The sequence below is a fragment of the Phocoena phocoena genome, chromosome 13, assembly GCF_963924675.1.
Source record: "Phocoena phocoena chromosome 13, mPhoPho1.1, whole genome shotgun sequence".
NCBI lineage: Eukaryota > Metazoa > Chordata > Mammalia > Artiodactyla > Phocoenidae > Phocoena > Phocoena phocoena.
The window spans coordinates 83487900-83548847 of record NC_089231.1 but is presented as its reverse complement, the minus strand read 5'-3'; the positions used below and the strand labels follow the sequence as shown (position 1 = coordinate 83548847).

General features: G+C 42.4%; 2 protein-coding genes, 1 non-coding gene and 1 pseudogene across 3 annotated transcripts; all 4 read right to left on the bottom strand.

Annotated features, from left to right (window-relative positions):
- Positions 1–2236: 2236 nt before the first annotated feature.
- CCDC62 (coiled-coil domain containing 62) lies at positions 2237–29296 on the bottom strand. The gene is made up of 12 exons (XM_065889537.1): positions 29261–29296; positions 27158–27350; positions 24220–24386; positions 21804–21905; positions 19263–19434; positions 17172–17273; positions 12196–12284; positions 11731–11846; positions 9000–9725; positions 6394–6554; positions 2964–3133; positions 2237–2245 (listed from the first exon to the last, which is right to left on the bottom strand). The coding sequence occupies exons 1-12, from the start codon at positions 29294–29296 to the stop codon at positions 2237–2239; spliced, it is 2043 nt and encodes a 680-aa protein (XP_065745609.1).
- A 4417-nt stretch (positions 29297–33713) lies between these two features.
- DENR (density regulated re-initiation and release factor) lies at positions 33714–45670 on the bottom strand. Its single transcript, XM_065890350.1, has 8 exons — positions 45535–45670; positions 44639–44752; positions 40820–40839; positions 40021–40105; positions 37674–37757; positions 34899–35015; positions 33867–34006; positions 33714–33758 (listed from the first exon to the last, which is right to left on the bottom strand). The coding sequence occupies exons 1-8, from the start codon at positions 45542–45544 to the stop codon at positions 33714–33716; spliced, it is 615 nt and encodes a 204-aa protein (XP_065746422.1). The 5' UTR covers positions 45545–45670.
- Positions 35989–36123, bottom strand: LOC136133373 (small nucleolar RNA SNORA70). The gene has a single exon (XR_010656517.1). It is a non-coding gene; the product is annotated as a small nucleolar RNA SNORA70 (small nucleolar RNA).
- A 9424-nt stretch (positions 45671–55094) lies between the features above and the next one.
- Positions 55095–55823, bottom strand: LOC136132937 (ATP synthase F(0) complex subunit C2, mitochondrial-like; annotated as a pseudogene).
- Positions 55824–60948: the final 5125 nt, after the last annotated feature.

Genomic DNA, 60948 nt, shown 5'->3' with positions numbered 1-60948 from the left:
TCCCTTGTATGTTATCTGTTGTTTTTCCCTTGCTGCTTTCAGTACTTTTTCTTTGTCTTTAATTTTTGCCAATTTGATTACTATGTGTCTCAGCCTGTTCCTCCTTGGGTTTATCCTGTACGGGACTCGCTGCACTTCCTGGACTTGGGTGGCTATTTCCTTTCCCATGTTAGGGAAGTTTTCAACTATAATCTCTTCAAATATTTTCTCTGGTCCTTTCTCTCTCTCTTCTCCTTCTGGGACCCCTATAATGCGAATGTTGTGGCGTTTAATGTTGTCCCAGAGGTCTCTTAGGCTGTCTTCATTTCATTCTTTTTTCTTTATTCTGTGCTGCAGCAGTGGATTCCACCATTCTGTTTTCCAGGTCACTTATCCATTCTTCTGCCTCAGTTATTCTGCTATTGATTCCTTCTAGTGTAGTTTTCATTTCAGTTATAGTGTTGTTCGTTCATCTCTGTTTGTTTGCTCTTTAATTCTTCTAGGTCTTTGTTAAACATTTCTTGCATCTTCTGGATCTTTGCCTCCATTCTTTTTCTGAGGTCCTGGATCATCTTCACTATCATTATTCTGAATTCTTTTTCTGGAAGGTTGCTTATCTCCACTTCATTTAGTTGTTTTTCTGGGTTTTTATCTTGTTCCTTCATCTGGTACATAGCCCTCTGCCTTTTCATCTGGTCTATCTTTCTGTGAATGTGGTTTTTGTTCCACAGGCTGCAGGACTGTAGTTCTTCTTGCTTCTGCTGTCTGCCCTCTGGTGGATGAGGCTATCTAAGAGGCTTGTGCAAGTTTCCTGCTAGTGTTGGAGGGTCTCCTGCAGAGGTGGGCGGTGGCTGTGGCTCACCATGGGGACCAGGACACTGGCAGCAGAAGTTCTGGGAAGTACTCCTTGGCGTGAGCCCTCCCACAGTCTGCCATCAGCCCCACCAAAGAGCCCAGGTAGCAAAGATGCAATTTATAAAAGGCAATTATCGTTCTTCATATCATCAACAAACAATTTGAGAATGAAATTTAAAATACCACATATGATGGCATCAATAAACAAAATGTTAGGAATAAATTTTTTAAAAGATGTGTAATGGGGCTTCCCTGGTGGCGCAGTGGTTAAGAATCCGCCTGCCAATGCAGGGGACACGGGTTAGAGCCCTGGTCCGGGAAGATCCCACATGCCGCGAAGCAACTAAGCCCGTGCGCCACAACTACTGAGCCTGTGCTCTAGAGCCCACAAGCCACAACTACTGAGCCCGCATGCCACAGCTACTGAGCCTGTGCACCTAGAGCCTGTGCTCTGCAACAAGAGAAGCCACCGCAATGAGAAGCCCGTCGACACAACCAGAGAAAGCCCATGCACAGCAACGAAGACCCAACGCAGCCAAAAATTAATACATTAATAAAATAAATTAAAAAGAAATGTGTAAGACCCCTACAACGAAAACTACAAAATATGGTTTAAGAGAAAAGAAGGAAGACCTAAGCAACTGGAGATATACTCTGTTCACAGATGTCAATCCTTCCCAAAGTGATCCGTAGATTCAATGAAATCACAATACCAGAGGGCACTTTTAAAAAACTGACACATTGACTCTAAAATTGCTATGGACACGGCAAAGGGCCTAGAATAGGCAAAACAATTTTGCAAACAAAGTCAAGGATGTATACTGATTTCAAGATTTCCTATAGAGTTATGTAATCAATTTGGTGTGGTATTGGTGTAAGGAGAACAACCATACCAATGGAACGGATTGGAGACTCCAGAAATAGACCCTTGAATATACAGTCAACGGATTTTCAATAAAGATGCTGAAAGTAATTCAATGGGGAAAGGACAGTCTTTTCAACAAACAATGACGATGATGGAGCTAAAATCTGTATGGAGAAAAATGAACCTGATCTTTACTTCACACCATCCACAAAATTTAAATAAGAGATAAACCATAGACCTAAACAGAACCAAAAAACTTCTAGGAGGAGAAAATATTCACAACCTTGAGGTAGACTTCTTGGAACAGAAAACACACCATTAAAAAAAAAAAAAAAAAAGGATAAATTGGACTTCATCAAAATTTCAAATTTCTGCTCTTTTATTCTTAAGAGAATGAAAAGGCAAGCCACAAACTAGGAGAAAATATTAATAATATATTTGACAAAAGATAAAGAACTTGTGTCTAGACTATATGAAAAACTCTTACAACTCAATTAATATAAAAGGAAACAAGCAAATTAAAAATGGGCAAAGGACTTAAAGACACTGCACAGAAGAAGACATATGAAGGGCCAAAGAGCACATGAAGATGCACATCATTAGGTTATCAGGAAAATGCAAATTATTCAATGGCAACGAGATGCCATTTCAGATCTACTAGAATGGCTAAAATCAAATGGACCGACAAAATCAAGGCTGGGGGCTTCCCTGGTGGCGCAGTGGTTGAAAGTCCGCCTGCCGATGCAGGGGACACGGGTTCGTGCCCCGGTCCGGGAAGATCCCACATGCCACGGAGCGGCTGGGCCCGTGAGCCATGGCCGCTGAGCCTGCGCGTCCGGAGCCTGTGCTCTGCAACGGGAGAGGCCAGAGCAGTGAGAGGCCCACGGACCGCAAAAAAAAAAAAAAAAAAAAAAAAAAAAAAGTTTCAGGAGAAAACAGGTATGGATGGGGGAAGATGAAACAAAACAGCAGAAAGCTGATGGTTACTGAAGCTCTGTGATTGGAAGTATTCTTTCTACATCTGTATTTGAAATCTTCTACAATAAAATATTTTTTAAAAATCCCCCAGAATGTACGTGCATGTGCCCAGGTAACTGGAAAGAGGAAGTCTGAGTGTGGCGACATCTGAGTATGACTTTCTCTTTCTCCTTAAACCCAGCCTGCTACCTCCTCCCCTTTCATTCTAACAGAAAGGGACGTGTGTGCACAACGACTGGAGTGTTTGCATACTACAGATGGGGTCAAAAGAAAAGGAACCACGTACATTTTTGGCGCTGCTGCTGAGATTCTCGGAGCTGATGGGGAGCAGAGTGCTCAGCTCCAGATCTGTAACCATCTGACGGGATTCTGCCAGCAAACGCTGAAGCTTGCTTGTGGGAGAAAAATCATCCTGGGAAAGCAACACAATTCCAGCATTCATGAAATCAAGAAGCACTTTTCATTGTTTATGTTTACAAGTACAATGTAACAAACACAAATGTTAACTGTTCATTAATGTTTGACTTTATTTTTCGTTTTGTTTTGCTTTGTTTTTGCGGTACCCGGGCATCTCACTGCCGTGGTCTCTCCGTTGCGGAGCACAGGCTCCGGACGCGCAGGCTCAGCGGCCATGGCTCACGGGCCCAGCCGCTCCGCGGCATGTGGGATCCTCCCGGACTGGGGCACGAACCTGTGTCCCCTGCATCGGCAGGCGGACTCTCAACCACTGCGCCACCAGGGAAGCCCAATGTTTGACTTTAGGTATTACATATCAAAGCAGGGCATTAAACACTAGAAGAACCAAATTCCATTTATTTCTTAGAACCTACTTTGCTAAATAATTTGACTTAAACAGAACTTACTACAACTAATTAAGTAACATCCATGTGATAAAAGAATCCTAGGCATTGTTTACCTCTCTTAAATCAACTTGCCAAGGCTGTAATTACCAGGTCAAAATACTTAAAAAATGCAACTTTAACACTAAAGTCTTGTTAGCTTTTAAAAATAAGTGGAAATATGCCTTAGTTTGTTTATTCTTATTTAATTTTCAACTTTGTGTAAAAAGTTTTCCACAGTGTACAATCTGTGAGTTTTCCACAGTGGACATAACAATTAACTGTACAATTAAGTGTACAGGGGCTTCTCTGGTGGCACAGTGGTTAAGAATCCACTTGCCAATGCAGGGGACATGGGTTTGATCCCTGGTCTGGGAAGATCCCACATGCCACGGAGCAGCTAAGCCCGTGCGCCACAACTACTGAGCCTGCGCTCTAGAGCCGGCGAGCCACAACTACTGAGCCCACATGCCACAACTACTGAAGCCCGCACGCCTAGAGCCTGTGCTCCACAACAAGAGAAGCCACTGCCATGAGAAGCCCGCACACCACAACGAAGAGTAGCCCCTGCTCGACACAACTAGAGAAAACCCGCGCGCAGCAACAGACCCAACGCACCCAAAAATAACTAATTAAGTGTACAATCTGATGACTTCCTACATACATGTGTACATGAGTACACACCCATGAAGCCATCCCCACAATGAATACGGGTCGCATTTATCACGCCTTTGGCCCTTTGGAATTCCTGCCTCTGTGAGTGCCTCCTTGCCATTCCCAGACAACTACTGATCTGCTTCCAGTCACCAGAGATTAGTTTGCATCTTCTAGAGTTTTATATAGATGTATTACATACTTTTGTCTGTCTGGCTTCTTTCACTCAGCGTAATTATCTTGAGATTTACCTATGCTGTATGTGTATAAATAGTTCATTCCTTTTTATTGCTGAGAAGTACTCCATTGTATGGATATACCACAGTTTTATCTATTCACCTACTGCAGTATATTTGGGTTGTTTCCAGTTTTTTTAGCGAGTGCAAATAAAGCTGCTTTAATATTTCTGTGGACGTATGTTTCCATTTCTCTAGGAGTAGAACAGCTGGGTCATATGGTAGGTGTATATTTAATTTTTTTTTAAGTAGTTTTTTAATAGAAAGTACCCAAGTGTTTTCTAGAGTGGCTCTACCATTTACATTCCCACCATCAGTGAACAAAAGTCCCAGGTGCACCGGATCCTAGTCAACACTTGGTGCAGTCAGTTTTGAACAAAGAGAACTAATAGTCATCAAATACCCTTTAGGGACCAGGCCCTCCAATATCCCCTTTAAACCAAGCAACTGTGATGTTATAACTGCACATTTGCAGGCGAAGAAACCGAGGCTCAAAGAAATTAAATAACTGGACTAACATCACTGAGCTAAGACAAAGCAAAACCGGGATTTGAACCCAACTCATCTTCCCGGATATCTTCCCAAAATCACACCAAAAATAACTAAGTTTACTTGAACTTCTTTTCTTTACGAACCACCTGCAAGGGGGACCCCATTCATGTTGGAAACACTGGCTCATCCACAATAATGACACTGTAGACACAACCTCACTGCCTGTCTGTAGGGCCGTGGACAGACTACGGTTTATTCAATCACTGGCTCACACATCAAGCAACAACCAAAATGAAGAGGCTATAGGTCCACGGTGTCAGCACAGATGAAGGTCACAAAACACTGACAAAGCTGGAAAATCACATCAGAAAGGATACAGACGGCAGTTTACCATTCACGTACAGTTTAAACAAAGCAATAGTATGCAATTTTAAAAAAAATTGGGGTAGAGTTGCTTTACAACGTTGTGTCAGTTTCTGCTGTACAATGAAGTGAATCAGCTATGTGTATACATATGTCCCCTCCCTCTTGGACCTCCCTCCCTCCTGGGCCTCCCTCCCTCCCCCCCACCCCTCCCCTCCCCCCCGCATCTAGGTCACCACAGAGCACTGAGCTGAGCTTCCCTGTGCTATATGGCAGGTGCCCACTAGCTATCTGTTTTACACGTGGTAGTGTATATATGTCAATCCCAATCTCCCAATTCATCCCCCTCTCCCCCCGCGCTGTGTACACACATCTGTTCTCTACGTCTGCGTCTCTATTCCTGCCCTTAAGTATACACTTTTCTGTAAAACATAAAAGCATAAAGCAAGCATGGATGCAACTTCAGGGTAGTGGTTAACTGGTGGGGGTAGAGGGTAGGCACAGGCAGAATGGCACATGAACTTACCCTTTATCTGTAACATTTTATTTATTTCACAAGTTGAAAAATAAAGCAAACATGGCAAAATGTCAACGTGTTAAATCCGAACGTAAGTACATAGTTACTTGTATTTTTCATTTTCTATATGTTTAAAATATTTATTAAAAACAGATAGATCAGTCACCTGGAGGGCCTGAGGGACATCCTACCTGAAGTTATCTATAGGATATTTAAAGAAAAAGAGAAGGTAAATAATTATGACTTCAGTTAAGTAATATAAATTAAAGTTCTATAATTAAAAAAAAAAACCTGAAGAATAGCCAAAATTAAGCACACTAACAGTAGTGCTCTAGGGGAATTAAAAGTGTGCTGGGAGGGCCTCCCTGGTGGCGCAGTGGTTGGGAGTCCGCCTGCAGATGCAGGGGACACGGGTTCGTGCCCCGGTCCGGGAGGAGCTCACATGCCGCGGAGCGGCTGGGCCCGTGGGCCACGGCCGCTGGGCCTGCGTGTCCGGGGCCTGTGCTCCGCAATGGGAGAGGCCAAAACAGTGAGAGGCCCGCGTACAGCAAAAAAAAAAAAGTATGCTGGGGAGAAGTCTTGCTTGAATAAGCTGGGTATTTCTAAGCGAAATACAAACCTTTTCACTGGGCAATGCTGCATCTTCGTTGACTAACAAAATCTTAGATGAGTTCTTTTTATCAGAAGAGGACTCCGTCTCTATCAACTTCTCATCCTCTCTTAAGGCAGATTTTGAAGAACCCAAACAGTGGGACTGCTGGCTGGCAATCAGCTCACTGTGAATAATAAAACCAAAACAAAAACAGGCATCTTGAAACAAGAGCAGACACATGTCACCAGTACTGTTATACTTGAAAGTATCTCAACAGGACAAAAAAAAAAAATGTTTTCTTTTCTGATGATGAAGCTCAAGTCTGAATAGAACATTAGAGACCAAATTCCTCGTTAAAGGGTAACTACAGAAGAGAGAATTGCCCTCCTCCCCACACCCACAAAAAAAAAAGCAAAGAAAAGAAGGTGTGAGAGACGAGATCATCCAAAAGAGGAAAAAAAATGAATACAGCGTAAGGTTAAACATTGGAAGGTTCTAGGTTTTTGGTTTGTGAGACTGATTTTTGTTAATGGTCTTTTGCGAGTCCTTCTGTGAAAGCAGAATGGCACTGTTGTGGGTCCCTGATTCTTCCATAGGGTCTCAGTAGTTAGAGAGCAGACACGCGCAGCTAAGTTTCTGGTGCGTTGTTAACACCGGGCTCAAAGCAGAGCTGAGAGCAAGAGGCCCTGGAAACCTCCTCCTCCCACAGGCCCCGTGAGGCAGGCAGAGCAGGCCGCGGCGGCTGCCCCCTCCACACGTAAACCCCTGCGCGGCAAATGGAACGGTGGTATAAATGTGACCATTTTAGTCAGGTGATGAAGTAGGTACACAAGCTCGTATAATCTAAGGAAAAACAGGAAAACATCATTATCTTTTCCACTTAATCACGCGTTTGTCATGCGATGCCTTGGCCTCTGCTGGCAGGACGAGAAGTCACTTGAATCATTTCAAGCCACGGAGGTCAAAAGGGCCTTGAAAGAAAACTCTGAAATTGTCTTTGATTTTCTTTCATACACTAAGTTTAATATGTGTCCGCTCTGCTCTTAAAACGACTTAACACAAGCTTTTCCCTTAATATATGCGTGTTCTTGTTCAACAGTGAAAAATAGGAAGTTGTGCCCTCCTGGTACTTGCAATTATCTAAGATGATCTTTAAAAACCAAATATGAATAGATAATATTTAGTGTAAAAACCAGTTTTTGTTGACAGAATAACTGTATGATTTTTAAGCGACTCAGGCTTCTAAAAGGGCCAAACGATAGTCTAAACAATGAAAATACCAGGAGGGAAGTTTAATCATAGAGTCCTATGAAAGTCAATGTGCTGATTAAAATAAGGCTCTCAAAACAGAGGCTTCATCCTTTCTGTAATTTAAGATCAAAGAGCTAGGTTTGCTTTAACAATAGCAGACGTTAGTGTAGCACCCCTCAACTCATTACAAGATTCAGCAATTTGAACAGTAAGATGAGCCTGAAAAATGCAGCCTATGCCAGAAACTAATCCATTTTTTTTCTCTTAAAAAAACCAGTTGGATAAGGGTGGTCAAAAGGCACAAACTTGCAGTTATGAGATACATAAGCACTAGGGATTTCACGTACAGTAGGATTAATGTAATTAACACTGCTGTAGGTTATATATAAAAGTTGTTGAGGGCTTCCCTGGTGGCGCAGTGGTTGAGAGTCCGCCTGCCGATGCAGGGGGACACGGATTCGTGCCCCGGTCCGGGAAGATCTCACATGCCGCGGAGCGGCTGGGCCCGTGAGCCATGGCCGCTGAGCCTGGGCGTCCGGAACCTGTGCTCTGCAACGGGAGAGGCCTCGTCAGTGAGAGGCCCACGTACCACAAAAAAAAAAAAAAAAAAAAAGTTGTTGAGAAAGTAAATCCTAAGAGTTCTCATCACAAGGAAAAAATATATTTTTTTCTTTTTCTTTTACTTTGTGTCTCTATGAGATGATGGATGTTCACTAAACCTACTGTGGTCATCATTTCCTGATGCAGTGCAATCATTATGCCGAACACCTTAAATGTATACCGTGCTGCGTGCCAGTTATATCTCAATAAAACTGGAAAAAAAGAAACCAGTAACTGTTACCAGCTTATTAAATACAAATATTCTTTCCCCTGCATGATTTTTAAAAGTAACAAAGTTTGGGAAATGTAAAGTGAACACAAAGGCCAAAGCAGCTGGATGTGTAAATAAGCCAATGGGGGCAAAAAGAATGTCTTATCTGGGGTCTAGGGAATGTAATCTGGACATGAAAGAAACGGCTTATCGATTCAAAAGGATCCTGGCTGAGGAATGCTCCACAGCCGCATTCTACCCTGTAAAGTGACCTCCCCGTTTGTTTTAAAATAAAACATGTTTGCTCAGCTCATGACAACTGGCTTTGTTTTTAAGCAAAACTTTTGCCTCAGAAGCTGTCCTAGGCACAAACTTCTCACTGGAATCCAATACAGCCTCTGTGCAATCAAAACCTCAACAGCCTACCCTGTGATGAAAAGAGGAAACGGTTTGTAAACACTGCTTTCCGTTTCACAGTTGGCATGAAGTGGCTACTGCAGCCCTTTTATATTTCTCAGAACAGTAAGTAGGTTCCCTGGGTGTTCACAAACATGAAACAAGACTCACCTTGTGGAGGAGTTGTATTTGGTTCCACTGGCACTTTCCGAACAAGTGCACACCGATTTGTGGCGCACGGTTCTCTGCACTTTGGAAGGCTTGAAGATGCTCATCCATTCCACGTCAGACATGTGGCCTGGAGCTTCGATCATGAAGTCACTCGGGTGGCAGCACTTGGATCCCCACATGTCGCTTTCATCCAGACAGGCTTCGCTTTTATGGCAACATGAGACTCCAGACCTTTCCAGGTGATCTTGACATTTGACATCTAGCTTTTCTGGTTGTTTTGAACCAGAACAGTTGGCCAGGCCCAGGTAAAGGCTGACGTCATGCCACTTTTCATCGGCTACAGATGTTGATGTTTCCGAGAGTTGTTTCTCTTCATTCTGAATCCCAACTCCATTACCTTTTGGTGATTTTGCGTGGATCTTGCAAAATGTACTTTTGTTTTCGGGTTCAGTCTGGATTTTTCCTCCCAGAGACCAAGACTTTTGTTTCTCCACTAAGTCTTTTGCAAGTAGAGATGAGATAGCAATTACACTTTTTCCCCCAAATGAAGTATTAACCTGTAGTTTCTTCTCTTTGCATACATCATAAGAGTTCTCGTCTGACTTATTTTGCTGAACCAACGTGGTCTCAAATTTTTGGTCCTTAATCAGTGACTTCTGATTTTTCTCCCTCTTAAAATCGACTTTTAGGTGGTTATTTTCAAGGTCTGATAAACACATTTCTCTGCTATGGTGGCATTACAAAAAACGGAAGTTATAAGATACACTTGATACTGTCGTTCTAAATATTTCACTCAAACCTCATCAGCTGAGCTAAACCCTAGCAAGACCCATTTGTCTGAGTTGAAAATATGAGGTAGAATTTTTATATTCTTCGGAGCCCAATTTTAGCCCAACCTCTTCCAGGAAGTCTTGCCGACCACCACACCCACTCCCCTCTTCCCATCCTTAATGTCCACTGCACTGACTCTCCATACTGCAAATCATTATCTTACTGTATATATTAATATATATCTAATTAATCAGATAGCGAATTTCCTATTATAACTATATCATTCACTGTTTCATACATATAAAGGTTTTGTCAAAAGATTCTTAAGGGGCTTCCCTGGTGGCGCAGTGGTTGAGAGTCCGCCTGCCGATGCAGGGGACACGGGTTCGTGCCCCGGTCTGGGAAGATCCCACATGCCGCGGAGCGGCTGGGCCCATGAGTCATGGCCGCTGAGCCTGCGCTCCGCAACGGGAGAGGCCACAGCAGTGAGAAGCCCGCGTACCGCAAAAAAAAAAAAAGATTCTTAAGGTTTTTGTTCACATGTAGAAGCATTTTTAATCCTCCTGGAACCTAAGACGGCCTTTAACATACACTAAGTGTTCTGTAAATACTCGTTGATTGATCTGTTATTTCTCTTCCTAATTTGCAGTTAAATAGACATAAAGTCAGGATTGAAAGGCAATGGAGAGTCAAGGTACAACGATAAACTGGCAAGTGCCGAATGTGTTCACCAGACTGCATTCATGACCCTCCCATTTATCTGCTGGATGCCTATGTAGCTATATACTGAAAACTGGTCTAAGGTAAAAGTGACACCACATGTGCATAAAATAAAAATCATTGTGATAAGCCTTCTAATAAATTGTCCAAGTTTTTCATGTCACACCTGTTCAGGTGTTCTAATCTGTATGATCCTGATCCCTCCTTCTAGACTGGGATAAGCCACTTTATGTTCTTAAAGAATAACCTCAATCATCCAGCCCAGGTACCTTCCAGGAGAAATGCAGTGCAAAAAGGAGAAAGAGCCAATAGGTTAGGGGCTTCTGCCTGCAAGAGGTCGCTGGGTTGGTCTGGTGTTTACGAGTAGCAGCCACAGCTGGGATACAGAGCAATGGTGCAACAACCCCCAGCAAAAGACCTCGAAGAAGAGTACAGCAAATGCAGCAAAGTGTGGGTGAGTCCCCAGTTCTACTGTCTGTAGCAACAGCTGCTCCTTACATCCCTCCCTGCAACTCTGACCACCCCCATCCTGAACTCCACGCTCCGGGGAAAGGAGCTGCGTCATCCAGCCCAGCTTCTGCTCCTGTGTGCGGTGACGGGGAACTCCCTGAATTCCTGTTCCTTTCCATGACTCCCTGTACCATTTCTGCTTGTAAAAGTGGACTCAATTTAACTGTGGGGCAGTTGTATGCTTGTTAAATTAAACCAGACCTCATATATTTATATCTTAATTTTACAGAAACCAATTTAATTCACACACTGCCTTTTACAGGTAGGAGTAGACGTCTCCCCCTATTAACAAGGAAAACGGGAAAATCAGGCTGAGAGCAGAGATCACCCTCAGCTGAACTTCTACTGCAGTTATTTATACCATTCTTTGACATTATTTTAAGCAAGTACTATGCCCAATATATCTTCCTTTTCCCTATTCCTAGCCCGTGCCTAAAATACTGAATGCTGAATGAATGAATGAATGATTCATCTCTGTAATTTCTACTTTAGCTCCAAGCCTTCTACACAACAAACACACAAATAATGTGTTTAATGCATTTAATCAAATGGTTAAATTAAGATCATGCCTAAAATTCTCACTACAACCCAGGATTAGGTCACATACATTTATTCCCTACTACCTACCAAACAGCAGTTAAGTACTGGCCCACAGCAGGTACTTAACGAATACTGACTGAACGATGGAATAACATATAAGATCATATTAATAGCATCATACTAAGATTACCTGGATTCCAGGGCCTTTGATTCCTCCACCTTTGAGTCATATATCTGTATTAATTCCTGAGAACTTTCCACATTGAAATTAAGAAACTGCAGGTCACGCTGTTGTTTTATGTACATCTGCCATAGATATTGATAAATCAAAATAAAGCGTAACAAGAAAGCTAAACTGAGCCAACAACTGGCACTTTGAAATGCCAAAACAGATCAGACAGTGACTAAAGAACTAGGCTGAATACGTGTGCTTTTATTTTTCCTATGTTAGCACTGAGATTTGTTAATGTAACTGGTCTCCTAACCTTGAATTACCATAAGCAAGACCCTATCTGCTAGGTTAATGTGATACACCTTTCATGTAGTCGGGATTCCAAACGCATCATAAACAGAATCACTGGGCACACGCTTTTCCTAGTTTGATGCTTGTTTATAAGCGTTTCCCACCTAACAGAGAAGGTAAGTGGGAGCCTACCTGTCTCAGATTATGCAGCTCTGCGCTCACGCGTTCTTGCTTTGACTTTGCGATATCCAGTAACTCGTCTTTCCTTTTGTCTCTCTCTACTATTTAAGAACAAATAGTATTAAAACGATTTTCACCAGCCCATATCAACACAAACCTCTTCATTTCCAACAATTTTATGCGCAGCTAACTTTTGCCCCCCCGCTTCCTGAATTTTAAAACTGCAAAATGGATGGCTGGAAAGAGCTTTCATCAGTGATTCTGACTAGATCCTTCACCAAATTTGAAAACTTTCACAATATAATTAATGTTAAGTCAAAAAGGTATTCAAAACTGTATCAACTGCCTGCTTAAATTACATGTGTGTGTCTGTGTGTAGATGTGCATAGAAAAAGGCTGAGAGCAAGCATGCTGAAGGAAGTATCAAGTTATTTCTTAGACGGAAGGATTAATGACAATTATTTTCCTTTTTTTTTTTTGAGGGGGTGGTTTCTAAATCTCTAAATTTAATACATATTACTTTACTCTTTACTTACTTATTCACATTACACAGGTAACTTACAAATGCATTTTCCTTGTAAAAATCCAAACAGCATATTACCTTTACCAACAGAAAAAAACCTAACATTACAAGGGGCAAAAAAAGAAAAAAAAAATCACTATTTTCACCAGTATGTAAGTCAATCTGATATAATCTCACAATCGGGCCACTTGTATGTATTCTCACTGAGCAAAAACTGAAGATATCCGGACCTATGAGGTGACCCCATAGGTAGACAAACTTGTCTTTCCATTTTCATGAAAGTCCAGCACTCCTTTACAGACTTTCTTTTTCTTGAAAACTCTTTACCTGATGGGTAATTAAGATTCAGAATTTTCTTTAATATACATAGTATTACACTCAATTTTCTAGCACAAAAAGAACAGAGGTTTTTTTTTTTTTTTTTTTTAATCTTCATTCTTTTACAAAGACCATAAACATTCTGCTGAAACACAGACACTTTGCTGCTACTAGAGTTGGGGTATGAGAAATCAGTATTTTGAAAAGTTTCAGAACTTGGCAGATGAGAACCCCCAGAAAGGAAAGATCTAAAGTGCTATACGAAGACTTGTATGGGAAAAAAATATTAATATTATGTATGCTTAAGGGGAAATAATTTCATTCACATAGAAGCGACAGATCAACAACAAATGTCTCGCCTAAAAAAACCCACTACCTTTATAAGAAGGTCAAGCTCAATGCATAAAATGACCCTCTAATTATTAATACATGAAGCGGTTTTGAGTAAATCAGGTGCAGCCTAAATCAAAATGTACAACTTCTACGGTTTATTAACAAAGCACCTTTTCCACGTCATTTTTCTCATGGATGAAAAAGAATACAAATATTATTATCGCTTTACATTTGGAGCGTCACAGAAACCATTTAAGGACAAAGGCATGAGCTTTGCTGGAGACAGCAACTCTACCTGGACAGCTTTTCTGCAAAGTGTCTGCTGGCGGTCACCGGGGACCAGGCGGAATACAGCGTGAGGAGGGATCTATGAAAGCCACCACCTCCTAGCCAAACGCGCTTAATGCTCAGCCCTTCTGATATGGGTCTGCAGCATCATCTTTTTTTTTTTAAGATTTTTTTTGATATGGACCATTAAAATTTTTATGTATTTATTTATTTGGGGCTGCATTGGGTCTTCAGTGCTGCACGTGCGTTTTTCTCTGGTTGTGGTGAGAGGGGGCTACTCTTCGTTGCGGTGTGCGGGCTTCTCAGTGTGGTGGCTTCTCTTGTGGAGCACGGGCTCTAGGCACGCAGGCTTCAGTAGTTGTGGCACATGGGCTCAGTAGCTGTGGCTCACAGGCCTAGAGTGCAGGCTAAGTAGTTGTGGCGCACGGGCTTAGTTGCTCCGTGGCATGTGGCGTCTTTCCAGACCAGGGATCAAACCCGTGTCCCTTGCATTGGCAGGGGAATTCTTAACCACTGTGCCACCAGGGAAGTCCGATGTGGACCATTTTTAAAGTCTTTATTGAATTTGCCACAATATTGCTTCTGTTCTATGACTTGGCCTTTTGGCCACGAGGTATGTGGGATCCTAGCTCCCCGACCAAGGATCGAACCCTCACCCCCTGCACTGGAAGGCAAAGTCCTAACCACTGGACCGCCGGGGAAGTCCCGCATCATCTTACTTTTTTTTTTTTTTTTTTTTTGCGGTACGCGGGCCTCTCACTGTTGTGGCCTCTCCCGTTGCGGAGCACAGGCTCCGGACGCGCAGGCTCAGCGGCCATGGCTCACGGGCCCAGCAGCTCCGCGGCATGTGGGATCTTCCCGGACTGGGGCATGAACCCGCGTCCCCTGCATCGGCAGGCGGACTCTCAACCACTGCGCCACCAGGGAAGCCCTCATTTTACTTTTAAAGGTAATCCTCATGCACAGAATTGAGAACCGTGCCTCGTGGCACAGTGAAAGCCACGGCGTCGGGTTTAAAACTTACGTCTCTTCAATTCTGAATTTATTTCTTTGCATTAGGTGAGTCAACACCATAACAAAAGCCTATAAAAGTAGTGCACTTGCAATGTTTATGTAGAGTCGCATTTAGTTTATGTGAATTCAACTCTATGCACAAAGAAAACAGTAAAACAGTAGCTCTTTCCGGATGGAAGTGATGCCCTCAGGGCATCTGGGACTCTGGCTGCTCTCAGCTCTACCCATCTCTTCCATTAACAGCATGATCACACGCTGGGTGCATTCCCAGCACTCAGAGATACTTGTTTTGGACACAGCAGGGCCCCTAAACAAAAGCCAGCTACTTTATTTGGCATTCAAGGATAATTTTAAATATATTTCAATACTGCCTTAATCTGACTTCAGAATAATCTACTGTTGCACGAAATAGAATTGTTTCCTTAGATCTGATACTTTCCTACGTGGCTGGGTTATCTGGGGTCAAAGTGGAGCGAGTCCGCCTATTTCACAAGTTGGTCACTGAAGACACACAGGTATGGAGCTCTGCTGACACCTGCCTGAGCGGGCAGCCTAAGGAAGACAGCACAAAGGAAAGGGTGCTGACGTCTGGACCTGCCAAATTCTGATCAAGCTTCTGTGCCTTTCACTGCCTGGGAGACCTTCACTCAATCTCACAGGGCCCTGTTTATGGGACTCGCGGGGCCACAGAAATGTAAACTAGTATCATTGTTTTATTTGCAGACTTCTTATAAGCAATATGTACAAATGAAACATGTCTCTAAGCCTATGTGAAGAACTTCATCTTCAACAAAAGGAAAAAGAAGTTTTGAACTTAAAGGTACGTTTTTAAGACATCTTCCAACCTTGAATAAAATGTGTTAATTTTTAGCCATGACACCTGAGAGCATATTATCATGTTAAGCCTTTAAAAATTCTTTTCAGGCTTTAATTCACTTTTATAATTTAAACATATAAAAATTGTTCTGAGACAGTGGTACGAATTGAAAAGATATTTAAGAAATCAGCTTAGAAAAGGATAAAAAAATATTTCATAAAATGGATTTATTAGAGTATTATCTAACAAGTTACATATACTTTACCTAGTAATACATAATAGAACATATGAGTAAAAACAGATGAACCAAAAAAAAGGAGATTATTAAAATGTTCTGTAAATGTTTTTCCTTCCTCTGACCTCGCACATTTTATTCACGGCATCTGTAGAGCACTAAACTCTCTTTGGGCCTATGAGCTTTTTAGTCACTAGCAGAGTGACTGGCACACAGATGCTGATCCAAAGATTGCGGGAATTCAACTATAAAGCTACAAACATATGTATATCTTTGTGTAGATGTACAAATATATGTATATCTTTATGTAAGTATCTGTAACAATGTAAGACATAATTACTTTGAGACACAGGAATCCTAGAAATAATGGAAATAGTGACCTCTAGTGGTGGGAAACTGCATTTCCCCAATCTTTAATCCCATGAGATTAAAATTAAGAATTTCATTTTATTTGAAAAAAATGTAATATAATACTGTATTCTGCCCTTTAACTTATAGAAATGTAGTCTCTTCCTAGCAGGAAGGACATTGAGGGTAGGTACGAGTAGACGCAAACATGTTCACTTAGTTAATTAAGTTCTTTTTTCTTTTGACCATACCACATGGCACACAGGATCTTAGTTCCCTGACCAGGGATCGAACCTGCCGCCCCCTGCAGTGGAAGCGCGGAGTCCTAACCACTGGATCTCCAGGGAAGTCCCAGTTCATTTAATTTCTGTTTGGAACTTTACCTCCAAACCTATGATTTTCTTCATACAAACCACCAAAATTAAAGTCTAACAAAATCTTCTTGGCTGTCAGGGCCATATATAGATAAGCTCTAAATATCAGTGATTCTCAGTTGGGAGCAGAGAAAGGAGAGGCTAGAAACTCTGACACACTGGGGTGGGCTGGGGTTAGAGCGTAGGAGAACATGGCGGTGAGGGAGAGTGGGGAGTGCCACTTTTATGTTTATCAGAAGGGGGCCTAAGTTACACCTTATTGACAAACTTGCTTTTAAGTCATGAAAAATTCATCCCCAACATTATTATTTTGCGGTCGTACTGATGTAACAAAACACATGAGTATTTTCCAACTGTAATAACTACAGGTGATCTATTTGCAAAATTGAAAAAATGTCGAATTCCTAATTTTTATCTAGTATTTGCAAATGCTTGGCTCATAAGATTCTTTCTTATTGAATTTTTAAGCACAAGTACTATGTCTAGTGAGCTAGCATAGTCATGCACTCAAGCTAGAAGGGAGAGCAGCTCCTCATTTTACAGAAGAGGAAACAGAGTGAACTGGGAGGCACGATAACAGCTTTAAAATTCCCTGCCTGGTCCCTCCTCATTTCTCAAAGGCTGTTAAAATAAATTAATTAAATACATGAAGTATTTTGAGAGAGGTACAATTCATTTAGCCCATCATGGTAGTATCGTAGAACGTTCAGGTTACTTAAACTAATTGTCTATTTTTACCAGTAAAAACCAATTCATCATGCAGGCAACTTTTCTCTTGCTTGAGGCGAATGATCTCTTCTCGTTGTCCATTATTTTCTGTTGTCTTTTCATTTAGATCCTCTTCACAAATAGAAGGGAAAAAAAAGTCCTCAAATAAATACTAGTTCCTAGAAGAATATACACTGTGAATACCTCTCATGTCCTTAGCACCCACTTCCAAATAATATGAAGTCCTGTTGGATCTACAGCCAAAATATGTCCCTCATCTAACATCTCACTGCACCCCCAGCAGTGACCCTGGCCAAGGCTTCCACCGTCTCCCTGCTCGAACCCTGCCTCTCCCTTTGCAGCCTACTGTCCACGGAGCAATCAGGGCCATCTGCTGGCGTCACTTCTCTGTTAAAAGCCCTTGTGCTACACTTAGGAGGAAATCCAAACTCATTACCTTAAGGCCTGCACAGCCTGGCCCTGCCCTTTCAATCTGTTCCTTACACTGGCCCCAACCTCAAAACCCACACCAGGGCTTTTGCATTTGCTCTTTCTTCTGCCTGGAAGGTCCTGGCCCAGATCTTTGCACGACTGGTTCTTCCCATCATCCAAGTTTCAGCTCTAATGTTCTCTTCAAAGACGCCTTCCCAGTGCACCCAAACCAAATGAGTCTCTTTCCCTCACTCTCTAGTCCACTATCCATGATGCTGCGTTTATTTTTGTAATAAATATTGAATTTATAAAATAAGACATAAAAGTTGATAAAAACAGACTTCTTTTTACTTTAAATCTTACCTAGGTAAATACAGCATTCAATAAATACTTATCGAATGCCTACAATGTACCCCAGGAGCTGTGCTATTAACTGTGGATCCAAAAAAAGAGAAGACAGAGTCCGTCCCTGCTGTCAAGGGGCTTATAGTATGATTATGATTTTAGCTGAAGCTACAAATGGAGACAAAATTACGACTGACCACAAGTCAGGGCATCATAAGAACAAGATTTTAGGAGGTGGAGTTTTTTAAATTAAACCTGCCCCAATAGCCTTTCACAATTTGAACAGCAATTCCCTGCCTCATGAGGGATTCCACCAGGGACAGAGGTGGAGCAATTACACCACCGCACGGCTCTGTCATTCTAAGTTTGCTCGTTCCACGGCAGGAGTCAGTCTTCGTGTCTAACGTGATGACCACTTATAAATGGGACAGTCTGGGTGCAGATTTAAGATCTGGATAGCGCCTCCATCCAACAGCTTCCCCCGCCCACAGTGGGGAAAGGCCACATCCTCTGCAGACAAATATAAATTTTTACTCCATCACCTAGACCCATATTCCAGTACATAGCACTAACCTATCTGGCATACCCAGCCTTCGTTTCATTAGAAAACTTCAAGTAGTAGAAAAATAAACTGTGGGGTTACTGTGAGAATGCAAATAGAACAGGAGGACACAAAAGGAATTCCCCCCAAAATAAAACACGCACCAAAAAGCCACTGTGGGAGTTTGTGTTGTTCGTGGTAACTCCTCACCCCTCCCTGCGTTCCTCCCTCGATTTCTTGTAAATCCTCCCACAGGGGACTGCCTGACTCGGGGTTCAGCCACGTGACTCGCTTTGGCCACAGAATGAGGGGGAAGTGATGGTATATGTGGGTCCTCCCATCTTTCTGCTTCTCTTAAGCTTCTGCCTTCACTGTGGGAAGAAATGCCCAGGCTAGCCGACCGGGGAGGAGAAGATGCCCCAGGGGAGCCGCTCAGCTGGGCCAAACGGAGATCAGCCAATTCCCGTGTGGCTTCCAGATACATGAGCTTCTCAGATGCTCATGGTTGCATGCCACTGAGATACTGTCATTGGTTGCTACAAAGCGTATAGTAGCAATAGATAACTGGTACAGCAAAGGCAGGATTATTTTTAAAATAGAACGCATGAGGCAGTTTACCCCAACTCTGTTATTTATCTTGTAACACAAAAAAATCGCAGCATAATTCTATACAAATGAAATGAACATCTCAGGGTAGGACCTAAAGCTAACAACAGACCTACTCTCAGCTATGAGATTAAGTGAACCCAAATGAAGAAATATATTCCCAAGATAAAAGGCTTAAATTTATGCCTCTTCCTTACCTTTCAGCTTATTGACTTCAATCTTAAGCGCCTTCAATTTCTGCTTATAATCTTGCTTTTCTTTCACAATACAGGTCTCCACCATCTTAGCATCGCGTAAGGCATGCTCTAACAATTTAAATTTACCCGAGCAGTCAGCAATGTGATTGACTGCCTCGATAATATCTTTGTCCTACAAACCAAATTTGAAAACTGTTACATAAGATTTTAAAATTCCAACTAAACAATAAGGAAACACTACACTTACTAAGATCTCATTGTGGGAGAGGGATAAATTGGGATTGACATATACAAACTACTATATATAAAATAGAGAATGAGTAAGAGCCTGCTTATAGCACAGGGAACTCTACTCAATACTCTGTAATGACCTATATGGGAAAAGAATCGAAAAACAAAGAGTGGGTATATGTATAACTGATTCACTTTGCTGTGCACCTGAAACTAATACAACATTGTAAGTCAACTATACCCCAAAAAGAATTAAAAAAAAAAAAAAAAGATCTCGTGTACCCGGTTTCATTCCAAGCACTTTGCATGTGTTACCCCATTTAATCCTCACGGTAACTCTCTGAGGCAGGGACTATTGTTACTCCCCACGTGACAGAGGACTCGACAGTAAAGTGGCCACAGTTATACAACTGGTTAGTGATGGAGTTCCGATTTGAACTTAGCCGGCTGCCCCTGAAACCATGCACACACCACCATAGTTTACTGTCTCAGAAAGTTTAGAAGCAAACATTTGATTACGTATGAAATTGTAATAGCAATAGGAAGGCTGGTGGCCCTTGAGGGGGCTTCTTCTCTGCATTACAGATAAATCCCATAGGCTCTCTCTTCCTCCCCTTCTTTTCAGCTTGTTAAAATGACAGACACCAAGACCTTATCCCAAACCTACCCAATTCAGAACCTCTTATTGTTGAGGTGGTTATTTTAATTACATAAAAGGTGTCTATGTGCTTGTTGAAAAGCAATTCAAATAACACCTGAAAGTATAAAAATAATAAGCAAAAGTACTCCCCCATCACTCATGTGGAATAACTATTACTAGCAGGTTTTACCTTTGCTTAAGGACAAAGGTTTCTGCGATAGCATCCTATATGCGTGCCTAAAATACTTCACAGTCTGCCCATCTCACGTTAGGACTTATGGGAAAAATAGGATTTGGGCAGACCATTCAAAAACCGATGGAACTCTGCGATCAGACCAGTAGCAAAGAAACAGTAGTCCTGGGCTTCCCTGGTGGCGCAGTGGTTGGGAGTCTGCCTGCCGATGCAGGGGACACGGGTTCATGCCCCGGTCCGGGAAGATCCCACATGCCGCAGAGCAGCTGGGCCCGTGAGCCATGGCTGCTGAGCCTGCGTGTCCGGAACCTGTGCTCCACAACGGAAGCGGCCACAACAGTGAGAGGCCCACGTACCACAAAAAAAAAAAAAAAAGAAAAAAAAGAAACAGTAGTCCTGTTAAGTACAAGAACACAGTTTAGCAAACGCCACTGCAGACACATCAGTCAGGCAATCCTTTTCAGCTTCACCAGGAGTTTGCTATGATGGACACTGTAGGGGTTGTTGAAGCCAGGAAACTGGTCACTACTTGATTAAAGACAATTCTGTAGATTTTAATATTTTCTTTTTAATTTTATGAAAGTTTGTCCCTGATCACTCAAAAACATTTATGTGCTGGGAAAAATCACATATGAATTAGCATGAGTGTCCCATTATACCAGAATCACTCCTCTAGTCACCTGCTGTCCAACACATGTGTTACCATATAGAAGAGACTTTATCAATCACTGTTTATGGCATGTTCGTGACTACATCAACTACTTGACTGCTAAGTTTTCTCCTCAATTAGAAACATATTAACGGGCTTCCCTGGTGGCACAGTGGTTAAGAATCCACCTGCCAATGCAGGGGACAGAGGTTCGAGTCCTGGTCCGGGAAGATCCCACATGCTGCAGAGCAACTAAGCCTGTGGGCCACAACTACTGAGCCCGCACTCTGGAGCCTGCGAGCCACAACTACTGAGCCCGCATGCTGCAACTACTGAAGCCTGTGCACCTAGAGCCCATGCTCTGCAACAAGAGAAGCCACTGCAATGAGAAGCCTGTGCACCGCAACGAAGAGTAGCCCCCGCCTGCCCCAACTGGAGAAAGCCCGTGCGCAGCAACGGAGACCCAACGCAGCCAAAAATAAATTAATTAAAAAAAAACATATTAACAAGCAATTTGATAGCTAATGACTTCATGAGACCCAGTAATGGATACCTCAGAAGAAACCAGCTGAGTGCAGGCATGCTGGACCATGGAATGGGCCTTGGAGACAGAGACCCACAGTGCAGTCCTGCCTCCTCTCAGGGCCTTGGGGGCATCATTTTAGACTTGTTTCCCTCATTTCTAAAACCAGAATTTAAAAAAAGAGAGCAACATCGATAGCTCAACCTATCTGAGTCGCTGTGGGACTTCAGGAACTTAATGTACATTGCTGTACTCTATCAGCTACAAAGTGCCTGGCAAGTGGAAGTATCGTGATTTTGCATTACCTTCAGCTTTATCATGGTGGTGAGAGCCTGTTCTCGAGCTTGTAATTGTCCCACTTGAGCAGAAAGTTCCACTAATGTGTTGCTGAGATTTTCGTTTCTAGCCTACGAGGGACAACACAAAATACTAATTGAGTCATTTAAAAGCTTTCATTACTCTCACCAGCCACAATCTGTGCTCATTCTTCTGTTTCGTTTTTTTCTCTGTTTAGCTTTTTTAGTAACAAAGTGGGCTAAGTTAAGCAGTCATCAAAAAGGAACACAAATATCTATTTCCCCATTATCCCCAGCATCTTCTGAGTACTTGAGTTTTGCCCTACTGAATTCTATCAGTTACGTTTATAAACATGTCTACTTCCTAATGGTCTTTAATGAATACTTCCAGGTTGGCAAGAATGAAAACTGGATTAGCAAGAGACTTCCTTTGCTGAAACAAAGTAGCATTAATGAACTTTGGTGCATCTTTACTCTATGTTGAAATAACCTCATATTGGGGTATTCCCACTTTTCAGGGTTTTTTGTTTTTTTTTTTACCCAGAGATCTAGATTTGATATAATTATTGTGTACATAATGTGTTTATTGGTTGGGAAAAAAAGAATAATCAGGCTTTTTAAAAGATATCTTCATGGAGGAAACTTAAATGCATGTTACTAAGTGAAAGAAGCCAATCTGAAAAGGCTACATATTGTATGATTCCAACTCTATGACATTCTGGAAAAGGCAAAACTCTGGAGAGAGTAAAGAGATCAATGGTTGCCAGGGGTTATGGCAGAGAAGGAGGGACCAGAGCAGAGAGGGTTTTTAGGGCACTGAAACTACTTCTGTATGACATTACAATGGTGGATGCAGGTCATTATTTGTCAAAACCCACAGAACACACAACACCAAGAGTGAACCCTAATGTAAACTATGGACTTTGGGCGGCAATGATGTGTCAGTGTAGATTCACTGATTGCAACAAATGTACTACTATGATGCAGAATGTCCACAGTGGAGGAGGCTGGCTGGGGGAGAGGGCAGGGTCTATGAGAAATCTCTGTACATTCCACCCAATTTTGCTATGCACCTAAAACTGCTCTAAAAATTAAAGTTTATTCATTAAAAAAAAAAATCTTCCTGCTATGGACTGAATTGCAACCCCCCCCCCGCCCAAATGCACATGTTGAAGCCCTATGAAGCCCTAACCTGTAATGTGATGGTGTTTGGGGGTGGAGCCTTTGAGAAGTAATTAGGTTTAGATGAGGTCATGAGAGTGGGGCCCTCATGATGGCATCCGTGTCCTCATAAGACACCAGAGAGCTTGCTCATGTACTGTCTCTCTCCCTGCCACATGAGGACACAGTAAGAAGGTGACCATTTACAAGCCAAGAAGAGAGCCCTCACCAGAAACTGACCAGGCCGGCACCTTGATCTTGGACTTCTGACCTACAGAACTGTGAGGAAAGAAATTTCTGCGCAGTCTATGGTACTTTGTGATGGCAACCCAAGCTGACCAACACGCTCCCATTTTTTAATTCAACATATCAAGAGATTCCAGAACAGTTTTCACTTATTTTATAGCTAGAAACTGTCTAGAAGAGTAATCTGAAAAAAATTTTAGACATAAAATCTATACAATTATTATGAGTTATTAAGACTCACTATATTACCAAGATCTATACTGATACCATTATGAAACAAGAATATGAAGGCTATAAGAACAAAAAAGGCTTTCTCACTGCGTCTCTCAAAAAGCAGGAGCTCAAAAGATATGATGACTCACCAGCTAGAAATGAAAACTGAAAAATCACTCTTACAGATTTTATTCCCAATATGCCACTAACGTGATACAGATATTTGTTTCATCAGCTTACACAGTTATTCAGAAAGCATAACGTGCAGCTACTTGATGATACGGATCTCAGAATCTGAGAAAGGACCCATTGTTGATAAAATGATAGATGCTACCAAACAGATGGCTTAACAGTTAGAAAAGGGCTGTAATGAAGCTTCATCTCCAAGACAAGATAGCACTGGCAGCTAACCAAAGCCCCACAATGAACACAAAACTATGATGATGGATGGATGGATATACTTTCATACACACGCACATGCATTTTTAATGGAAATATTTAAACCTAATTTTTCAATAACTGAAACACAAACAGAATTTGGGCTAGGGAAGCTTATCTCAAAACCAACCTCAAGGGCTTCCCTGGTGGCACAGTGGTTGAGAGTCCGCCTGCCGATGCGGGGGACACGGGTTCGTGCCCTGGCCCGGGAAGATCCCACATGCCGCAGAGCGGCTGGGCCCGTGAGCCATGGCCGCTGAGCCTGCGCGTCCGGAGCCTGTGCTCCGCAATGGGAGAAGCCACAGCAGTGAGAGGCCCGCATACCGCAAAAGAAAAAAAGCAAAAAAAAAACCCAAACAAAACCAACCTCAAGGTCTTCAGAGAGGAGAGTGGAATGGGTTGCCTTTTGGGCCATTTCTTGAAGCTGTAGTTGAGTCTTTTGAAGAGTACTCTGGCATGCAATCTGATTCGATTCGAGGGTTTTTACTTTCTTTATGAGTGACCTGATTATTTCAGTTCTTTTATGTAGTTCACCTGAGGGAGATTTCATCAATAACTTACTTGTGGTCAGATGTGAAGCTGAAAATGCATTATTTTCAAAACACATGGTTAAAGGTTCATACTTCTTTTAAATGCTTTTATTATGAAATGCACGATATTGTACCTTAGTCAAGAAACAGAACACCAGCAGCAACCCAGAAGGCCCTGTACGTCACTTCCTGAGCACAATCTCTCCAATTTCCCACCTTCCTAACCACCGTCCTGATCTTACTCATTTCCTTGTTTTTTATTATAGTTTTACTATCTATGACCACATCCCGAAGAACAGTTTAATTTGAACCATATGTAAATGGCATTATACTCTATGAATTCTTCTGTTTGCTTTTTTTGCTCAAGATTATGATCCTGGGAGTTCCCTGGTGGCCCAGTGGTTAGGACTCCACGGTCTCACTGCCAAGGGCCTGGCTCGATCCCTGGGTGGGGAACTAAGATCCCACAAGCTGCCTGGCACAGACGATAAAAAAAAGATGATGATCCTGAGATGTATCCATGTGGCTGCAGGTAACTCCTGTTTGTGCGCTGTCATTGCTGTATAATATCATTATATGATCATGCCACAGTGTATTTATACATTCTACTACTGCTGGTCATTTGGACTGTTTCCACTTAGCAGCTATGATGTACAATGCTGCTCTAAATATTCTCCTACAAGCATCTTGGTGCTTTTGCAGGAGTTCCTCTAGAGCCTCGCTACTCAAAATGTGGCCCTTGGACCAGCAACAGGGACATCACCGGGGACCTTGTTAGATACACAGACCTATTGTATCACAATCTACATATTAACAAGATCCTTAGGTAATTCATGTGCATATTGAAGGGTGAGTAGATTTCCTATAAGTGGAAATGCTGGGCCACAGCTATGTATATCCTCAACTTTACCAGAACTGTCAAATGATTTTCCAAAGTAGCTGTACCAGCTAACACGCCCACCAGCAGTGAATGAGCCTTCCCTTGCTCCCCACTTTTACCAATACCTGATATTTTTTGCTAGTCTGGTAAGTATAAAAAGGTCTCATTATGGTCTTAATTTGCATTTCCCTAATTACTAATGAGAATGAGAACTTTTTGTACATTTATTGGCCATTCAGTGTTCCGTGAAATGCCTATTCAGGTGTCTTGCTCATTTTAAAACCAGATATTGAGCTTTCCTGGTGGCGCAGTGGTTGAGAGTCCGCCTGCCGATGCAGGGGACACGGGTTCGTGCCCCGGTCCGGGAAGATCCCACATGCCGCGGAGCGGCTGGGCCCGTGAGCCATGGCCGCTGAGCCTGCGCGTCCGGAGCCTGTGCTCCGCAACGGGAGAGGCCACAACGGTGACAGGCCTGCGTATCGCAAAATAAATAAATAAATAAAAAATAACTTATTGCTAAGAAATGCTAACCATCATCTGAGCCTTCAGCAAGTCGTAGTAGTAACATCAAAGATTACTGATCAAACATGACCATAACAAATATAATTATAATGAAAAAGTCTGAAATATTACGAGAATTACCAAAATATGACACAGGGACACAAAGTGAGCAAACGGTGTTGGAAAAATGGTGCTGATAGACTTGCTCAGTACAGGGTTGCCACAAACCTTCCATTTCTAAAAATCATAATATCTGCAAAGTGCAATAAAACGAGGTATGCTTGTATATAATGTTATCTTTTGCTTTAATATGTTTATATAAAAGATATTAATTATATAAGACATATTGCATCTAACGTACAATCATATTAAATACTGCATTTATGTGTATCTACATGTGGGTGGGTGTGGTCAGAATAAAATCAGATGGTCATCAACGAAATGGAAAAATTACTCATATTTAGATTGTCGCATTTACAGAATCCTTTGTGTAATATAAGTAAAGAAGAAGGTGATACATTGTCTTTCTATTAAACAGATCTAGTATTTTCCCCTCTAGCACATTCTAGTATTAATGCAGTGTCAACAGAACATTCAGACTTTAGGGCAGCACGAAAGGGACGATAGTTAAAATATGGTACAAAAGGAAATTTTTGTAAGCCATTTTTGAGATTGCTCTAATTTTAAAAGATGACTATTTTAGGTATTTGAGATCAAGTTCAATACCAAGTTTAAAATCTTTGAGTCAGTTCAAGAGAAATGGCCAGTTCTGTGGCATCTTCATTCATGCTTTAGCTCAAAACTAATTTCCTTCAGGTTCACTCTTGACACTCAATGTTGACTGAAGCTGCCCAGCCCTCTTTCTACAGCTAAGTACTTCGCTTGCCCTACTTTAATTCACATTGTGTTTGTTCTGTTGTAAGTGTTCACGATGTCGTCCTATCTTCAATTAAAATAAACTCCAGGGACTTCCCTGGTGGCGCAGTGTTTAAGAATCCGCCTGCCAATGCAGGGGACATGGGTTCGAGCCCTGGTCCTGGAAGATCCAACATGCCGAGGATCAACTAAGCCCGTGCGCCACAACTACCGAGCCTGTGCTCTAGAGCCCGTGAGCCACAACTCCTGAAGCCCACGTGCCTAGGGCCCGTGCTCCGCAACAAGAGAAGCCACCTCAATGAGAAGACGGCACACGGCAACCAAGAGTAGCCCCCGCTCACCGCAACTAGAGAAAGCCTGCACACAGCAACAAAGACCCAACTCAGCCAAAAATAAATAAATAAAAATAAAATAAAATAAACTCCAGTGCAGCAGGGATTGTGTTGAGATGTTCCTATCTTACCCTTGAGCCCTTTTAACGTGTTGGCATGACAGATGCTGCTGCATATATGTCTGACCTTCTAATTTGCTGCAACGTTCTTCCAAAGTCAACACTTTCTGCCGATCCTCTTCCCATGAAAGAAGTTGTCTTTGATGTACTGCAACCATATCATTGAGCTCTCTATCTCGATCTTTTAATTCTCCAATGAGCAGCTGTAGCTCTCTCCGTTGTTTCTCGATAGTGGAAATCTCAACTTCCGACCCAATGTTCTAAACATAGAAAGTGGCTTCACGTCAGGATAAAACTAATCAACATAAATCGGCCAAAGCATATTTTCCAAACAATTACATCTTCTTTTGCTGCCAATTCAAGGTAGTTAAATTATGTTTTATTCGCTGATTATAACATGACGTCAAAATTATGTATATTTAAAGCAAGTTCACACCTACTGCACTCTGCCTCTATCACTTTCTGTCGCACCATTTACACCACTCTTAAAGAGTGGGACCATTTGTAAAACCTCCATTGGTTAATCACAAATAAACCCATTTCTGCATTTTGTTTTCTTTGCTGTCAACCCTCTCCTTGTATCAGTCAACAATATTATCCCTCGAGCTTGCCCCAGAAGTTCTATGGCAGTCAAGTAAAGGGGAACAGGAAGTAATTACTGTTTAAATGTAACTGATCCAAACTCAACATACCTACTTGAAAACAAATTTTGTAAAGGCAAAATTTCAAATATACACAGAAGACAAGAGAATAGTACAGTAGACTCCCATTTGCTCAGTACCTAGGTCTTTCTTACCACTATCAAGATTTGGCGACATCTCTTTCAATTTTCCTTTTTCTTTTTGTTGTTGATAAAAAATACTTTTTACTCTTAGATACTTTAGTATGCATCTCTAAAAATGAACGTTTTTATATAACCATGATGCCATTTTCATGCCTAACAAAATTATCTACGATAACTCCTTTTAAGCATACATCATTTTAAAGTCTAGTGCAGTGAAGTTGGTCTGACCTAAGTTGGAATCCAGAATTAGCCACTTAGTGGCTCTAAGACCTTGGGTAAGTTACTTAATGTCCTTAAGCCTTAATTTCCTTGTCTGTAAAATGGTAATAGCAGCATTTTAACTTCTTAGAGTTGTGTGGATTAAGCAAGATAATCTCTGTAAAGCACTCCACAGTACTTGGCACCATTGTAAGTGTCATTAAAAATTAATCAATAGTCAAGCTAAGAAAGAAGTGGAAAACTTTATTTGAGCCAAGCTGAAGATTATAACCTGGGAGACAGTCTTTCAGAAAGCTCTGAAAACTGTTCTGCCTGTAAGAGGTCAAAACACAGTTACAAACACTTTCAAGACAAAGGGCTATACATCAAAATAATATATTGACCTTTACACAATGCAGATCTGCGCATACAAGGCAAGTAGTGGGTCACAGTGACCCCTTACAGGATTGAGAAAGGAATGTTATCTCCTAAGGAGTTCCTTGCTGGCTTCGGGAGAAAATAGCTTTTTTTTTTCTTTTTTGGCAAGCAGGCATTCCTACGTCTTCTAAAAGGATCTAGTTAATGTACAATGCAGATACACAATACACACCAAAGGGGAGGCAGCAGTGGCTCAGGCGACAGAGAAAACTTCGTTAACTTTTTCTGGTCCTGCCTTAAAATAATTTTGTTCTATCATAAACGACCAACAAACATTAGCTAGTATTATCAATATTTTAGTATTAATATTGTAAGTCACATTCCAAAGTATGGTACTGTCCCCATCTATGAAATAAAGAACTAAAAAACAAAACCCAAAAACCAAATCACTATGCTGTATACCCATAACTCACGCAATATTGTAAACCAACTATACTTCAATTAAAAAAAACTAAAAGTGTTACTTTAAGAATTCTACCTTAAAGACAGTAGTTTAAAGTTCACCAGAGGCCCATGTACACCCAGTACTCGCGACTCGACTCTGCGCCTGGGCTGAACAACCCATTTTCATTAAGGTAAGGAAACTGATGTGACGCTCCGTTTTCCTTCTGCGTCCTGGGTATTGTTTTAAATTTTTTAAGCAAAAACGATTCCTGAATAACCCCAATGCACGTCGTCCCCGCGGTCTGCTCTCCTCTCTCCCCGGGACGCGACGGCGGAAACGGGAAGCGCAGAGCATCAGCCGCTCACCTGGCGCCCGGCCAGGAAGGAGGCCGAAAGGTTCATAGGTGTTTCCTCCGCCCCCGGAGAGAGTCGGTGTGCGCAGCGTCACCCTAGAAACGCCATCGGCGCGCCTACCCGGAGCGGCGGGGGCGAGCCCCGAGCCCCGGAGCCCCGCACCCTCGCTGGCCCAAGCAACCTCGCCCAAACCGCCGACCCCGCGGAACGCGCCCGGCCCACTCGGCCTACTGCGTAGCCGAGCGGCAGCCCCGGCTCTCGCGACACCTCGGCGGCCGCAAGACCCCGCAGGAGGCCGGTTCCCACTCGGCCTCGTCGGGCGCGACCCGCGACCCCCGACCCCCGACCCCCTCCTGGCGTTTTGTTCTTCCAAATCCGGGCCTGGGGGCTCTCGAATGATTTACCTGGAGCTGTAAAAGCCATTATCCCGGCCCGCAAAGAACCGTTCTTCACCACGACCCTGAGAATGATGGAGCAATCAATGAAGGGCTGTTTCTGCGCTGTCGCCCTGGTGTGTGACCATGTGCTCGCTTACTTATTTCCCTCTTTCCCTCCTAAACTGTGAGCGCGGTTGCTCTGGCTGCTGTGTACTCCGGGCAAGGAGAACACTTCCTGGCATTCAAACAACAAACAGATGGAGGCAGACGCCACCCCTGGTAGTTAATAGTTGCTGGCCATCCCAGCAGACAGCTCTAAACTGAGAATCACAGTTGAAAAGAGAGAGAAAAAAATTTAAAAAGGGTTTTTTTGACTCGATGTAGCTCTTTTGTTAAATGATGATGATGTACCCCTTGGGGTGGACGTGCACCCATTGGGGTACATCAAATGACGATGATGTACCTTTTGGGGTGGACGTGCCCCACTTAAGATGGACGTGCACCACCTGGCGTACAGCCGGGGAGGGTGCTGTCCCCCTTGGGGGTGTGCCCGAGCTGATTTAATCAGCCCCTTGGCTCGCGTGATTCCTATTGTTAAATCAGCCCCATACATCAGGTGACTCCCATTGAGTCAAGCAGCACCGTTTATCACGTGACTCCCACGTTAAACCAGCCCGCGAATCACGTGACTCCCACTAATTAAATCAGTCTCCATGAGTCACGTGGTTCTCGTTGATTAAACCGGCTCCCTTAAATATCGTGACCCCCACTAAATCAATCGTCCTTCTTAAATCTCTTGGTGTTCATTAAACCAATCAAACGCCTTAGATTTCCTGGCCCCCATTAAATCAATCTGCCTTCTTACGTCTCAGGGCATCCATTAAGAAGGATGATTGATTTAATTAGGGTCACCATATTTACGAAGGCAGATTGACTCAATGGGAGTGCTGTCCCACGTGGGGGGTGGTGCTCAGGCGCCCCTTGGGGGACCGTGCACCCCCCGGTGTACATCAAATGATGATGACGTACCCCTTGGGACGCAATGCACCCCCTGGTGTACAGCCAAGGAGGATGCTGTCCCCTTGGGGGGTGGACATGCACCCTGTGGGGCAAGAACCTTGACACTTTATCGTGACAATATTTACCACACTGAGTTGAAGCTTTTTTCTTGTGTTGTTTCATAGTCACTCCTTCTTCCCCCTTTTACTCTTCGTTATAGAGGGACTATGAAAAAAATAATGCTTATCGTATTTAACCCCTGGTCACTCACCCGCTACTGCTTAACCCATAAGATGGCATTTCTGGCAAGACAAATTACTAAAGTCTTAATAGTATTTCAACTTTCCGTTTTGGTTGACTGTGAATTAGCAAAACGCGCCCTTGTGTTCATAAAAGACAATCTGAACATGGAAAAACAAATTTAAAATTTCTTACCTTGAAGCTTTACTGATTTGGGTGACACCTCCTTAGGATAGGCTCATGTTCAGGAGAACCAACAAGACAATACCTTAGAATTTAAAAATCAAAAAAGCTGGAACTTCCCTGGTGGCGTAGTGGTTAATAATCCACCTGCCAGCGCAGGGGACATGGGTTCGAGCCCTGGTCTGGGATAATCCCACATGCCGTGGAGCAACTAAGCCCGTGCGCCACAACTGAGTCTGCGCTCTAGAGCCCACGAGCCACAACTACTGGAGCCCGTGTGCCTAGAGCCCGTGCTCTGCAACAAGAGAAGCCACCGCAATGAGAAGCTGCAGCGAAGAGTAGCCCACGCTCGCCGCAACTAGAGAAAGCCGGGGCACAGCGACGAAGACGAAGACCCAACGCAGCCAAAAATAAAATATTTTAAAAAACACCAAAAAACTAAAAGGTAGAATTCATTTTTTAAGAATTGTAACTTATCAACCTTTAAGAGCGAGAAAGCTACCATGGATTACACCTTAAGTGACAGCTGATTTACTGGAGCTTCTATTTAATAACTAAAAAGGAATTTAAAATCACATGTTGCCAGCATCTATTTTTTTAAATGAATAAAATACTACGTATCAAAACGTTGTCATGTTGAATTAATAATATTTGGGGTATACTGTGTTAAATAAAATCTATTGTTAAAATTAAAAAACTTTATTTGTATTTGAAGTTGCCAGCTTAATCTTTGCAAATCTCTTACATATTATAAGGCTGTTTAAAGGTATTCTTTTGCTAAAAACACAAGATTATAAAAGCATTTACATAATACAAACATACACAGAATGTATGAATTAAACTCAATCCTTGAATATATATATGTATATATATTTTTTGGCCACATCATGCAGCTTGTGGGATCTTATTTCCCCGACAAAGGATTGAACCCGGGCCACGGCAATGGAAGCGCCAAGCCCTAACTACTGGACCACCAGGGAACACCCCCTGAACACAATTTAATCAGAGATTAAACTCTTGCATTTTAAATTTCAGGTCAAAGAAGAAGATTCACACATATTATACACAAGGACGATTTTAATCCTGCATTTTCCTGCAGTACCATCCACTGCTGGCTATATATGGACTGAAACTGCATTTGCCAAGAACTGTGAACATTAAGAATCTTTACATGAAGTCACACGTGTTGATACAAGCACAAAGACATCTTCCAGCACCAAGAGAATACACACATAACCACATACCAAATGGTTTTGATGGATAAATTTGCTTCATCAGGTAATTTTATTTAGCTAAATTCACAGTTAATGCAGAATTTCATTTTCTTAATTTACATCTTTAATATACAGTCTAAGATTTCAATTATTTAAAAACCCACTAATTCATTTGATTGCAATTTGCATGGCAATAAACAATGGGTTCTAACTTTCTTAAAGGTGTCTATAGCAATTTAAAATACCATGAGTCTAAAAAAAAAAAAAAATACCATGAGTCTTTAGTTTGTAGCACCTGACATAAGACCTTTATAAAAACAGATTTTAAATTCATTTAATGTACTCATTAAGATTCACTGTCACTGTTTCTTTTGTAAGAAAAACATTTTAACTGCTATTTTCCAGACTATATTGAGCAATGGTGTATATTATTTTCAAATGGTTAGAAGAATTTTACATAAATTTATAGCCAGAAAAAGAACTCAGCCTCTCTGGATGCCTATCCACTCAAAACAATGATGAAAATAATGTATAAAATGGATTTGGGGGTCTGACCTCCTACTTAACATTATCAAACACCTTTCCAAGTATTCTTAGAAAATATCTTAAAATATCTGCAAATATTCTACCATATGACAAACCATCATTTCTTTAACCATTTCCCAATTGTTCATCTTTATCATTTGCAATTTTTTTATATTATGAGTAGCACTTTGATGAACACCTTCATCCACAGTTTTAAGCAAGACATTGTATCTTTAGGAGATTGTCAAGAAGTGGGTCCAACAGTGCAGATGGTTTTAAGGCTTTTAATATACTTTACCAAATAATCTCCACAACAGCTTGATCAACTATTACCAACAATACGTTAATAGGCCCACAAAGTGAACTTGGTTGGTGACAATGAAGCAAATTCAACCACAGATCCATGAGATGCTCAAGCGTCTCAAAACTATCACACCAAAGAAGCAAGGAGAGTTATTACTGGTGATGAAGCCAAATTCAAATTCTTCAAAGTATCACTCAGCTTAACAACCAAAAAAAAAAAAAATCATGATTTGATAAAATCATGATTATTTTAAAATAATCAACAGAAAAGCTTTCCACAGAAAGTCTAATTTTTCCAAAAATAAAAACTTAAAAAGAAAGAGAAAAGTCAGTACCAAATGACCAAAATTTTTTATTTGACTAAATTCTATTTCATGCATAAGCATGACAGTCTCTCCTGTTTATCAGACTTTGGCAACAACAACAAAAAAACAAGCAGCCCTGTACAGAACAGTGAAAATGCCAAGGGTGAGGGTAGGCTACAGTTTTACTGTAGGATAAATATATATATATATATATATATATATATATATATATATATATATATATATTTTAAAAGGTCTCTCTCCCTTTGGCCATGTCAACAATCAGTTCAGATCTTTAAATACAGACAAATTTTCAAAATCACTTCTTCACTTCTCCAAGATCTTCAATGCTATCATCATCCACCTGTAAAATAAAAATAATTACATTTCATGAGTTGTGGTTATCAACTAACACGGAAGGAACTTGCTTTAATAACTTATTTCTATAGATGCACATGTTCCAAATACTCACTTCTGGCCATTTTTCCTGAATGACATCAATTATGTCATCTGTAAAGTCTCCCTGAATGATGATTTCATCCTCCCCTGTTACTGAGGCACCACAGGAGAATTTCTGAGCAAAAAACCTTTGTGCTTCTTTAAGATCGATTTCTGTTATTTTAAAAAAAGAAATAGCGAGACTATAATTGGAATCATATGTCAAAGATATTTTTCCATCTTGAAATTTAATCTGCATTTTAAATTCATAAAACAGATTTTGTTAATGGATTTCATGTTCCTTTCAGAACAATAATTACAAACTACCCATAGGCAGTCATCTTAACAATTCAACTTATATTTTTAAGGTCAAATAAAGCCTCAGTACATAAAAATAAGATCATCCACACTATTCCTAACTCATATAGTAAGACCAAAATAAATCCAGAAACACATTAATTCCAACATTACATCTACACTTCCAAGTATATGAAGTTCTTTTGGTTATCCCTTTTTATAGAAGAAAAATTTACAGCAGAGAAACAAGCCTAATATTTATGATGTGGTCTAGCGACTGCTTTTCATTCCATGTTGTCAAATGAAGGAACCTAATCACCGTGGTTTCACTATTCATTCAAGTCTTCCAGGAACTGAAGGGGCTCTGAAGCAGGACATCCTGCCACTAACCACCTTCCCTCACCCTCTACTGTCATCCCAGAAGGGATAGGTCATTTTGCAACCATTTGGCTACCGAGACTGCAGGGAACAAGGAGCAGTGCTGGTAGACTTCACAGGGAAACCTATCCAGCCCTCCTCATTCTACATACAACGTGCCCAAACAGAAATTCTGGAAAGGAAAAAGTTAAACCAGTCCCCTGTGCAAAAGATTTTTAAGTTGCTTCAAAATTTGATTTTGAACCTATAGTTAGAAATGCAAAATCTCATTTTGTATCTTCTTAGCAAAAAACAGAACTGTAAAATTTTCATGATACTAGATTAAAAAGAGAGAGAATGAAATGAAGGAACGTAGTTCACACATTCTAAACACACTTAAGCTTGGACTCACCGAAAGTCGCAAGGCCACACACTCTTGTTACGTATTTCTTCTTTGCTCTGGGAATTTTGGCTATCGTAACCTTCTGTGGTACAGTCTTCTTTTTTTGTTTTATTTGACCCCTTCCACCTTTATTTATTAAGAAAGAGCTCAGGATTAGTTGTTCTGTTCTTATCATAAATAAAGAATACTGTCTCTAAATTTATTAATTTTCAAAAGGTATGAAATACTAATTTCTAAAGTTTCTTTTTCTAATACAAAATTAATAAACACATGCATGAGTATTCATTCAATCCACAGTTATTAAGTAGTATGTGCCATGCACTGCACTAAGGGCTGAGGACACAAAGATGAACAGAAGAACAACATAGTCGCTGCCCTCCAGGGACTCTCAGTCTAGTGCAGGGAAACAAAAGGTTAAGTACAGCAACCTGATATATACTGTAATAGGATCCATGAATATGGCACTACCATAAGCTTTGCAGAGAGTGGCTAACTCTGCTTCCAGAGAACAGGACAAGTTTCCTAGAGGAAGAGGCATCTAAGTGCTTGCAGAATAAGAAATGGTCCATTTGAAGGGAGAAGGGCTGGGGAGATATAAAAAGGATATTCCAGGGAAGGGAAACAAGTACAGAGACAAGAAAGGGCATTATATTTGAGAACTACACTTGTCTTTGTGTGTGTATGCGACAGGAAAGTAGGATTTACTGGTTGGCGTAAGGAGGGGACAATGGCGCTCAGGAACGCAGGGCCCGCCATCTGTCCAGGGGCCACGATTAGGGATCTATTTGACCCCACAGCCACCTGGGATGGGCCGGTTTTCTGCCACCATGTTTTCAAATTCACCCACATTAAACTTAGTAAATTCCCAATTTTTGGAGACGTGGATCTTCTGGCAGCCCGTGAACTTGAACTTGGCCCTGCATAAGGCCTCAATCACATACTCCTTGTTCTGCAACTTGGTGCGGATGGACATCACTTGGCCAATGTGGCCAAAGTGGACCCTGGCCACTGTGCCCTGGGGCTTTCCAAAGGCACCACGCGTATCTACCTGGAGCCTAGATTGGGGACAGCATGCCAGATGTGAATGTCCACTGGAAAGGGCCGTCTCCAAGATCCCTTAGGGCAACCCATACAGCCAACAGGCTGCATACACTACCAAGGAGGCTACTGGTTGCAACCACTGCATACCTGGCCCCAACGGGGAAAAGAGCACAGTCGGCTTAATTGGCTGCAAATACACTTGTGTTGATGAAGGAAGCGTATGGATATGTAAGAAAGGAAGCCAGAAAAGCAAAGATAATATACCAGTAATTTAAGGAACAGCACAAGCTCTGTCATTTTATATTGCAAAGAGAAGCCAGTGAACAACTGACTATGCGGGAGTGAAATTACTGATTTATGTTTTGTCAAGGTCACCATGCAGTGTGGAGGGTGGGTCTGTGAAGAGCAATGGTAGAGGCCACTGATGAGGCTCCTACATTAGTTCAGGCAGAACTTAATCAACATCTCAACAAAGCAGGGGCAACAGTAATGGCCACTAGGCACAGGATAAACAGAGGAAGGAGAAGAAATGACAGAATTTAGAACTGATTAAGAGGGTCAAAAAGAATGAACCTAAGATGGGTCTCAGGTTTCTGGCTCAGATGACTGGATAAACTGTGCTGTTAATAACCAAAATGAAGAAAACAAAAGATGCAGATTTGGGACTTAGTAAGTTTACTTCGGAAGTGCTGTGTTTGAAGTACCTGTGAGACCACATGTGCATTTCTAGTCTAGAGACATGGGCCAGGACTAGAGATATAAATTTGGGTACTGTAAGTGTAGAGTGGTAGCAGAAGGATGTGGAGGAATCATCCAGGGAGGACATGCAGAATGAGAAGGTAAGTGGGCCCAGGACAGAATCCTGGGAAACACCAATTTTTAAGGGACACAAGGGAGAAGAGAAGTCTGCACAGAAGGCTGAGGAGCAGTGAAAGGAGAATGAGGGAGGAAGCACGACACTGCAAGAAGGGAGGGCTCAGATGAGATGCTCTTACCACTTAGCAATCACCCAGCTGTTCGTGACCCTTGTTAGAGGAGTTTCAGTGGCATGAAAGTCAGGTTAGGATGGACTGAGGAGCAAAGACTCAATGACCGAACTGAAAGGGGGATAGTAAGTCTAGTCTTATTAAGGAAGTCTGGCTAAGAAGGGAAGGGGGAGGAGAATAGGGCAAAGAAAGATATGAGCTCTTGGGGGAATTTTTTTTTTTTAATGCAAAGTCTTAAAATATATGTATAAGCTAATTTTAGTCACAAGGGAGAATTAATTCAAGAAGAAGAAACAGGTGGGGACACGATCCAGGGCACAAGGAATTCATTTTAGAAGGAGGAGAGGTAAACAGGTATGCCTAACAGCTGTAAAAAGAAAAACTCAACTGAGCTGACAGAAGTAATGAGAGAACAAAATCTTAATTTTAAGTGTCCTCACTCTAATTAAATAGAATACACAGGTATTTTAATAAGGTAACAAAGTTTTTAAGTCATAAACAAGCTGGCTGGATGCTTTTTATGTATATATATATGGCAAATAAAGCATATTTTCTTAGATCCAATTTACTGATAAAGCCCGATTCATACGAAATCCAGTCATCCTGAGAACATGATCCTGTATCCCTCTGTGTGGTATTCACACAGAATTACAGTAACAGGTACATGTTATTCACTTTGGGAATGCTTTCATTTCTTATTTCTTCAAGCAGAGGGAGGGTATGTTTGTGTAAATCAAATCATGGATTCAGGTCTCACCTCTCTTTTGTTTTTTCTTCTCTTCCTCTTCCCCTGCTGTTCCTTGACCCTCACTAATTCCAGCTTCTTGTTTGGGTGAATTTTCTAGATGTAAAAACAAAATCCAAAAGCATTAACATCACTTCATTACGTTAAAAAATTACCCTTGAGGAACCTCAAACACATATAAGGTATTTTACCAACAAATGAGTGTAACATTTATAAAGCAAGCGATTATACTGCTAGATGCCTATCAAGCCTAATTCTGAAGTCATTACGTAAGTATATGGTGATAGAAGACAAAACAAAGTCTTTGATATGTGAAGATCACAATTTTTTAAGCCACATTAAAGGAGCACAGAACACTCAAGACTCCACAGGAATATTTAGCATCTAAGCGTACTAGTTCTGTTAACAGGAAGTCTGATCCTTAATATGAAGATATGTCCTAGGCAAGTCATGTTCAGGGCCGACCATGTAGACTGTTACATCAGATTTGAGGGTTCTTATCCAATGACGGACAGCGACTAAGTTGTCTCAGGGGCTGTGTCTCATGGAAACTATCTGAAAATCAAAGCAGCAAGTAGTGGGATAACACTGGGTATACGTGACAGGACTTTCCAGCCCAGGATTTCCCTTCTCCCTGCTACTGCCTTCATTTATAACAATCTTCTAAGAGGCCGTCAATCTTAGCTAATTGAGGAAATCGGTTCCTCTGCAGTTTCCTTACCTCTGGCAACAGCAACTCCATTCTTCTAGTTGCTTCGGTCAAAAATTTAGCTGCCCCTTTTTCTCACATCCCACATTCAACACATCAGGAGACCCTGTCAGCTCTACCTTCAAAACGTATCTAGAATCTGACCACTTTTCACGTCTCCACCGCTACCATTCTAGTCGTCATCATCCTGACCAGATGAGTGCAGGAGCCACCTATTTGGTCTCCCTGCTTTGCTGCCTAAGCCTCTCTTCAGTCTATTCTTAACATAGCAGACAGAGACACTGCTGAAACAGAAGTCAGACCATATCACCCTTCTGCTCAAACTGCTCCAATAGCTCATCTCACTCAGAGTGAAAGCTGAGACCTGGCGTTTAAGCCATGGTCCTTCACTACTTCTCAGACTTCATCTCCCACCCTTCTCCCCTTCCAGAAACAAAGACCTCCTTCCTGTTTTTTAAATATGCTGTAAGCGGTAAGTGTTTGCCTCAGGGCCTTTGCACTGGCTGCACCATCTGCTTGGAATGTTGTTCTCCCAGATATCCAAAGGACGCTCTCCCTCACTTATTTTAGGTCTTTGTTCAAATGCCATCTTTTCAGCAAAATCTTTCAGGGCTACTACCTAAAATTTCAAATTCCCTCCCCAACAATTCTTATCTCTCCATTCCCTGCTTATCCTAATTTAATGTACTTATTTCATTTGTCTTGTTTTACTTATTTTGTCTCTCCCTCTAGAATATAATTTCCAAAGAGTAGGTCTTTTGTTTACTGCTTTATCTCAGCATCCAATAAGAGTGTATAGCATATAGTATGCTTACAAGAAGTAATTTGTTGGACTTCCCTGGTGGCAGTGGTTAAGAATCCGCCTGCTTATGCAGGGGACACGGCTTCGAGCCCTGGTCCAGGAAGATCCCACATGCTGCGGAGCAGTTAAGCCTGTGTGCCACAACTACCGAGCCTGCGCTCTAGAGCCCGTGTGCCACAACTACTGAAGCCCGCGCGCCTAGAGCCCGTGCTCCGCAATGAGAAGCCCCTGCAATGAGAAGCCCATGAGCCACAACGAAGAATAGCCCTGCTCACTACAACTAGAGAAAGCCTGTGTGCAGCAACAAAGACCCAACGCAGCCAAAAATAATAAAAAACAAGAATTTGTTAAATGAATGAAAGAAAATATATGCCCCTAAATCATTTACTCTTCTTTATATAAGAAAGTTAATACTTTGACCTATCCTGTCTCAGAGATAAGACACAAGCAGTCTGTGATTTTTTTTTTAATTTTATTTATTTATTTTTGGTTGTGCTGGGTCTTAGTTGGGGCCGGTGGGCTCCTTAGTTGTGGCCAACAGGCTCCTTGGTTGTGGCATGCAACTCTTAGTTGCAGCATGCATGTAAGATCTAGTTCCCTGACCAGGGATTAAACCCGAGTCTCCTGCACTGGGAGGTGAATTCTTACCACTGCACCACCAGAGAAGTCCCACAGTCCGTGATGTTATGTAAGGAATTTTAACCCAAGAACTTAAAACAGTTTTAAAGTTAATAGAATAGATAGATATAATTCTGTAATATCCTACTAAACAAATGCACGTTGCATTTGTACGTTGCAAAGCCAAAGGTATACAGGCTTTGATGAAAGAGGAAAAAAAATGTTCATACCTACAGTAAGTTTTGCAAACTCATTTGGAAAATTCTTCTCTAACCATTGTCTACATTTAGCAACATCAGGCATATATTCACAGTACTGGAGGGGGAAAAAGAAGAAACTGAGTCACAACAGTACATTTTTAATCATTTTAATTAAAAATCATTCCCTGTGCTTTCTATATATAGAATCATAAAACCAACTACTCCCACCTGACATCTTATCCACAGGAAATCTGTATTCAACCAGGAAATGTCCCATAAGAAATTAAAAATTAAAAGACACCTCCTCACTGTAGCAATTTATTTCCTCTCCAACAAACAGAAAGGCCATTAGAAAAAGGAGGAAACAGACAAAAACGAGCAGGTGTTTTTCTTGCTTTGGACACATAGGTGTCTCATTTTCATGACCTGCCCGCAGAACCTGACTTAGAAGCTTATCAACAGAAAGTCTTACACATAATTTATGCTTTCTCTTCTCTGTGTGGATGTTAAATTTTGGCTTTAAGGTTACTCTTGTTTTATTAGCTGACTATTCATGAGTTCCATGCAAAAATCCAAACTATGTATAGCCAAGTGCAAAAGACGCACACATATAACTCAAAGTCTAAAGAAAAATTTGTAGGACCATAAAAGTATTCTAAACCAAAGTTCTCTATAAAAGGTTGAAACTCAAAAAAAAAAAAAAAAAAGGTTGAAACTCTGCCATCAAATAATAGAAAATGAAAAGTAAGAAGTTCCCAAGCTAGCTCTAAAATCAATGACCTCAAATGCAGAAGTTAAAAAAGAAAAAAAGAATTTTAGAAGGACTTACCTCTGTTGGTAATGAACAGACTGGGATGGAGAGAAAAAAAGATTTGAAAATGTTAATAAATAAATAAATACACACGTACACACACGGCTCATAACAACTTTTATTTTTAATCTGACAAAATGCTTCATTTGTTTTTTCCTGTAACTTTCCTGTACCACTTTTCAAATACTACCCCGTCAGGCACTTTTTTTTTTTTTTGAGGTAAGTGGCACATGATTAATAGAAATATTATCTTAATTTTTTTTTGGATGTAAAGAACAATGTCTCCTTCAGTTGGTAGAACATCAAACTATACTATCTGGCATGTCTTAAGGTTTTACCACAACAACCTCAATGGGTCTGAAACTAAGCTAGGATGGGAACAATTCCCCATACAACAAAGGCTGAATGGAGCTGGTTATTTCTTTGGTAACTTCACCAAAACAGCCGCTCTTTTTATTCATACCAACACACTTACAGACTTCAGTAGCACTTTTGCTACTATTTCTTTGCAATATATTTTTCCTTTTCTTTTTTCGTATTATGCTACATAAGACCATGACACTGTGAATTTCCTTCCTTAGAAGGAAGGTTGGTTCAATCCTGTCACTGTATAGCCTGCAAAGGCTAAAGGACTAGAAAAACTCAAAGGGTTTCCCAATTTTAACTAAAACTCTATTACTGGGCCAACTGCTTATTTTATTTTTATTTTTAAGGTGAGGAATGGAATAGTTCAGTGTGACAACACCTTGAGATTTGTGAGGGAGAGGAGGGGTGGTACACCGTTAATAATAACAGCACTTACCATATACTGGGCACATGCTAGGCACTTTGCTATGCTTTATATTATTATGTTCAATCGTCACAACCTTATAAGGTAAGAACTACCATATGTGTATTATGAATGAGAGAAATGAGACTTAGAACAAGTAACTCATTTGTATCTGGTTAGAACAGGATTTGAACCCTGGTCTGTTTCTGAAGGTCATGCTCTTAACCGCTAAATTAGACCTCACAACATATAAAAGCAGTGCAGCTGTGTGCCAGCCCATCACGCTCTTTTACAGATGAAGCCGAAAAAGGTTAAATAGCTTATCCAAGGCCAAAGGTGGCATAGGGCAGAAAACTAGAATCTACCATCTCTATTTCAGTTTAGAGTTCTTTCTACTAAAGCTCTCCTGGTTAAACAGAAGCTCTCTAATCCTCACAGTTCAAGTTCAAATACTAGTAGGTACAGATATTCAGCCACACTTTCAGGATATAATTATAGGTTAAATACCATTACAGCAAATACTAAAACCATAACACTTAGTACACCATTTCAAGTAATATTTGGTTCAGCAAAATTCTAATACGATGAAAAAAGTTGGACAAATATTCCAAATTCCACATTATTTGTTTTTACAGTCTATTTCCCTCCACAAATGATTTACTATTGGTAAACTGTCATTTTTCAAGGAAAAGACTGAGCAGTCACCAGCTTCACATCACTAACAGCGGAACAACCTGACATTATGTATCTGCTGACATGAGATATGATGAACAAAGCCACATCATCCATGAGACCTTCTGCTATGGTCTGAATGTTTGTGTCCCCTCAAAATTCACATGTTGAAATCCTAACGCCCAATGTTATGATATTAGGAGATGGAGCCTTTGGGAGTAACATTTCATTTATTCTTCTCAACAGCCCTCTGAAGTAGGCTGTTATCCATTTTATGGATGAGGAAACTGACCAAGGTCACCAGTGAGTAAATGGCTAAACCAGGATTCAAACTCTGACTGAATTCATATTCTGAAGTCTCAGTCCTGCAGACATATACCTCCCCGGAAATGACCCCATCCTACCTACCCTTGTTTCTCACTATACTTCAACCAGCATTCTGCTCCAATCAGCCCCCTCTTTTCCCTCTACCCCCTAACTTTTTCCTCGATCTTTAATATGAAGATACCATATTAAACCATGCCCCCATATTTTTCTTATAAATTCATCCACCTTTCCTTGCAAATTCTGCCCATTACCTAAGTCTTCTCACTTCCTCACTTTGCTTTCCCACCTTCCCTCTGAACAAAGATCCCTCCCTTTCCTGAAACCCTAATTCATAGCTATGGTCAGTACCACTGAATTTAGCATTTAATACTCCCTAAGTGCTTCTCCTACAACTAGACCTTAAACTCTTTGAGGAAAAGGTAATCCTGTCTCCAACCTAGTGCCTGGAATATCAATACAAACTAGGGAGGGAAATAAAAATAAACTTTTCTCGAAAAGGTTAGGTACCTCTGATCAACACAAAGTATCACTGGGGTGGACTGCATACTTAGTGCAGTTGTTCAAAGCCATCTTAGGAGCGACATAAGCACTTGAACAGGATGGCTTTCATATACTGTATTTCATTAATTTTTTTTCATTTTTATAGGGATGCATTCCATAATTATGGCATGTCAACCTAACAATTTTTTCTTTCTTAGTGGAACCTAAAATAATGGTGCATCTTATAACATATGGAGTCTTAGATTCGGTGAATTAGGGTACAAAGAACAATAGCTCCTAACTGTATCCGACAAACAAGGAGGAATAAACTAAACTAGCATACTTCCCTAATAATAGTAGTAATAGCACTTATTGTATTATGTTCTTATGTTAGTTGCTGAACCAGCTTTATAGGAATCATCTGACTTCAGATGTAATCATCATTTTCGTTCAGACCTTAAGAAGCAGACCTCTAACCCTTAGTGAAATCAGGTTAACTTGCCCAAGGTCACACAGCTAAAATTAAGCAGGAGCAGCTGGTAATGCCCAAGGTAAGGATGCAAACCCTGGCCCATGACTCCAAAGGCAAACAATATAACCAAATGAGACGAATAACACATCTCAATCAACCCTACAAAAAGCTCCCCTGCCTACTCTCTGGGATATTTTACACTCATTTTATCATCAAAGGTAGTCAATAAATGATGAGTTGATACAATTTTTTAACTCAGTGACATCACCTCTCCTGTAAGTACTGTAAGTACTTAAATTCCAGAAGAAATCCCTACCACACTCACAGAATGTAAGGTCCCTGGGCACAAAGACCTTTCCTGACTTATTCATTATTCAGTCCCCAGCATCTAAAACTCTGCTAGGCACATAGTAAGTGGCCAAAAATATTTACTAAAAAAAATAATATTTACTTGCCCTTTTACTTTACTGTCTTATGTCTTCAGATTTTTCTAAACCTTTCCAAGATGCTAGTAAAATTAGAGTATTTCCAGTTCACAAATATTTCTGGATTGAAAATGAGGAAAAACACTCAAAGGGAAAATAATCTTGATTTACATTTTATTAATCAAACCAAGAACACTTTCCCAAGACTGTCCTACTACCCATCACTCCAACCTCATAATTTTCCACTCGTTATTGACACCATTCCTATACTACACACTATACTAATAAAAAGGTGTTTATTTCTCCACAAAGCTTTTCCTTGCACAGCTGTTCACTTCATCTGGGATGCCTTTCCCCACTCCCTCAACCAATCCTTCTCATCCCTTAAGATTCAATATCTTCCAAGAAGCCCACCTTTAACAGCCAGACTAGCAAGTAACATTAGGCTGGAATAATCTATTTACACATCTCTATTCCAACGGGACTGTAAACTTCTCCAGGCCAAGTAACAAGATGCAAGTCACACAGGTTGGGAAAGGTCTGTTAATCCATGCCTCCTCTTCCCCAGCTCCCAATTAAAGATTCACCAAATGACAAAGATGAAAAAACTACTAGGACCAAATGTGAAACCATTTATCACAATGCATAAAAATACAGTGAGTAAAAGCCATTTTCTGCCTTCCAACACTTGCCTCCACAGTAAAGGACTCGAAGTGGGTAATCTGCATCTAACTTGGTATTGCTCCTCGGGTCTCCTCTGCAATCATGCCCACCGGATTCAGAAATGTCAGCAGCCATTTCAAAACCTGTAAGCAAGGAAAATAACACATCTTCACTATTTTGGACCAAGACACCCAGAGAAGCAGTGTTCAGGTGTAGTCCAGCCTCCTCCTACTAGAAATCCCCCCACCCCGAATCTGTTTCAATTCTTTGCTGAATGAGAGATACAAGCTGCATTAGGATTTATAAAATATGAGTAATTCTGGGCACACCATTTTCCAGGCCTACAGGGAAGCAAGTGACAACAGTGAGACTCACAGCAAATGGGCCATGACAACTAGGGGGAGGAGGGCACTAGTGGAAGAGGAAGCCATGGGGAAAAAGATGGGGAGGGTGAACTCGGTAGGGACAGGGCAAAAGGTCTGGGGGATGATCTGTAAAGGATGCAACAAACTGCAGCAACAGGGAAAGGCCACAAAGCAGATGAAGAGACTGGAAACGCCTACGAAGAAGGGGTGGGTCGCCGGAGGTGCCCGGAGGGCAGGGTGTGGGGTGGGCTAGAGTCCAAGGGAGGGACGCGTTAGAGTCACGGAAGGGAAGGGGAGTGGGAGGAGGCGGGGAGACCAGAGTCTGAGGAGAGAAAATGCAGGCAAAAGAACCAGGAAGGGGCAGAATGTAAGAGCACTGAGGCGACGACTAGGGCGACCAGGTGTGAGGGCGCGACCTGAGGCGAAGGGGCAACCCCGGGGACACCAGAGCGGCCCATGTGGGCGGGGGTGTGGAGACGCCCGGCCCGGCCCCCTTCCGCCGGGGAGCACCTCAGCTTCCCCCACGCTCTCTACGAGCTTCCCGGAAGCGTGAGAGGCACGAGGGGTCATTACCCAGGCGGTCGCACAGCCTCCGCCGCCTCCGCGCCCGCCACTACCGCCAGCTGAAACGACACATGCGACTCCTCTTCCCGGCCAGAGCCGCCCAAGAGCCCGTCTGCCAGCCGCGGTCCCGCGAGATAATAAACCTTTATCGCGAGATTCAGTCTCCGCAGAGCGGCTGTCGCGAGAAGCAAGGCGGGGGCGGAGAAGAATTGGGGAGCATGCGCGTTCCGCTCAGGGGCGGAGCCAAGCAGCCTAGAGGCTGACAGCCAGTAGGCGGTGCTAGTTACCTACGGGAGAGAGTGGGTGGTCCGTGGTCGGCGCCCGGAAGGGGACGCTGTTTAGAGAGCGGAGACATGCATCTAAATCAGCGGTGACTCATTATTTTGACTCGGAGAACGTGGCCCCCGGGGTCTGGGGTGCATCCTGGAGACTTGACTAACCTCCAGCCTATTGGATAAGTCTTTCCTTCACGGGGAGATTGCAGCTGGAAAAGGCGTTTGGTTTCATTTCAACACAGTACCCTACATTGGCGGAATTCTTTTTAAAAAGACAATATCAACGCAATTTACATTTTTCTCATCGCCCCACAGCCTCACCACCCTAACAACTGTTTTCACAGCTTCCTAGTGTTTATAGATCTTTACATGTGTTGTAAATTGGAATTAATCTCTCCATGTGAGTGTTGACTAAAAAACTACGCACAACCTAAAAGTTGAGATTTATGTTTTATTCGGCAGGAATTTTTAGGACTTCAAGCCCGGGAGGCATCATCTCAAGTAACCCTGAGAGAACTGCTGCAAGGAGGAAAGGGGGCAAGCCAGCATATATAGGAGTTTTACAACCAAGGGCAGGTAGTCTGAACATCAGAAGGTTATTGTTAATTAAAGAAAACCAGATGTGTCAAGTTTAGGAATTTAGCGCTTTTCTCTGTATGGGAAGATGCAAGAGTCTGGGCTCGCTGAAATCATTCCTTTGATATGCACCTCAGCTATCTGGGGCCAGTATCCTGTGTTTTCACATCCTGAGTTTCCTCAGGGCGCACCTAGGGAGTGGCTGCAGTCTGATGGCCGCTAGACAGCAGGTAGGCAGGTGTTCTTTTGCTTCCTGAGTTCCCTCTGGGTTCACCAGCTCCCCGTCTGGTGGTGGCTGCAATCGCTGATGACTGTGACAGCCTTTGTTTAAATATTCCATTTATCAAAGACTAAAGAGAAGAGGCCACAGTCTCCGGCGCAGATTATGCCGGATGGCTTCGTGTGCAGTTTTGAGCAGGAAATTTAAGGGTGGTAGTGGTGGTGGCAGAGAAGTTTGCAAAGGAAGGAGGGGAATGAGGCAGATATGAGTGGAGGATAAAGCAAAATAGAAAAGAACAAACTCCACCACCTACAAAGCTCTTTTTGGTCACCGTTTCCCTAACTCTCATAGCTCTACAAGTGTTGTAGTGTTATTCCCATTTCACAAATGGGACTCAGGCTGAGGATGGATATGAAGGGTTTTTCCCAAAATGAAACAACTAAATGGAAGCAAAACTAAGACACACCATGGGTGAACACCTGATGATAAATGGAATATTGCCTGTCACATCAGTAAAGAAAGGCTGTCACAGTCATCAGCGATTGCAGCCACCACCAGACGGGGAGCTGGTGAACCCAGAGGGAGCTCAGGAAGCAAAAGAACACCTGCCTACCTGCTGTCTAGCGGCCATCAGACTGCAGCCACTCCCTAGGTGCGCCCTGAGGAAACTCAGGATGTGAAAACACAGGATACTGGCCCCAGATAGCTGAGGTGCATATCAAAGGAATGATTTCAGCGAGCCCAGACTCTTGCATCTTCCCATACAGAGAAAAGCGCTAAATTCCTTAACTTGACACATCTGGTTTTCTTTAATTAACAATAATCTTTTGATGTTCAGACTACCTGCCCTTTGTTGCAAAACTTCTGTATAACCTGGCTCCCCCCCTTACCTTCTCGAGCAGTTTCTCAGAGCTCTCTGAAACGCTGTCTCCCGGACTAAAGTCCTCATTTTGCCCCAAATAAAACTTAATTCGCAACTCTCACGTCGTGCATTTTTTTAAGTCAACATCTTTCTTAAGTAAAAGAGGGGATTTCCCCCCCTCTCACAAAAGAGAGTCAATTCTAAATGACATTCGTGAAAGAAGATCTCCCAGAGCCTATCTGATTCCAGTAATAATATCTTCCATTTATTGATACTCACCTCCCACTATGTGTCAAGAACCTGCTCATTTGGGGATAGAGTCCAGGTGGATTCATTTCACAAAACTTTCTTGGGTTCTTACTATGTGCCACGCACTGTGCTAGGCACTGGGGAATACAGCGAACAAGAGACAAAACCCCCAATCTCACTGAACTTACCGGTCTTAGTTACAAAATCCCTATGAAGTAAGGATTGTCTGTAATTCCCAGGTGGATGGTAAAATGGAGGCTCAAAGATGGGATGAATTAAGTTCACCTGTTCTTAAGATCGCACAGCTAATAGCATGTTATTGATCTTAAGACACACATTTTTCACATTTTCACATCTCTCATATTGTCACTGAGTCCAAGCGCGCTCCGCTCGCCACACGAAAAGCCAATAAATCGGAGACGAGGTGTTGAGGCAGGGAATACGACTTTATTCCGAAAGCCGGCAGACCCGAGAAGACAGCAGACTACTGTCTCAAAATAACTGTCTTATCGGGGTTTGGATGCCAGTTTATTTTATAGAACAGAGAGGGTGGAGGAGATGAGGAAGTAAAGTGAAAAGGCCATAAGATTTGCAAATGTCCCCCGGAATGGCCAGCCTGAGGAGGGAATGTGTTCATTTCTTCTTTCTTTGCAGCCATCCACAGGTGGACCGGGCCGGATATTTCCCTGAACAAAGGCTCTTTGGTTTAACATTCATGCAAAGGGGCAGGGTTCCCTGAGGCAGCCCATTGTGTATAGACAGTATCCTTTTAGTGAACAAAAGCAGCGGAAAGCAAAGGTTAAAGTAAAAGAAACAGGTCCAACACGTAGTCAGATATGGCTCTTCCCTGTCACAATATCAAGATGCTTTGCAATGGATGGAGTCTTAGCATCGGGCACAGTTTAATTTGGCAGCATTTTTCTCTCTTAGTGATGCATAGAATAATGCTGCATCTTACAACCAACGGCATCTTAGATGTGATGAAATATGGATGAGTGGCCAGCCCTGTGGAGTAGACCCAGTGCCCTCACTTCTTTTCCTCACCCTTTTCCTGCCCCGCTTTGTACGGAAGGGGGTGGTGATCCCTGTGAGTGAATGCCCAGGCTTTCCTGTTCCTGAGCTTCCATCTAGGTTAAGCCAATGGGAAACAGCAGTGAGACCACCCCCACCCCTTTGAGCAGCCTCTCTGGCAGTAGCTTGCTGGTTGTCCCCCTGCATTGTTTAGGGATCCCAGCCCCTGGGCTCCTGTAACATAGTGCCCTCCCTGGATCTAGTCTCCAGCCTACCAGTGGTGACTGATGGCTTCTTGCTACTGCTAATCTCCGAGTTGCCTCACCACCTCTGTTTAGCTTTTCAACAGTTCCATTCCCTGTGTTACCAATCCCCTGAATGAAATTCTCCTCTGCTTTAAATACTTAGATGGGGTTCTGTTTTCTCGGTGGACTCTGCCTGACATTGCTGGCATTCAAACCCAGAGCTACACTTCCAGGTCACGCTAGCGCACACGTCCCAACCTGTCAGCAACCAGGTACTAAAAGGAGGAACGACCCATTAAATAAACATAACAGTGGTTTCTCATCAGGAAGCCACAGACGCAGAGAGGCAGTGGAATTATTGCAAAGAATACAGGAATCCAGTTGAGGACCTAGAACTGTCAGGAAATTGACTAAAGACCTTTCAGGCTTAAGTATTACTATTTTTCTAGAGTAAGTTACAGTTTTGTTCCAATGAAAGTCCAAAAGTTGAATCTGATTGGCTTGTTTCCAATCGTGTCCATTCCTAAATCAATCACCATAACTAGACAAGCCCTGAGTTGTGTCCATTTTTGGAGCTGGGTTTGGAGAGTGGAGATGGGGTACATCCCAAAGGAAATTTGAGGCACTATAACCAGAAGAGGGAATGATGCTGAAGTATCAAAACCAACAGATGTTTACTCCAGCCATCCTCATCCATGTGCTAAAAATTATTTTAAAATCTACTGCCCTAGGGACTTCCCTGGTGATGCAGTGGTTAAGAATCCGCCTGCCAATGCAGGGGACACAGGTTCGAGCCCTGGTCCGGGAAGTTCTCACATGCTGCAGAGCAACTAAGCCAGTGTGCCACAACTAATGAGCCTGTGCTCTAGAGCCCACGCGCCACAACTACTGAAGCCCGCACACTTAGAGCCTGTGCTCTGTGACAAGAGAAGCCACGGCAATGAGAAGCCCGCGCACTGCAACAAAGAGTAGCCCCCGCTCGCCGTAACTAGAGAAAGCTTGCGCACAGCAAGAAAAACCCAACGCAGCCAAAAAAAAACTAGTGCCCTTAACACATCAAGTGGGTGTATAGGTGAGGCAGACTTCCTTACTAACAGAATCCTGTTTTGCTTGAGATAGCAGTGTGTCCAGCTAAAGATACTTGATTTCCCAACCTCGCATGCAGTGAAGGAGGCTATGTGATGCAGTTCTGGTCAATGAGATGTAGGTGGATGCTGAGATAGGGCATCCCTTCTCTAGAGAAACACTGTGAAAGATTTTTAAATGGACAAAAAAGAATACTGGGTGTCCTATTTATCATTCTGTTTAGTGTTATCTTTCATTGTCTTTGAGCTATTTTACAATTTTGTAAGTTGTAGAAAACCGATAGTAATGCAGTTTGCTCTTGTCCATAGAGATGCAAATGACTTGTGTCTGGTGGAGCTGTAACTGATTATTTCTCTGTTGACTAGTTTTCCATCTACTTGTAAATTCATTTCAGCATTTCTCTTTTAAAAATATATTTATTTATTTATGGCTGCGTTGGGTCTTCGTTGCGATGCGCAGGCTTCTTCTCATTGTGGTGGCTCCTCTTGCTGCAGAGCATGGGCTCTAGGCTCGCGGCCTCTAGAGCGCAGGCTCAGTAGTTGTGGTGCATGGTCTTAGTTACTCCACTGCATGTGGGATCCTCCCGGACCAGGACTATGAACCCATGTCCCCTGCATTGGCAGGTGGATTCTTAACCACTGCACCACCAGGGAAGTCCCCATTTCAACATTTCTGATTGCTTATGTATGTGTATATGACTGCCTATGTGTGTGTGGGGGGGGGGGTTTGTTTTTTCTTTTTTTGCGGTACGCGGACGTCTCACTGTTGTGGCCTCTCCCGTTGCGGAGCACAGGCTCCAGACGCGCAGGCTCAGCAGCCATGGCTCACGGGCCCAGACGCTCCACGGCATGTGGGATCTTCCCGGACCGGGGCACGAACCCATGTCCACCTGCATCGGCAGGTAGACTCTCAACCACCGCGCCACCAGGGAAGCCCCTGTGTGTATGTTTTTTAAAATTCTCCTTTGAATTGGTTTTCACATCTACTAATTCCCTTATTAATTAAGAAGTGAAATAAAGCATTTGACACGTTTATTTATAATTGGATTAGAGTCATGCCTTTTTTTTTTTTCCACGCCACGCAGCTTACAGGATCTTAGCTCCCCAACCAGGGATTGTACCCAGGCCCCCAATGAAAGTGCAAGTCCTGACCGCTGGACTGCCAGGGAATTCCCTATTTAAAAAAAAAAAAAAAAAAATCACTTAACTCTTCTCAAATAAAAAGGCAAGGCCTCATTTTAAAACAAAAGAAAACAAAACAAAAAAACCCTTGACTTTTCTGTCTTCTTTCCAACTGAAACATGAACATAAGCCATCTTGCACCCATGAGGATGGATTACAACCATCTTGCAAGGTGAGAATGCAGGTGCATATGCTAAGAACCTTGGACTAGAAACATAAATAGCCTGTGTTCTGGAGAGCATTGTTGACTGACCATATCAGCTCTTGACTGTCCTCCTTCCAGAGCTTCCTACTGTGAAAGACAAACACTCCCCATCCCTACCCCTGCCCTCCCCACCCCCAGACTGTTTAAACTAATACACTAGGGTTTTCTATTATATCAATACTACACAATGCATTCCTAAATGATACTATCAGGAAGCCAGGTATTTCGGAGACAGGCCTGGGACCTGGGACTCTTTGCTGCAGTGCTGCAATGCTTGCACCTGGACAAACCTCTCCTCCAGCAACAAAATACGGAAGAAACTATAAGGGAGGGACTTCCTTGGTGGCGCAGTGGTTAAGAATCTGCCTGCCAATGCAGGGGACATGGGCTCGAGCCCTGGTCTGGGAAGATCCCACATGCCGTGGAGCAACTAGAGCCCGTGCTCCACGACAAGAGAAGCCACCGCAATGAGAAGCCCACGCACCGCAACAAAGAGTAGCCCCCGCTCGCCACAACTAGAGAAAGTATGCACACAGCAACTTAGACCCAATGCAGCCAAATAAATAAATAAACATTTTAAAATAAATAAATAAAACAAGCTCTCTAAAAAAATGTGCTCATAAAAAAAAAGAAGAAGAAACTATAAGGGACTAAAAAATAACTGGATGTATGCACAGTTGGGGCAAATTCTGGACAAAAGATACAAAAAGACCAAAAAAAGTCCCAACTGCCACTTCTGAAGATCTGGGAGCAGAAACAGGGTGTCTGGGAGCAAAAGCAGGGCACTGCACATGCCCCCTGCCCTCAGTACCACCTCAGGGGTGGGCAAAAAACCTCAGCCACCCCTCCAGCCAGACCCCTGGACACACCCCTACTCTCACCCCATATAAGAAACAAGCTCATCTTCCACTCCTGGAGTGAGAAAACAAGGGAAACTTAATTGTTCCCGCTTCCCCCTGCTGCAGGAGCCCCAGTAAAGACTTGCCTGAATTTCTTGTGTGGCCTCTGATCAATTTCTACTGATTGGGGAAGGCCAAGAACCCTGGTTGGTATCATTTCCTTTAACACAAGAGGGGAACCCATAGTCAAGCAAAGCATGTGTGAAGGAAGGAGATAAAGGTTGAGACCTGGCTAAGAGACAATGGGGAAGTGATGTGAGACCTGTCATTCAGATGAAGCATAGAGGAAGGAGCATTTTGTCACTCACTTTCTGAGAATGATTTTGGGCGCACACAGCAGTAAGTAGCAGCTTGCGTCAAGCAACAGCGAGCAGTAGCTGGAATCAAGATCTTAGTTCCCGGGCCGGGGGTCCTAACCACTAGACCACAGGGGCCAGCAGCTAGGACCTGGACCCCTAGTTCTCGCCTGCCTTGTCAAGAATGAATTCAGGCAAGGAGGCAGAAGGGAAAGAGAAAAGTCAGAAGTTTATTGGAAAAGCAAAGTACACACACGGAAAGACAGACGCACAGGCGAACTCAGAGATGCGCTTTGGGGAAGTTTAAATCCTTTATAAAGGGGCAGTTTTACGGGTCTTTTGTCTTCCTTCTCGCCAATCATCTTGTGTTGTCCCCCCTGGCTAAATTGTCTCAGGAAATGCAAACAGAAGTCTAGTTGTAAGTATCCGGCCTGAAGCCCACTTTTTTCTGCCTCATGAAAAAAGTAAGGGGGAAGAGGCCAGTTGTAAATGTCTAACCTGGGGCCCATCTATCTCCTGCCTCAAGAAGACTTCTGTCAAAGAGAATGAAAGCGTTTGCCCTGGGCTCCCTGAATGCGAAGTGACTTCTTACCACACCTGATGCTTTGTCATAACATCATCTATTTTCTCAGGAAATCATGGGTTTTATTTTTCCACTCTTGGGGCTGGCTTGGACCTTAGCCGGACATTTTCTTTCATCTGGTTCTTTCTGGGCATTTTCAAGATGGTCACTTGGGGCAGAGTGGGTATTTGTTGACTGTCTTTCCAGCATCTCCTCTCTGTTAAAGGTCCATCTTGGCTTGGAAGTGTTCATCTCCTCCCCACACTCGACCCATGTGGTCGATCGAACCGTCACAACCCCCCCATTCAGAGGTGGAGCCTGTGACCCAGGTCTAAGGCAATCAGCACATGGTGGCCTGCTGGTAACAGCGATTAATTGATTCAAGGGTAGATCAGAGTGAATCCCAGCACACTTTTGAAGGAGCTTCTAGAAAAGAGGTTCTCTCTTTCCCACTGGACTTGAGTCTCAGAGGATTCACACTAGAGCTGCTGGCAGCGATCTTGCCACCATATGGAGTTTTTTGTTTGTTTGTTTACTTAGTTATTTATTTATTTGGCTGCATCGGGTCTTAGTTCTCTGGTCATGGATCGAACCCAGGCCCCCTGCGTTGGGAGCACAGCGTCTTAACCACTGGACCACCAGGGAAGTCCCACGCCGCTGTGGTTTGCGAATAAAGTCAACATGGAGAGTAGATTTGAGAGATAGAGAATGTTTGACCCCTGATTCCAGCCACATCTGAGGTCAGCCTTAACCCTCAACTTTTCTGGATAAAAGTCAACACATTCCCATTTTTGCTCAGGCCGGTTTGAACTGGAATGTCATTTTCACATTAGTTCTGATGGACACATAGGGTTAGGGCTAGTGCAGCCCTTACAGGGGTTTGTTAAGACCTATTCTACCCAATGTTTCCTAACATTTTCCCCCCACTGTGATATGCCCAATGGATTTTATGCCCTTGCAGAGCACAATCTCATAAACAAATCTACATTTTGATGACATCTCCAAATGACTGCAAGGATGTAAATCATTATAATAATTTGTGATTTCCGCAACTAATTACAATACACACATAAGGTAGGTGGCCATGGACTATGGTAGATTAAATGGGTTGTTGTTTGATTCCTTTCTTTCCCCCTCAAGAAGGCATTTTGGAGCTCTTAGAACAAGGCCCAGTCCAAAGGGAAACACAGGGCTAACCTTCAATCTGTCTCATCTGCTTATGTAAATAAAACTTTAAACTCTAATATTTCCATACTAGCAATAAATTACCAGACACATGCCATACATGAAACTGGATTCAGGGAATTCCCTGGTGGTCCAATGGTTAGGACTCCTCGCTTTCACTGCAGGGGGCATGGGTTCAATCCCTGGTCGGGGAACTAAGATCCCACAAGTTGTGTGGTGTGGCCAAAAAAAGTAAATAAATAAGAAATAGAAACTGATTTCAACACACCAGTGGATCGAGTCACACATGGATGAGAACTGACCAGTGAACTGGGCTCAGTTTATTCCCAAGCTACATGAACTATCTTCAAAACTAATACATTTTTCATCTGTTAGCTCTGGTCTAAATTGAAAACATTTATTCTTTTCTGAAAAGAGAGTTTGTATTTGTCACCCTTCTCTCTTGAAGGATGGATAGCCTTTGAGAATTATTTTCTCAAGAGCAAGATGGTACCTTTTGCTTGGATCTTTGATGTTTAAACTGGTTTAGAAAAAAAACATATTTTTAAATTAATACAGTATTTGTCTTTTCTCTGTGTTCTCTATTTGTTTGTCAAACCCTGAGCCAACCAGTTTCCCTAGGCTGCCTGGGGATGTATAGGAAAAGGAACATACAGGGCAGAGAAACACAGGAGAAAGCACTATAAGAGGTGGAGACAGCTCCTTCACAAGGTAAAAAGGATGAGAAAGGCCACCATCAGGCAAAAGGTCCCCATCGCCTCTGAGAGGGCAAAGGCCAGAATGGTGTAGAAGAGCTGTTGCTTCAAAGAAGAGTTCCTGGCATAACCAATGATGAGGCTCCCAAACACAGTCCTGATTCCAGCCCCAGAGCCAGCCACCTACTGTGACAGCCTCAGGTCCAACGAACTTGGCTGCTGTGTTGATGTCCCTTGAAATGGCACTGCAATGTATATGTATAACTGAATCGGGGACTTCCCTGGCGGTCCAGTGGTTAAGACTCTACGCTTCCACTGTAGGGGTCACGGGTTCAATCCCTGGTCAGGGAACTGAGATCCCACGTGCCGTGCCGTGCAGCCAAAAATCAAAATAAATAAAAGAGTAAATGGGGATTCTTGTACCATCTTTGCAAAAAAAAAAAAAAAAAAAAAGAATAACGGAATCACTTTGCCATACACCTGAAACTAACACAACATTGTTAATCAGCTATGCTCCAACATAAAATAAAAAGTTAAAAAAGAAAGCTGGGGGGCACTGTTTTGGAAGCTGCTGCTAAGAGTGAGCGAAGTCAGGGGACATGGGGATGCCAAGCTGCTGAGGCTCTCATCTGTCAGCGTCTCTGTTCATTTCAGCACCACTGCGGACAGCGATGGGCTCAGTAGCTTAGAGGTTCTCCTGACCTAGAAGGAGGTGGAGACAAACGTGCAAATGTACATTTTCAGGGGATGAAGAGCTGTGGCAGGAGAGCTGCTCTCAGTGCAGAGAGACAGAGATATACAGAAAAAAAAAATTTTTTTAATGAAAAAATTTTAAGAATCCAGGATTGGATTGCAGTTTCAGGAATAGCTGGATTCTAGAGATAAAAATAACATACTCAAGAATCTACGTCTCTCAGGGACTTCCCTGGTGGCGCAGTGGTTAAGAATGCGCCTGCCAATGCAGGGGACACGGGTTCGAGTCCTGGCCCGAGAAGATCCCACATGCCGCAGAGCAGCTAAGCCCATGCACCACAACTACTGAGCCTGCGCCCTAGAGCCCGCAAGCCACAACTACTGAGACCGCGTGCCACAACTACTGAAGCCTGCGTGCCTAGAGCCCGTGCTCTGCAACAAGAGAAGCCACCGCAATAAGAAGCCCGCGCACCGCAACGAAGAGTAGCCCCCGCTCGCTGCAACTAGAGAAAAGCCTGCATGCAGCAACAAACACCCAACACAGCCATAAATAAATAAATAAGTAAATTTATTTAAAAAAAAAAAAGAATCTACCTCTCTCAAATGATTGGGAGCCTGGGATTAGCAGATGCAAACTAGCATATATAGGATGGATAAACAACAAGGTCCTACTCTATAGCACAGGGAACAATACTCAATATCCTGTGATAAACCAGAATGGAAAATAATATGAAAAATAATATATGTATGTATAACTGAGTCACTTTGTTGTACAGCAGAAATTAACATGACATTGTAAATCAACTATACTTCAATATAATTTTTTTTTAAATCTACTTCTCTCAGAAAATTATAAAGCAAAAGTGAAAAGTACTTATGCTTGATAATTCTGGGTACACGTAGGGGAGTTACTTTGTACTATTCTTGTAGCTTTTCTGTAAGTTTGAAATTATTTCAGATTTAAAAGTTTTTTAGGGGACTTCCCTGGCAGTCCAGCGATTAGGACCCTGCACTTCCAATTCAGGGGGCACAGGTTCGAACCCTGGTCGGGAAACTATGACCCCACATGCTGTGCAGTGGGGCCAAAAATTTAAAAAAAAAAAAAAAGTCTTTAAAAAAGAAACTATCTCTTTTCATGTTTTATCTTCTTCCCTACGCTTTTGTCATACTCTCCAAATACTTCCCAAATTTACTACTAGTTTAGCAATCCCAGAAGGAAGATGATCTTTTCCAGTGGTTCTAGCAAACAACTCAGGTTGGCATCTGCCATAGATCAAATGTTTGTGTCCCCCCAAAACTGTACGTTGAAATCCTAATTCCCAGTATGATAGTATTAAGAGGTGGGGCCCTTGGAAGCTGATTAGGTCATGAAGGTGGTGCCTTCATGATGGGATTAGTGTCCTTATAAAAGAGACCCCGACAAGGGCCTGCTTTACCTACACCCTACTCACATGACTGACCTTCCTAGGTACTTGCCCCAGGTCCCAGATAGTGACAGCTTATCAAAGGGCCAGTGAAGGGCGTACCCCTCCACTGGTTTCCCTGGTAGCAAATGAGCCCACCTGACGTCAATTCCCCTATAATTTGTCATCTCCCCTTCCCCTTGAGAGTGAAGACTGCCACCAAGTCCTGCCTGCCATGCGCTGCACGTGGTGGGGCATCGCTCCAGGAACTTGCTTCAGACATGTAAGCTCCCCCATCCATTAAACCACTGATGCCTCAGATAAAATAAAACAAAAGAGACTCTGGAGAGCTCCCTTCCCTTCCGCCATGTGAGGACGCAGAGAGCAGACAACAGGAAGTGGCCATTCACTAGTGATTCTGCTGGCACCTTGATCTTGGATGTCCCAGCCTCCAGAACTGTGAGAAATAATCACAGAAATAACCTGTTGTTTATAAGCCACCCAGTCCATGGTATTTTGTTAGAGCAACCCAAATGGAGTCATCAGTCCCTTGAGTCCTGTGCCCACCTGACCCAGTCACAGTGGCCACAGGGATGAAACGATCTGATCTGCCAGATGTCCATTCCTAGAGCCAGATCCTCCCAAACCTCAGAGATGGTCAAACCTCGGGGATGGATCAGTCAGCAAAGGAAATCCGGGTGCCAATGCCAAAAGGAGGGCACGTAGATGCTGGGAAGACCCAAACAGCATAGAACTACCCCATCATCCAAGCTCTTGATCCCAGAAGCCCTGCTCAAAGGAAGAAGGATGGGGGGACTGAGATGATAGGGAAGGAGCAGACATGACAGAGGTTAATGAAAAGCAACCTGTTATGCTTCTCCAAAAATTTCATGTTTCATAAGGTCATTTGCCCTTCCTGCCCTTCCTGCTACAGAGGACTAACAAGGGACACAAGTTCTGCCACAATAGGCCCATAAATATTCAATATAGAGGAGGATTAATTTACAAAGATGATACAATTTGATCATGATGGGGCGGGAACTTGATCAGGTTTACAGTGAAACCCGTCTTTGTTTAGCCCTCGTATAAGGGGCGCAAAGCCCCCTGACATTCTTTTTTTTTTCAATATTTATTTATTTGGTTGCACCGGGTTTTATTTGCAGCAGGCAGGCTCCTTAGTTGCGGCATGCATGTAGGATCTAGTTCCCTGACCAGGGATCGAACCCGGGCCCCCTGCATTGGGAACTTGGAGTCTTTTTTTTTTTTTTTTTTTAAACATCTTTATTGGGGTATAATTGCTTTACAATGGTGTGTTAGTTTCTGCTCTATAACAAAGTGAATCAGCTATACATATACATATGTTCCCATATGTCTTCCCGGGAACTTGGAGTCTTAACCATTGTACCACCAGGGAAGTCCCAGCCCCCTGAAATTCTGAGAGTTATATTACAATACATTTAAGTGTACCTCTCTTTTATCACAAAAATATTACAAAATATTCATAGTGTGTACAGTAAAAAACCAAATTTTCCCCATCTCCAGAGTGCTATTAACAGTTTGGTACATATAATGATATTAATAGGAATATTAACTAAAACATATATAGCATTTACTCTGTTGTATACTGCTCTAAACACTTTACATAGATTAACTCATTTTTGTTACTCAGTTCAAGCTCGTACTGCTCACTGCCCAACAGGCCAATAAATTGAGAGATGAATTGTTGGGGCAGAGAGTAGCGACTTTATTTGGAAAGCCAGCAGATCGAGAAGATGGTGGACTAAAGTCCCAAGGAACCAGCTTCCCTGAGTTAGAATTCATGCTTCTGTTATACTAAAAGCGGAGGGAGTAAAGTCCTGGTTCCGGTCAGACTTGGGAGGGGATGTGTTAATTTCTTTCTTCCTGCAGCCATTCATAGGTGAGCCTGGTCAGGAGGTTTCCTGTGAGCTAAACCAATGTATTTTATTTTATTTTATTTTTTTCTTATTAGTTAACCATTTTATACATATTAACGGATATATGTCAATCCCAATCTCCCAGTTCATCCCACCACCACCCCGCCAATTTCCCCCCTTGGCATCCATACGTTTGTTCTCTACATCTTAAACCAATGTGTTTTAGATTAACACTCATTACATAGGAGGCAGGCTTCCCAGAGATGAGCCATTATGCATAATTTAAATTTATAGGCAAAATCCCTTTAGTGATTAACTTGTGATAGAATGCAGAAGTTCTTCCCTATTACAATTTTGCCTTCATATTAGAATAACATGGGTAATATCATTTCCATTTGACACGTGAGGAAATTGAAACTTAAAGAGGAAAGTAGCTTGCCTAAAGATGTTGCAGCCAATAAGTGAAAGAATTAACTTTAAACCCAGGCAGCCTAACTCCACGGCACATATTCTTATCTTCCAGATTTCTAAAATGCATATACATGTTTTTTACTGAGTTGCAGTTCACATAAAGTAACCATTTAAAGCGTACAATTCAGGGATTCCATGGCGGTCCAGTGGTGAAGACTCCACACTTCCACTGCAAGGGGCACGGGTTCGATCCCTGGTCAGGGTACTAAGATCTCCCATGCCACACAGCGTGGCCAAAAAAAAAAAAAAAAGTACAATTCAGTGGCATAATACATTGTTGTTCAAACACCACTTCTATCTAGTTCCAACATTTTTTCACCCCCAAAACAAACCCTGTACCCATTAAGCAGTCATTGCCTATTCTCCCCTATCTCCAGTCTTTGGAAAATACTAATCCACTTTCTGTCTCTATGATTTATATATTCTGAATGTTTCCTATAAATGGAATAATACATTACCTCTTATGTCTGGCTTCTTTCATTTAGAATGTTTTTGAGGTTCATGGACTCTGTAACATGAATCAGAACTTCATTCCTTTTTATGATGGAATAATAATACTTCACTGTGTGTTGATACCACAATTTGTTTATCTGTTCATGTGTTGATGAACACTTGAATTGTTTCTACCTGTATTATTCAGGGTTCTTCAGAGAAACAGAGCCAATAGGGTGTATATATATACAGAGAGAGATTAATTTTAAGGAATTGGCTTATGCAACCATGAAGACTGGTAAGTCGGCAGGGTAGACGGGCAGGCTGGAGACCCAGGGAAGAGCCAATGTTGAGGTCAAGTCCAAAGGTCACCTGCAGGCAGAATTCCTTCTTGCTTGGGGGAGGTCAGTCTTTGTTCTAGTAAAGCTTTCAGCTTACAGGAAGAGGCCCACCCACATTATAGAGGGCACTCTGCTTTACTAAAAGTCCACCAATTTAAATGTTAATCTCAATGTAAAATAGCTAGCTAGTGGGAAGCAGCCGCACAGCACAGGGAGATCAGCTCAGTGCTTTGTGACCACCTGGAGGGGTGGGAGGGAGACGCAAGAGGAAGGAGATATGGGGATATATGTATATGTATAGCTGATTCACTTTGTTATAAAGCAGAAAACTAACACACCATTGTAAAGCAATTATACTCCAATAAAGATGTTTAAAAAATGTTAATCTCTTCCAATAGACACCTTCAGAAAAACATCCAGCATAATGTTTGACCACATATATCTGGGCACCGTGGCCCAGCCGTGATGACACATAAAAAACAATCACACCACCTTTTAGCTATGGTGACTAGTGCTGCTCTGAGCATTTGTGTACAAGTATTTGCTTGAGTCCTATTTTCAATTCTTTTGGGTCTATACCTGGGAGTGGAATTGCTGGTTCATATGGCAATTCCATGTTTAGCTTTTT

What these genes read in the sequence shown, in the direction of transcription:
- CCDC62 (XM_065889537.1), bottom strand. Translation starts at nt 29,296, where the DNA reads ATGAACCTTTCGGCCTCCTTCCTGGCCGGGCGCCAG. An exon ending in ACGTTGCAGCAAATTAGAAG is followed by an intron (nt 24,387 to 27,157) that starts GTCAGACATATA and finishes AATCTCCCTCAG; the next exon opens with GTGAACTACATAAAAGAACT. An exon ending in AAATACAACTCCTCCACAAG is followed by an intron (nt 6,555 to 8,999) that starts GTGAGTCTTGTT and finishes TATTATTCACAG; the next exon opens with TGAGCTGATTGCCAGCCAGC.
- DENR (XM_065890350.1), bottom strand. An exon ending in GAAGAAAAAACAAAAGAGAG is followed by an intron (nt 35,016 to 37,673) that starts GTGAGACCTGAA and finishes TAATAAATAAAG; the next exon opens with GTGGAAGGGGTCAAATAAAA. An exon ending in TTCAGGAAAAATGGCCAGAA is followed by an intron (nt 33,759 to 33,866) that starts GTGAGTATTTGG and finishes TTTATTTTACAG; the next exon opens with GTGGATGATGATAGCATTGA.